The sequence below is a fragment of the Chenopodium quinoa genome, unplaced genomic scaffold, assembly GCF_001683475.1.
Source record: "Chenopodium quinoa cultivar QQ74 unplaced genomic scaffold, ASM168347v1, whole genome shotgun sequence".
NCBI lineage: Eukaryota > Viridiplantae > Streptophyta > Magnoliopsida > Caryophyllales > Amaranthaceae > Chenopodium > Chenopodium quinoa.
In genome coordinates, this window is record NW_018745454.1 from 4,747,604 (window position 1) to 4,818,179 (window position 70,576).

At 33.6% G+C, this 70,576-nt stretch overlaps 8 protein-coding genes and 2 non-coding genes across 14 annotated transcripts; 6 read left to right on the top strand and 4 right to left on the bottom strand.

Moving 5' to 3' along the window:
* Positions 1–5,663: 5,663 nt before the first annotated feature.
* On the bottom strand, positions 5,664–6,203 carry LOC110714393. Its single transcript, XM_021892900.1, has one exon. It carries the CDS (start codon positions 6,201–6,203, stop codon positions 5,664–5,666), a length of 540 nt encoding a protein of 179 aa, XP_021748592.1.
* Positions 6,204–12,347: 6,144 nt separating this feature from the next.
* Positions 12,348–19,008, top strand: LOC110714241 (serine/arginine-rich splicing factor SR34A-like). 3 transcript variants are annotated; one of them, XM_021892736.1, is made up of 14 exons: positions 12,348–12,498; positions 13,936–14,517; positions 14,656–14,774; positions 15,434–15,499; positions 15,682–15,756; positions 15,835–15,964; positions 16,216–16,262; positions 16,349–16,406; positions 16,982–17,031; positions 17,113–17,169; positions 17,585–17,682; positions 17,795–17,839; positions 17,941–17,985; positions 18,631–19,008. In XM_021892736.1, exons 3-13 carry the CDS (start codon positions 14,688–14,690, stop codon positions 17,963–17,965), a joined length of 738 nt encoding a protein of 245 aa, XP_021748428.1. In that variant the 5' UTR covers positions 12,348–12,498; positions 13,936–14,517; positions 14,656–14,687; the 3' UTR covers positions 17,966–17,985; positions 18,631–19,008. The 3 variants fall into 3 exon arrangements, 2 of the variants coding, with proteins under 2 accessions (XP_021748428.1, XP_021748427.1); XR_002510112.1 differs by lacking the exon at positions 13,936–14,517 and having other exon boundaries at positions 17,769–17,839; XM_021892735.1 differs by lacking the exon at positions 13,936–14,517 and having other exon boundaries at positions 12,349–12,498.
* Positions 19,009–20,729: 1,721 nt separating this feature from the next.
* Positions 20,730–22,469, top strand: LOC110713984 (60S acidic ribosomal protein P1-like). Its single transcript, XM_021892438.1, has 4 exons — positions 20,730–20,844; positions 20,942–21,047; positions 21,914–22,120; positions 22,216–22,469. Exons 2-4 carry the CDS (start codon positions 20,979–20,981, stop codon positions 22,267–22,269), a joined length of 330 nt encoding a protein of 109 aa, XP_021748130.1. The 5' UTR covers positions 20,730–20,844; positions 20,942–20,978; the 3' UTR covers positions 22,270–22,469.
* Positions 22,470–23,091: 622 nt separating this feature from the next.
* On the bottom strand, positions 23,092–35,956 carry LOC110713983 (vacuolar protein sorting-associated protein 8 homolog). Its single transcript, XM_021892437.1, has 19 exons — positions 34,111–35,956; positions 33,435–33,743; positions 33,068–33,286; positions 32,832–32,952; positions 32,563–32,768; positions 31,761–32,394; positions 31,061–31,125; positions 30,851–30,952; positions 30,597–30,742; positions 30,459–30,514; positions 28,566–29,230; positions 28,261–28,451; positions 27,798–28,101; positions 27,047–27,334; positions 26,842–26,951; positions 25,522–25,834; positions 24,518–24,916; positions 23,470–23,710; positions 23,092–23,391 (listed from the first exon to the last, which is right to left on the bottom strand). Exons 1-19 carry the CDS (start codon positions 35,623–35,625, stop codon positions 23,366–23,368), a joined length of 5,910 nt encoding a protein of 1,969 aa, XP_021748129.1. The 5' UTR covers positions 35,626–35,956; the 3' UTR covers positions 23,092–23,365.
* On the bottom strand, positions 35,833–35,905 carry TRNAA-AGC. The gene has a single exon. It is a non-coding gene; the product is annotated as a tRNA-Ala (tRNA).
* Positions 35,957–36,909: 953 nt separating the features above from the next.
* On the bottom strand, positions 36,910–36,981 carry TRNAC-GCA. The gene has a single exon. It is a non-coding gene; the product is annotated as a tRNA-Cys (tRNA).
* Positions 36,982–40,913: 3,932 nt separating this feature from the next.
* Positions 40,914–46,429, top strand: LOC110714605 (two-component response regulator-like APRR3). The gene is made up of 8 exons (XM_021893151.1): positions 40,914–41,488; positions 42,898–43,059; positions 43,147–43,277; positions 43,368–43,520; positions 43,988–44,105; positions 44,194–44,566; positions 45,104–45,821; positions 45,977–46,429. The coding sequence occupies exons 1-8, from the start codon at positions 41,314–41,316 to the stop codon at positions 46,082–46,084; spliced, it is 1,938 nt and encodes a 645-aa protein (XP_021748843.1). The 5' UTR covers positions 40,914–41,313; the 3' UTR covers positions 46,085–46,429.
* A 2,285-nt stretch (positions 46,430–48,714) lies between these two features.
* On the top strand, positions 48,715–50,170 carry LOC110714537 (proline-rich receptor-like protein kinase PERK13). The gene has a single exon (XM_021893070.1). It carries the CDS (start codon positions 48,913–48,915, stop codon positions 49,921–49,923), a length of 1,011 nt encoding a protein of 336 aa, XP_021748762.1. The 5' UTR covers positions 48,715–48,912; the 3' UTR covers positions 49,924–50,170.
* Positions 50,171–55,607: 5,437 nt separating this feature from the next.
* LOC110713987 (metal tolerance protein 1-like) lies at positions 55,608–60,805 on the top strand. Of its 2 annotated transcripts, none has more exons than XM_021892441.1 (3): positions 55,608–55,867; positions 56,881–56,950; positions 59,322–60,805. In XM_021892441.1, exon 3 carries the CDS (start codon positions 59,322–59,324, stop codon positions 60,567–60,569), a length of 1,248 nt encoding a protein of 415 aa, XP_021748133.1. In that variant the 5' UTR covers positions 55,608–55,867; positions 56,881–56,950; the 3' UTR covers positions 60,570–60,805. The 2 variants fall into 2 exon arrangements, with proteins under 2 accessions (XP_021748133.1, XP_021748134.1); XM_021892442.1 differs by lacking the exon at positions 55,608–55,867 and adding an exon at positions 56,251–56,734.
* A 4,811-nt stretch (positions 60,806–65,616) lies between these two features.
* LOC110714321 (transcription factor bHLH57-like) lies at positions 65,617–69,680 on the top strand. 2 transcript variants are annotated; one of them, XM_021892824.1, is made up of 4 exons: positions 65,617–66,473; positions 67,098–67,772; positions 68,111–68,626; positions 69,322–69,680. In XM_021892824.1, the coding sequence occupies exons 2-4, from the start codon at positions 67,113–67,115 to the stop codon at positions 69,403–69,405; spliced, it is 1,260 nt and encodes a 419-aa protein (XP_021748516.1). In that variant the 5' UTR covers positions 65,617–66,473; positions 67,098–67,112; the 3' UTR covers positions 69,406–69,680. The 2 variants fall into 2 exon arrangements, with proteins under 2 accessions (XP_021748516.1, XP_021748515.1); XM_021892823.1 differs by having other exon boundaries at positions 65,618–66,764.
* Positions 69,681–70,576: the final 896 nt, after the last annotated feature.

Below are 70,576 nucleotides of genomic sequence, written 5' to 3' on the forward strand. Positions count from 1 at the left end.
GGGTTTAAGGAAGCTAATAAACAAGTATATCTTAATCTATATAGTCATGAAAGCTTTGAGGAAAAACTCGACCAATATATAAATGCTAGTTGACCCAAAACTAGACCTAGAAAGGAAAGTAACGGAAGGCATTTTATTTAAAACGCATGCAAAAATAATAATATAGATTGTATTATTTATATCAATAATATATAATATCGATAATAATAATGAAAATAATCATTTAAATCACAATAAAGAAAATATATATATATAAAGTTCATAAGTACTGAAAAGCGACATAAAAGACGAAATGTGAAATCAGTAATATTATTCATTTATAATGACTTTATAATTAACAAAAGGACATTATAATGAGTACAATAAATAAAAGAATTAAAGAATAGTTTATAAACAATATCAATTTGATAAACGAGTTGACGGAATCACCCAATACAACTTTATTTATCGATATTGATGCGATTGCGCATAAAACGTTTTTAAAACTCTAAAAATCATTTTATACCTATTAGATTGGTAGCTCAGTCAAGGAATCACCCATGATGACCCGTATCAATCGCAATATGTTAAATATTAAAATTACATATAATTTAGTAGCACTTACTAAATTGATGCTTAAGCTTAAGGAATCACCCTGTAAGGCTAATATCAATTCAGACAAGTCAAATACAATTTGAAATGATTAAAACTCAATTATAGAACCTTTTTAAATAATAACTTTCAGACGTTCTGTCAAAATACTATAATTAGAGTCTAAAAAGGTTGGGATGGCCTTTAAAACAAAGAACAGTCTTAATAATTAAATTAACATTTCAAATTTAGAAATTGAGATTAAAATTTGAAATTAGGCTTTATAGGTTGAAACACACATAAAGTAATGGTTCGAAAATACGGGGCGTTACACGTAGTCTGGTTGCGAGACAGACTTTATATATCAGTGATATGATATTATAAGATATATATAGATTAGAGTAAAACTATACTTGAAACTTTAAAAGTATACGTTTTATGATTTTTTTTTTTTGGTAAACATTTCGCATTTAATGGTTGTCAATTAAAATTTTTAATTGAAAAATATATAATTTGAAATATGATCATGAATATTTTAGGCGAAATCAATCATCAATCAATAGTATATACTAAAAGACACACCAGCGATGACACGTGTCATCTCCTGGTGTGTCCTTAGTTATTTTTTTCTTTTTAAAAAAAAAAATATTTTAATTTCATAAGCAAATCATTTACAAAAATCATATATATATTTTTTTGTACATATTTCATATTAACACGTAATAATTATTAGGAAATTTTAGAAAATAACACCTACAAAATCACAAAATTTTGTTTTTAACTCCAGAAATTTTCAAATTTATATTATAACACCACTGAAAAAAATTAAATGTTGGTTTCACCACCAGATAACGGAAATTGTGACGGAAAATTTGAAAAGGGCCCACATAACAATTTACCATCCAATTTTCATCCTCTTCAATTCGATTCTCTCTCTTCTTCATTCAATACCCAACTACTCCTCCTTCATTCAATCAATTCTCTCTTTATACCTTCAACTACTTATCAAGAATTAAACCCTAACAATTACTAGTAGAAAAACTGCTATTTGTAACTGGCGAAATTTACTTTTTGTAACTGGCATTGTTGGTTGCGAATGCCGCCGTTACAACTAATGAAAATTATTCGTAACCGGCTAATGTTAGTTACAAATAATATACTATTTGTAACTGGCTTATCCTAACGCCAGTTACAAATAGTCTATTTTCCAAGTTAGAAAGCATACTATTTGTAACTGGCATTAAGTTATGTCGGTTACAAATAGAGTATTACTTGTAACTGGTGTGGCCTAACGCTAGTTACGAATTGTGTGTTTTTTTTAAAAAAAAATAATTAGCAAATTCCTATAATGCCACCACATGTACCCCAATTTTTTTTTTTAATGTGAAGACCATAAATATTAATAAACTTTTATAAAATACAATAATTATCTCTAACCAATATAATGTCAAATTTAAGCGAAATCTACATATACATCATCAACTCTAATATAATATTTGAATTGTGTGGTAGTGAATTTGAGTTGCATAGGGAGGTGTCGGAAGTGGAGCGAAACAAGTCAGCGAGTGGGCGTCAACCATTATCAACAACAAAAAAGCTTGGATTTCTTCGTGGAATCTGATAGAAATAGCAGCAAGATTCCAAATTAAAAGAGGTACCTTTTGAATCTTTTAAAGTTATTTTAAGCATCTTTTGAAGTTAATTATGCTATTTTCATTAGTATTCTGGGGTATTTTGGGAAAAAAATTGGGAACCCTAAATAATAAAGTGAAATTGGGTGTGAATTACTTAGTGTACTGTGCGATTTTCTAATTAAAATAGAATTTGCTTAATTAAACTATGCATTAGTGCAATTAGTTTATTGTTTACGACTGTGATTCATTGATTTTGTTGACATGTATGTTCACTCTTTTGTCCTTGGTTTTGTTGACTGAAGTTTGTTTAGTTGGTAAAATATGTTTGGTTTTATTGATTAAAGTAGTAAAATTGACTGTGTAATTGGGTCAATAGATGATGGCTTATTTTGACTTCTTCTGCATATGTTTATTGAGTAGATAAATGGCCAACAACCAAGATGGTTTAATTAATATAAAGTTCAGAGTTGGGGGTGCTTTTGTTCCCAAAAGGGTGTCACAAACAAAACATTTGTTTTGCTGGTGTGGTGGATTGTGTTATTGGAGGAGGGATGTGGTACATGATAGGATAGATGTGAGTTATTTGAGGGAAGTTGTTGTGCATGGGTTTGTGTACTATAATGTTCATGTCCCTCCTAACTCCTGGGCCTTTTCCTGTTCTAATCTAGCCTTCTCAGCCAAGGCCTTTACCTTTTTATCCCAATTAGCCAGAGCATCCTTAAACACCTGCCCAGAACTTTCTTTCTCCTCTAAAAAAAATTACTACTGTTTAGGGCTGCAAACAATCCGGGCCGAGCCGAGTTTTAGTCTGTTCGAGCTAAGCTTGATAAGGAACATTCGTGTTCGAACTATCTCGAGCTTGAACGAGCTTTTTAAAATCTTGTTCGAGCTAGCTAGGCTCGTTAAGAATTTGGCTTGTTCAAGCTTTGTTCACGAACGTACTCGTTTGCATTTCGAGCTTGAACGGGTCTAAATCGGGATTGATTAAATAAACGAGCCTTAATTTATTTATCATTAAAAAATGGTTTCTTTCAAATTTTAACACATCCATTTAATAATTTTATAAAGATTTTTATATTCTTTCTATAGAATAAGGTAATGACGGAGTTTTCATGCTTTTACATAATGAAATAATTAATACTTTTTACAAATATGTATAAATAAAAGATATATAAATTTTTGAATTTTAATTGGGCGTGGAAAAACTTATAAATTGACTTAAACGAGTTGTTCATGAACATCACTGAGTCGAACATGATGTTATTCGAGCTTTGTTCACCTATTTGACGAGCTTAAGATTTTTGTTCAAGCTTGTTTGTTAGCTTAACAAACGGGTTTTGACCGAGCTTGTTCGCGAGTAGTTCACAGACATATCGGCTCATTTACACCCCTACTACTGTTTCCTTACCTTGAAACCAATCCCACATTCTCAACATGTCCCTATCCCCACACAACTCCAACTTCCTATTAGTCCTAGGTGGCATTACATACAAACTAAAGTAGTATTTAGGAAGGATCACATTTTTCTTACACAGAGTCCTCAAACATAAACTCATACAAGTCCATTAGACTTGTTATGTCAGTATCATCAACCAGGACATCAAACCCCTGATCTCTGTAATGAACATCAAGCCACACTCTACTCATCCTATCAACAAAAAATTACAGACATATTACTTCACTGAACAACAACACACAAGATTCATATCAACACACCACACATCATAACAGACCAAATCATTACCAACAATGCCAATACAAAAATCGCAAAAAAAATGTAATTTAAAGACTTCACAATCAAAAACCATAACAATACCAAATCAATTACACAACAAATAACATTTTTAACTTGAAATTTAAGATTATTTCACACAGTCAAGTCAAGTAATCACATTTAACATGAACATTTCAAAAAACCTTAACCCTAACTCAATTCTCGCAAAAAATGTCAAATTCAAAACGCGAAAACAAGATCGAAAGTGAGAATATTACCTTGTTTGCTATCTCCAACACCCCAAAGTCAAATTCAAGTGTTTTTAGCTTCAACTTCCTCCTCTACTTGTCAGCGCTGTTCTGGTTCGCCCAACTTCAATAGCAAAAAAAGCTTCAATTTTTAGGAATGTTTGGTTCAGGTGTCGAAGAAAGCTTCTTGTTTGATTATGGATTTCAGGGTTTGAATAATGGTGAAAGCTCGAAGAACAGAGAAGAAGTATGAGATGACTTTTTTTTATATCAAACTTGAAGAAGTCAGAGAGTCAATGAGGTTTAACGCGCCATTATTAACCCCAACACAGGGCATACTGGTCATTTCGCAATAATGGACTGTTAACGTCCAAACCTCATTAATGGCACGTCATGTCATTAAATTGTTTGTGAGTGACATTTGGTGAATTTTAAAAAGTTGGATGTCATTTGGTGAATTTCCAAAGTGCTCAATAGCATTTGGTGAAATAGCCGCAATTAGAAGTGGTCCCACACATCTTTCTCTTTCTTCCTTTCTCTCCTTTTCATGTGACTTCTAGTATTTTAGTACTCCGTACTTTGTTATAACTATTCAAATTCATAACACTACATTAGCACTCCCTTCCGAGTGATGCTACACATACAATGGTTGTATGTAGTAGCCCACATACAATACCATTATATGCATGCCACATCAAATTATCAAAAGGGAGGGAAAAATAAGAATAAAAAATAGGAAGAAACTAAATGGAAAAAGTGAACATAAAAATACAAACCAATCAAATGCACCCAACAATAGTTGTATGTGGAGGGTCCACATACAACCATTGTATGTGTAGTCTTTCCCCTCCCGACTACAAGTAATACAGTCGAAGTCTTCTTCAAACGTTAAGACCTCTAACAGTCTAACACTTTAACCCCACGGTCAAGTTTGAAAAACCAAAAAAAAAAAAACTCCCATCTCGAGACATAAAGCAACGAGTAGAATTCCAAAAGTATTGAAGTTCCTCTCATTTAGAGCATCATTATTGGTGAACACAAAAAAATGGTTCATGGGTCACTATCACCATTTCTCTCTCATCCACATCAACCCAACAAACCATTTACAATATTCACTCTTAACAATGAACACTAAACAATGGTTCATCATCAATACTCCCTACCCCACCTTATTTTATTTTTGTAAATATAATCTTTTTTATTTCATAATTATAATTTATTAACCCGATGTCAATGTAATTAATTGACGTATTTAATATTTTAATCGTGATTACTAATTAAGAAATTATCGCATTTTTTTATCAGCTTTTTAAAAAACTAATTCTTGTGATTAATATTTTTTAAACAACAACGCAGCTAATTTTAATTAACAAAAAAAAAGAGGTACAAATCGTGATTACAGTTCTACAACTATAATCTAGTACATTTTATTTAAAAAAAAAAACAACTACACATCGTTTTGTAAGATGTCCTTAGGGATAACCATTTGTTGTAAACCTAGTTGCCTAAGTTTTCGTTGTTACCAAATTTATTCCATATATGTTCGACCAAGTCGTTTTTTAGCTGCAAATGAGTCTGTTGATCCTCAATCTCTGTTCTACGAGACAAGTATAAGCCGATATCCACAATACGATCAGTTTGGTACTCGGTAGTGTCCTCATTAGCGTTGCCTCCAGCATTCATAAACTCATTGGTATTAACGTTATTTTGATACGTCTCTCGTTCATCTTCAACGATCATATTATGTATTATGATGCAGGCGAGCATGATATTGTGGAGTATGTCGGTATCCCACGCCAAAGACGGCTTTTTAATAATGGCAAAACGAGCTTGAAGGACCCCAAATGCGCGTTCAACGTCTTTCCTTGCAGCTTCCTGGTGTTTTGCGAATAAACGATCCTGACGAGTTTGTGGACTATTTGGGAAACTTGACTGGGGTATTTGAGGATAAACTCCAGAAAAATTATGGGGAATATTTGTGGGTGTTTGTGAAAAATTTGGGTGAATTGGAGGAAAATTGGCTTGATTCGGGATCATATTTTGACCCAAATTTTTTTTATTCTTTCTATTTGTTTTGGGGTTGGTATTAGCATCCATAATTATAATTTATATTTGGAAAAAATAAAAATTTAATAATAATAATAATAGTAATAATAATAACAATAATAATAAAAATAATAATAACGATAATAATAATAATAATAACGATAATAATAATAATAATAATAATAATAATAAAAACGATAATAATAATAATAATAATAATAATAATAACGATAATAATAAAAATAATAATAATAATAACGATAATAATAAAAATAATAGTAACGATAATAATAATATTAATGATAATAATTAAAAATAATAATAACAATATTAATATTAATATTGGTATAAATAATAATAATAATATTGGTAATTATAGAGGGGATTTTTGAAGAGAAAAATATAGTAGAAAAAAATGAATTTTCAAAGTTGAAAAAAGTATATCAATATGGGTGTCTATTTATAGAGGGGAAAAAAATAGAGTCGTTGGTAATTTTTTTTTTTTTGATTTGTATTCTGTAAAATATATCCGTTGTAAAATTACAACGGATATATTTAAAACAGTACACACGTGTCAAGCAGCGGCTGGGCCAAGTGGCGCGCTCCCAGCCGCTGATTTCTATATTTTTTTTTCTGACCTTTAACAGCAAAACGACGTCGTTTTGCAACATGAAACAGCAAAACAACGTCGTTTTGCATGAATATCAGTCCAAAATATTGGTGGGGCCCACAGCGAATTAATTCATGCAAGTGCTTGCTTCTGCAATCGAACCCATGACCACTCAACATGAACAATTAAAGAGTTTGCCATTAAGCCACCACCTTATTTGTTCACTCATTGTGAACTATTAAAATGTTCACCCTTACAGATGCTCTTACTAAAACCAACAGCTTATTGGCTATTGCCACGTTTCATCACTACTTAACTTCAAACCTCCACCAAAGTATCCAATCCCCATTTTTTTTTTTTTTTTTTGAAAATAATAAATTTATCATCTTTTCATTAATTATGTGTCGCACGATTTAATTTCATTTTCATTTTTCAGTTTTAGGTAGGGGTGGGACTTCGGTCTGACGGTTCGGTTTGACCTCGGTTTGAGTCGGTTTCGGTTTGAAGCGGTTCGGATTGAAACGGTTTAGTTTAGCTGGCAGGTCGGTTTGGTTCGGTTTGGGTTAGTCACGGCTCGGTTTGGTTTCGGTTTATTTCTTTGCGGTTTAAATTCGGTTTGGGTCATAAGCGGGTCGGTTTATAAACGATTCGGATTATGTTGGTTCGGTTTGATACGGGTCGGTTAAGGGGGCGGGTTTACCCGGGTCAATGTCAGTTCGGTTTACAAACGGTTTGGATCAAGCCGGTTTGGTTTGAAATGGGTCGGTTTAGGGGCGGGTTTACCCGGGTCAATATCGGTTCGGTTTATAAACGGTGCGAATCATGTCGGTTCAGTTTGAAATGGGCCGGTTTAGTGGAGGGTTTACACAGTTCAATTGGTTCGGTTTATGAACGGTTTGGATCATGTCGGTTCGGTTTATAAGCGGTTTGGGTCATGAATTCATGATTGTTTTAAAGATCGCGTCATGACCATGATTTAATGAGTTGATACTTATAATACGATAAATCGATAATTAAGAATGTACAAGTATTCAATTAGATTGATCAACAAGTGTTTTAAACTTTTAAGTTTTAATGATCAGATATGTAAATATGTTTATCGATTGTAGTACATACCAATAATTCAATGAGGCAATGATACTTATGATAGTATGATAATGATACCAACCGTACATTCGTACGATATGATATACATAATAATTAATCTATAATTACATATACATTAACAATATCGTATTGAATCAATTTCCATTTCCAAACATTGCATTTCTTATAAATTATAACTTACACGAGATTAAATGGATTCGTTATTTAGTTTGTTACTTTATTTAGATTATTAACTCAAACAACTTAATAAGTTAAATGGACGAAATCACGAAATCACTAATTAAAGCGGTGATGAAATCATTATGCAATACTAATGTACGAATAGTCAAATATACAACGGTTAGATTGAATGCCATGAAAAACAATGGTTAGATTTTCATTACTTTATTAGTTATTAGTATTACTTATTAAGTTATTATTAGTTTATTATATATATATACTGATATACAGTCACAGACTCACAGATACATATAATATACATATAGAGATGTCAGATATTGATGTGCATTAACTCATTAAGTCATTAACTATGTCGTATTGAATCAATTTCAATTTTGAAACATTTGCGTTTCTTACAATTTATAACTTATAAGTAATAAACTAATAATAATAATAGTAATAATAATAATAATAATAAATAATAATAATAATTATAATAATACTATAATAATAGTAGTAGTAAACTAGTAATAATAATAATATTAACAAATAATTATACTAACAATAATAATAATAATAATAATCCCTCAAAATAATAATAATAATAAATAATTAAAAAAAACGGTCAAAAAGACCTAGAAAAGCACAAAGAAAAATCTAGACCGTTAGATCTAGATGAATATTCTGGAATCTACAAAAAAAAAATGAACGGTTAGATGTTGAGATTGAATATGGACGGTTAGATCAACTGAACAAGTAAAACCTAAACCTAGAAAAAAAAACCACTCTATCAGCCATTCAGCCGTTTTACTCACTCATAGTTTCTCTCTCTAACTTCTCAGTTTCTCACTTTTCGTTCTGAAATTTTCAAGAATCTCAAGCTCAACTTCTCAACTTTTAAAAATCCTAATTAGGGTTTTTGTTTTCGTTTCATTTGTGTTTTGGATCTACATTTCTGATTTCTCGCTTTACATTCTCGTTTTTTTGTTTTTTCAAATCTTCCTCTCCTTCAATTTGAAGGCTTCAAGCCGTCAAAAGTTCAAAACTCAAGGTATTTTTTTGTTAATTTTTGTTGTTTTCGTTTTGATTTTTTTCGTTTTTGTTTCGGTTTGTTTATTTAGGGTTTTTGTTTTCGTTTCATTTTTGTTTTGGATCTAAGTTCTGATTTCTGACTTTTCCATTCTCGTTTTTTTTTTTCCAAATCTTCCTCTCCTTCAAGCCGTCAAACCTCAAGGTAATTATTTGTTAATTTTTGTTGTTTTCGTTTTGATTTTTTTCGTTTTCGTTTCGATTTTTTACTTTTTTTATTTAGGGTTTTTGTTTTCGTTTCATTTTTGTTTTGGATCCAAAGTTCTGATTTCTAACTTTTCCATTCTCGTTTTTTTTTTTTTTTTTTTTTCAAATCTTCCTCTCCTTCAAGCCGTCAAACCTCAAGGTAATTTTTTTGTTAATTTTTTCGATTTTTTTCGTTTTCGTTTCGGTTTTTTTTTTATTTCAAGTTCTGATAATCTACATTCTTGATTTTTTCTTTTGATCTCCAGTTCAGGCAGTTCTCCATCTTCAAATCTCCTTCAAGCCATCAAAGGTAATTACTTTTTCCTTTTCGTTTTTTTTAATACAGTTTTTCTGTTTTTGTATTTGATTATTGTTGTTGTTCTTGCTTGAATATAGTCGAAATATGCCTAAAATCTGTTGTTGATTGTATTTTTGTTTTTTACGGGAAAATGGTAGATTTGTGCTGTTTTGTTGTTTATTATGCTCGATTTAAAAGTAATGATGATGGGTTGTTCAGATTATGTGGTTATTGGCTTTTTTACCTAACAAAAGACCAAATTGTGTCACTTTCTGCAGTTATGTGCATAAAATAAATGCTAGTTTAGGGCTAGTAAAATAAACATCTCATGTTTATTTATAGGTTCATAATTTCATTGGAAACTTTTGAAAAAGTTTAAGCTTTTCTTATGTATGCTTTTTTCTTTTTGAGGATATAGGGGTAAACTTTTGCCAAAGAATGTTGAGGCATTGGTTACCACCCAAAATTGGTGCCGTGGTTATCAAGCGGATGTTGAGGAAGACGTCCTCCTTATTGGTAAAGAGATTGAAGCCGAAAGTGCTTCATCTGCATAACTGGTATTTGTGTCTCATTGTGGTTTATTTTATCTTGAAAAATCGTTGCCCTTGTCATTTATTTTCAGACTTGCTGGCAACATTTTTCAAGACTTTTAAAATCGTTGCCCTTGTCATTTATTTTCAGACTTGCTGGCAGCATTTTTCAAGACTTTTAAAATCGTTGCCCTTGTCATTTATGTTGAGACTTAAATAGTTAAATGTATTTTGGTACTTGCTGGCAGCATTTCTTAAGTTTTTGTTAAAACAACCATTGCTCAGTGATGTAAATCTGAGAGCAATTTTAAAAAAACAAAAGCTATAATTTTGAAGTTGCTTGAACTTGTTATGAGCTGCTGCCTGCTGGTAGTGCTTTTGCCTTTTGGTTGTTGTCTCTGCTGAGTTGTTATTGCCTATATTGTTGCTTACATGAGCTGGTTCCTGCCTCCTGCCAGCTTGAGGTGCTGTGTTGCTGCCTTTTGTGTTATGAATTTATGATAAGTTTTGTTGCTGCTGTTTCTTATGCTTGCTGTTTTAATTTTTCTTGAATCATCGTTGCCCTTGTCATTTATGTTGAGACTTCAATGTATATGTACTTGCTGGCAGCATTTTTCAAGTTTTAAGTTAAAACAGCCATTGCTCAGTGATGATACGATAAACGTAAATCTGAGAGCAATTTTGAAAAACAAAAATAAGTTCCTGCTGAGTCTCTTCTGCTTATATTATTCCTTGCTTCTGATAAGTTGCTGATCTGTTATTCCGTGTGCTGGTTCCTGCTTGTTGCTGCTATTTCCTCTGCTCTTGGGTGCTGTGCTGCTGCTTCAAGATTCTGCTTCAAGATTCTGCTCCCAAATCACTCACATTCTCACTCCTCCCTTCATCTTATAATGTATCATTTTTTGCAACCCTAAACTTGATGATGTTTCAGTTGATAAATCTGAAATCTAATCTGGGTAGTAGTGATAGTAGTTTCATTATGTATTGGTATATGTATTGTGAATTTGGGAATTTTAATCAATGAAAATGGTGACTTTTTTTAATTGCTTGTTGATATTACTCTAATTTCAATGCTATTTATCTGCTGGATTTGTGGTAATGTTATGAAATAATTGTGGCTACAGATTTGGGATGCCTCCGTATTTATTAAAATTCTTTTACTTAATATCTGGTTTAATATAAGAAAAACTAAAAAAATGTGTTTTATAAACATTTTAGTCCTCCCCTTTACAAAATACTTGTATAAGAAAGTTTTATAAAGTGATAATGTGAATGATTGTACGCCTTATTGACTAGTATAGTAATATTCTAATGCTTATGCCACTTGTGTAACGCAATCTCATACATCTCCAATCTTATGTTACCTTTGAGGCTTTGAGAGTTATTGGATGATCATGAACATCAAGGAACAATGAAGATAATTTGGGTGGACTAGCATTATTACTGGAATGAAAATGATACAAATGATATATCTTGTAATTAAAATAAATAAGTAATCTAAAACGATATTAATAATGTCGTTGGCCTAGATTTAGGTGATATAAACCTTTGTATAAACCTAAGCCGTTTGATTAGATCTACATTTATTAACATTAATTGTATTTACTATTTAGCCATTTAGGTTGTAAATAATTCAATTTGAGTTAAGCAGTTTGTAATCGGATCAGTTTAAACAGGTTGCGATTCGAAAACAGTTCGATTTTAACGGTTTAACGGGTTATGGCAGTTCAGTTTAGACGGTTAGCGGATTATAACGGTTCGGTTTATACGTGCGGTTTAAACGGTTTCGGTTCATAAACGGGTCGGTTTAAACGGTTAGCGGGTTACAAATGGTTCGGTTTAAACGGTTTTTTTTCGGTTTAAACGGTTTCGGTTTATAAACGGTTCGGTTCATTAACGGGTTTATAAACCATTCGGTTCGGTTTCGTTTCGGTTCGGATTTGCGCAGTTTGGTTTGTTATCGGTTTACGGTCCGTAACGGGTTGACATTGAGCGGTTCAATTCGGTTTCAGTTTGATATTGAACGGTTCAGTTCGGTTTTCGGTTTATATTTATCGGTTTATAAACGGATCGGTCCGTGATGGTTCGGTTCGGTTACGGGCGGTTTCACGGTTCGGTTTGAAAAGTCCCACCCCTAGTTTTAGGGTACACAATAGACTGAAGATTTTACCTGGCCTTTTTCCCTTTTTCTTTAAACCTCTATTCTCTCTGTTCTGCTTTAAGCTGCAATACCCAGAACACTTGAACAAGACGAAGATTTTGCATACTCAGCTGATTTTTCAACTTCGCTTTTTACCTCATTAACAAGTAATTTCATCACCCAGATCTTTTTATTTGTTATTTATTTTGTTTTTGTAGTTGTTTATCTTAATTGAAGTTTAAATTTGTGAGTTATTTTTTGTTTATTGCCAGTATTTAGTCTTGGTTATATCAGTGCAATGGTGGGTGATTCTTGATTTTTAATTTCTGGGGTTTACAGATTAGCGTTAACTGTATGTCTGTATATGTTTAAACTCGGGAAGAATTTGAAGTTGTTCATATGGGTTTTGAATTTGGTTGTAGTAGTAATTTTACCCAGAAATTGAATTGGTAAATGCGTGGAATGTTGAGTTTGTAGGCCTTTGTTTTGATTAAGTTACTAAGCAGTCAACGATATTCCTGTTTAAAGGATTAATTTCCCAGAAATGAGTTGATTTATAGATCCGACATTGGCTTGTTCGTTCAATTTTAAGGTAGTTTTTGGATGGATTGTACTTTTTATCCATTTTTTCATTTTATTTTGTGGTTTGGAATTGTTTGTTTGCTACATATATATTTTTTTGCACTTCATATGCATTAGAGTATTACTGTTGAGTTGGGGTATGGGCTCAAATCCTGGGAGCATTTTGAAGGTGACAATGGCTATAGCCAATTCAAAGTTTCGATTTATTATTATTCGTGTGCTAGTGGATATGGATATCTTCAACAAAAGATGGTGACATTTGACAACTTTGTGAATACAAATTTCATGCTATCGTTTATTGTACTGTTGCAGATAAGCTTTGTTGTGTTAGATATTGCTTGCTTTTTTATTAAAAAGTGTCATCATACAACATGCAATTTGTTAGTTACTTATCGACGAGGTTCATGAGTTGATCACAAATTTTAAGCTGACTAGACTAGGAAGCTAGGATTTTAGATTTTTAGGGCTTTTGCTACTTTAGGATATTCTCTTACCCATGAACACTTTAATGCTCTCATTGTAAGAATGTCTTGTAGTCATCACTTAGCTAGTTAGCTGACAACAATAAGGTTTTGCTGCTATTGGATTCTAAATTGTGCTAATGAGAATAATTCCACCTTTACTTTGTTTATGGTAAAATATACACTATTGTTATGCATATTCCCTATAAAGCTCAGACTTAAGCAGCTTTGATAAAGCATGCTTGCTTATGAGAAACTGGAATTTCATTAAGGATCATTAATCTCAATTCAAATTATGTTTGAAGCACCTTAACATTCACACATTATTTTTAATGTATAAAATTCCTAATGCACATTGTGTCTCTATTGCTGAAGGTTATTTGTTGGTTTTTTGAACTTCTTCTTTCATCAACTCTTTTCTTTTCTATCTTGTGTCTAAGCAACATTAATTATAGTCATCTCCAGAACTATTTTTAACATTCTATTTTACCATTATGCTAATGGGTCATTGACTACTTTGGTAAGGCTGTTTAACCTGACCCTTTACTTTGCCTTGGACAGGAGCCTCTTTAGAGGCACTGGGTTGATTCTTATGCTGATGCTGGTATTCATTAACTTCTAAGTGACATTGCAAATGACCATAAACCTTACAAAATTGAATTTACTATCAACTGTATACAATAACTTATGAATCTTGAGTCCCCTGTATTTGGTGTTTGCCTCCTGATCTAAATCTGCATCTGGTCACAAAACAATATTCACAAGAAAATGACGTGGAGCTATACATCATTTTTCTCTGTGGTTGATAATGAAGTATTTAATAACTGATGATAAATGCATGAACTATTCTCCGTATTGTCACATTTGATGACTCAAGCTTTCCTCATGATAGATGAAAAGAGCTTGGACAAATAGGAGCAAGATATGTAGGGATGTAGGAAAAGAGAGGGAGAGTTCTGTGTACTTTTCTGGATTTCTTGGTAATGGAGATTGTTGCTCATGCTTAGATGGTCTTCTTTGCCTCTGCAAAAATCAGGAAGAGGATGGGGTTTCCTTTTTATATGATTTAATATTAATCCTGGAGCATTTTGGAAGATTAAATGGTGAAAGTTGTGTAGCACCACGTCAAGAATTGCTCTCATGGTCCGCTTCACAGTTTGGGCTTTTGCTTTTCTGTGCTGTTTTGTTGAAGCTACTTTATGAAGAAACTTTTTTTTTTTAGTTGATCGGTGTTTAATGTCCTCTTATGCCCTCATTGATAAGCATTTATGTTGTATGTAGAGAAATTGCTGCTAAATAGACGCATTACTGTGATGGCTGGCCGTGCCTCCCGCACAATTTATGTTGGCAATCTTCCCCTGGATGTAAAGGAATGGGAGCTTGAAGATCTGTTTTACAAGGTTCTGTTTTCATCTTCAACTTAAATATGTTCAGATATTTTGAACTTATGGTACTTTTCTAGTGTAATCTTTGTATATAAATTCAACAACCTTTAGTTCGGAGATTTATAATTCTCATATTAACCAAAAAGGTTATAATGGACTAGTTCTTGCATGAAGTTTAACATTCTGAGAGATAATGCACCTCTTGCTGCAATGATATGAGTGCAGCATCTCCTATCCTAGTCAAATGTCTAAATCAGTAGTTATCCCAATGATAAACCTTGATGCTGTGTAGATCTCTGTTGTCTATTCTTCTAGTGACTATTATTAATCTCATTGAATTAGTTTCTATATATTGCACATGGAAAATGGGACACTGCCAGGTTATTTTTGGCTTTTGTATCTGTGTTCATATGTGTGCAAGATTTTGCAAATTCTATTGTGGTTATCTCATTTTATTAGTTGTTACTCTTCATTGTACTTCATAGCATGAAATTCTAGCATGTCAAGTGCAGTGCCAACCCAAACAAAACTTTATTACTTTTAAGAAATACTGTATTTTTCATTGATGTGCACCAATCTGCTTTTTTTTTTTTTTTTTTTTTTTTCTAATTTTATATATATATATTTTTTTAATATATACTGAATTCTTAAGATTTGTTTTCCTCTTACTGCAGTATGGTCGTATCGTAGATATCGAAATGAAGCTTCCCCCACGCCCTCCAGGCTATTCATTTGTGGAGGTATACCCTTCATTTTCACGTACATTCATCGTTGAGCTGATCAGCCAGGGTCAGGAACCAATAAAGGGCTTACACCTTGGCCTATTGGAGGCCTGCCCAGTGTTTGCATTCAGATCAATATCCCAGATGTATCCTTAGCTTGATATTCTGCAGTTTCTTATTCTTTTGTTTCTTTCTTACAGTTTGAGGATCCTAGGGATGCTCAAGAAGCAATTAGGGGTCGTGATGGCTATAACTTTGACGGTTGTCTTCTGAGGGTACATGCCACCTAATATACATCTTTTACTTGCTGCTACGTTTTCAATATGTTCAGGCTTAAGTAGTTCATTATTCAGGTTGAGTTGGCTCATGGAGGTAGAGGCAGGTCCCCTGTTGGCCGACGTGGTGGTGGTGGTGGTGGTGTAGGTGCAGGTGGTGGGGGTGGAGGTGGGCAGTTTGGTGCTCCCCGTCGTTCTGAGTTTCGAGGTACACCAAATAATTTGGATACTATTTTTTTGCTTTCTATACTTTCTTTTGGGAATTTGGGGGGGTTGTTTAGAAGTGATAGTTAGAAGTGATAGCAGCATAGCTTGGACTTTTAGTGAGGATATCAAAAAGCATTGGTAATGTGGTCAAGTGTAAAGTTTAGTGTTGTCCAAAAACTTGTTTGCCACATCTTTGAACCCTACTTATTTCTCTCCTGCGTGGGTTGTTAATACGTGTTCTTATTTATGTAGTAATTGTGCGTGGACTGCCACCTTCAGCTTCATGGCAGGATCTAAAGGTGTGTAAATTGACCTTTTTTTTTTTCCCCCACCAAAGTCTAATTGCTCTGGTGTCAAAGATTCTCACTGTTATTTTGTCTTGTAGGACCATATGCGTAAGGCTGGGGATGTCTGCTTTGCCCAAGTTTTCCGTGATGGTGAAGGTATGCTATATCTTTTTCTAGTTTATCCTTCAGTGTTGTCTTTTTCTTAAAGATTTAGGGTAACCCCTGAAGTTCTATCTAATTGACAACTTGATCTTAATTTCTATATACTGATGATGGATCACCGAGTAAAATGTAATGTGTAAATCTTATCATGATTTTATTTCCTGTCTAGACTTGAGGCATGATACGTTATTTTATTTTATTTCTCTTTACATTATTTTAAACCCTCCTTAACCTACCTGAAAAGATTTATAGAATAAAAGATCAGTATTTGGGTGAATGGCTTTGCTATATTTAAAGGTGAGTGAATGGCAGGTATTACATTACCTGTAGTTATGTTCTTGCTCGCTTTGAGTCTGCTTAAGTTTTTCTCCACAAATTCTGAAAGTTATGCTCAAATTTGCTGTCTGTATGAAGTGTGCTTCAGTCAAAAAAATTATTTGTTCTAATGAGTCTATCATGTGTAATTTGATCCTTATGTTCTTCAACAAGCAATTATTCCATAATCAGTGCTTGTTGAGGTGTAGGTTTCATTGATAACTATCATTTGTGAAATAATAATATTGTTGCAGGTATGATGGGAATGGTTGACTACACTAATTACGAGGACATGCAATATGCTGTAAGTATCAAGAGTACTCCGAATTTCTGATGGTCAATAAAGTAATGATATTTTATCTTAACACTGGTAAATTTTACACAGATCCGGAAGCTAGATGACACTGAATTTCGTAATCCTTTCTCAAAATCTTACATTCGGGTAAATTTCCTTTACTATAGTAGTAATTACAGATTTAAATGATTAATTTTTTATATACTTATTTGCCATCAGGCCATAAAAAGACATTACTGTCAATAGCAAATGTCTTGTCTTGGTTTTTGGCCTATTGGTTTGGGAATTCTCTTTGTTAAAATTATAACCAATGACTGTATGTCCTTTTGACTGTTATTGCTTTCATTTTACTATGCCTGCATTACCCTTAGAGAGGTTGGGACATGTATTGTGGATCTTGATGTGATAAGGAGAAAACATAAGTGTAGCCACTTAGGCACGTGCCTTTTGTTAATCTGACATGAAGGATGTTTGTCTATAGGAGCTGATTTAATTCTGTAAGGCGTAGTTGAATCTTTACACTATTCATTTTTTTCATTCTCTTCTGAAACCCACTTGACAGATAAAAGCTTATGAGGGTAGTCCACAAAGGAGCAGAAGCAGAAGTAGAAGCAGGAGCCCTATCCGAGATAGAAGCAAGAGTGTAGGAAAGAGCCCAAGGTAACATGCTAATGATATTTTGGCTATTCAGATCTGTTTTGGCACCCTTGATTGCTTATCAAGTTCATTTTTTGGTGTCTACAAAGAATGACATGATTATATATGTAATCAGACCTGCTCCAAGATCTAGTTCTGCATCCCCTGCACAGCCAACTAGGTACTATATTTCATTTTTGATCCTAGATAATCAGCATATTATAATAAAACATTGTTTTATTGTTTTATTTTTAAACTTCTTTCCTTCTCTTGTTGATCTAGGTCAAAGTCTGCTTCTCCGCTCTAGACAAATGCCTCATATTCAAGGTAAAATAACTATAGTGCTATTAAATGGTATATTACATACAATTTGATGATCAAATAGATCATCTTATTCATATTACTGAGTATTGTAGACTGCTAAATAGAATGTCAGAGTAGTAGAATTAGTAATAGGGATGGATCAATTAATGGATGATAAAAGTAATGTTATTTCTATGCAAACAACAAAGCCTAGTTAACGGTGTGACATGCATTACAACTATCTAAATGTTCATATAATGTCCAAGAAACCCTAGCTCAGCTTCTGCAGTATCTTGAGAGTAAACATGTTTACAATAGAAGCAGACTGGCGTAAAAGACTTGAAATAAGAGATTGGTACTATATCTGTTGTAGACAAGCATAAAAGCTGCTTTTCTGCAAGTCATGGGTTGCAAAATGATCAAGGCCAACTGGACAAGTGTTCCTGATAAATGAGTCTTGCTATGTTTGAGAAACTCTGTAAATTTATAAACATGCTTAATAAATGATTTAATGATGCATAGGTAATTTTTTGTTTTGGAACTAATGATGCATAGCTAGTTGAATTCTGTTTTCTTTGACGTTATACTATCTGAAGTATCCACCATCTAATTTGCATATTAACATAGCTATTGTATGTTGCCCTGAACCTTTTTTCTGCCTAACAACAGGGCCTGCATTACTATGGATTAACTTTGGTGATTCTCATCAGGAGATGGGAAAAAGGATGGTGAAAATCGCTCTACTTTCAGCTTACCATCTCAGAAAGTAATGTACCTGTAGTAATGTAGTTATGAAGCATTGTTGTGGCAAATGATATGTAGCGTTGTTTTGTACTTGGATATCATGGTGACTTTGTAGCCATGTAATGTAGTTTAGGTATCCTAGTTGTATCTTAGGCAGGTCGTAAGTGTTGTCACTGACAACCTTTGCCTGCATTAGAGAGCTAGCACTTCTAATACGCTAGGTTGTTGAACCTTGCCATTGTACACTATACTCGATTTTACGCCTTTAGGAATTTGAGTTTACATTTTTACTTTGTTTTCTGATTTAACTTTTTAAATGGATTTCGTTGTAGTGGCAAACTTTTCAGTCCCATGATCTTATGAATAAATAATATCAAATTTTTGAGATGTATCATGCTGATGTTGTTTTACTAATATGTTTCAAAAGAAATCAAATTGTAAGGGTTAAATATTTGTAATCAAAAGTTAAATTAGTTTATTCTTAATAGCATTAACTATCTTCCTGCCTTCATGATTCAGGAAAATGTGTCAGATATAGTAGACAAAAGATAGAGTGAAGCATACAATAGCATTTTTTACATGAATTTCCACCATCAAATTCCTGTATTTTTAATGATCTGCGAAGCAATATAACCAAGAATTTATCTTTAGCTCATCTTATGTGAACTAAGTGCCTAATAAGCGACTCTCTCGTGTTTAAAGCCAGCCATTTTCAACTGATGTTGTATGTGTGTGCGCGCTCTTTGTGTTTATATGTTTTAAGTGATTTTTATAAAATAAACATTACAGGAGTTGAAACAATACGACAGAATAGTGTTATGCTCTAAATTAGCCATGAATTTCGACCTTGGATTTGTCTCTTTATACCAGTGACAAAACAAAGGATCTAACTTCTGCTCAACATATGCTGTTGTGAAGTGAATTCCAACTAATTGAACTAATCAAAGAAAAATGTTATCCTATAGAAGGAGTTGCTTTGATCCCTTCTTGAAGCGCCCAAATTTTTAACCTAAAGCATTTTCTCTACATTGTAATGTAGATCCTTCAAAGATGTACTTAAAGACATTAAGGGCGTGTTCGGCGCTAACTTTTGAGTAGCTTTTAGTGATTTGACCAAACCACTACTTAATTAAAAATGCGAGTGTTTGACAAAGTAGTGATTCAAGTAGCTTTTAGTGGTGGAGGTAGCTTTTATGAAAAGTTAGGACTATTAGCTTTTGAAATTAAAGGTAGCTGTTGAATATTTAATGTATAGTTTTAAAAATAAAATATTGATTCTTATATGTAACAGCTAGTCAACTACTACTTTACCGAACACTCATACCTAAATTATCTATTTTCACAGCTAACAGTTACCTACATATCTAATCGCTACCTTCACGGCTAAAAGTTACCTATACAGCTATATTTTGCTGAACACGCCCTAAAGTGATTTTGGGCAAGGTGGAAATGTTGATTTTTTTTTTTTTTTTTTTTAACTATACCTCATCTTATCTTCAAATAACATTTTCAACTTTATGACCGGATAGCAACAAGTATAGCTTTTGAATGGAAATTGGACATATGGGTACAAATGTATAATTATATCTCATTACCCATAAAATGTTGTAACAACATGGATGCACATTAGGTTTCCTAACTCACCTTACTGATAAGAGCTATTATAAATTATTTAGTCACTCAAATACTCGCAAAATCTTTAAAATAGCTCATTATACCGATTAATTAATAAAATATTTATTGAGTTAAAAAGCAGCATGTCATACGGTGATACATACTATACTCCTATGCTTAACCAAAATTTATCATGATTAAAACATCCAATTTCCAATTATTCTGTTTAATATGTTTCCATAAAAAAACTTAATTGGATTAATGGATAGACTTCCATAAATACTTAATTTTTTTTTAAAAAAAAAAACCCTGTCATCGAAGAAATGGGCCTAAACATGTTTAATGGGCTCTGGTTTGTTAAGGCCCTTTAAAAAGTCCACAACAGAAAAGAAGACCTACCGCATAAAAGCTTCAAAACCCTGAGAAATCATCTTATAAATAGCCACTTACTTCTTTTTGCTTCAAAACCCTAGTTGCTCTCCATTGTAGCCGCGTGCAAGCAGGAACATTCATCTTCTTCCTTTGGTAATTCACTTTCTTCTTCTTCAATTTAATCTCCAGTTTCTTTGATTGATCTTCTTATTCATATTTTTGTATCTTTTTCTGGAAATTGTTTTTGCAGAGATTTTTGTGTTTTTCGTTACAAAACTCAATTAACAATGTCGGTCGGAGAACTCGCTTGCACTTACGCCGCTCTTATCCTCCACGATGACGAAGTCGCCGTCACTGTAATGTTCTGCTCCTTTATTTATTTTCGATTTGATTTTGTTATTTTGACAATGCTTTACGATCGCAATTCATCGTGTTATGTGTTTGTTTTGCTCGTTAATTTGAGATTTTTTGTTATACATTTTTATCTGTTTGGATCTTCATATACTGCAAGAGCTTTAACTGGTTGCTTTTAAGCTGGAATATAATTTTAAGATTTAATCTACCTTTGTATGTATTAAGAAAGTGTTGTATTAGGTTTTAGCATTTAGGTTATATCGATTTTATTAACTATCTATTATCTATTATAAGTATTGGGAACTTTCCAAAGCCTTAACAGTTTGTCAGATCATGTTGATATTGTTATCTAGGACTTTTGCAAATTGTTTGTCTTAGCTAAGTGCTTCTGTTAAGATATGGAAGATAGGATATTGGTAATGGTTTCACTGAATTATCAATAGTCTATTCTTTACTGTGCTAATTCATTTATATGCTGCAAGAGTACTATTCCTCAGTTCTCTCCATAATTGATTACTCTTTAGCTATTAATCTGATATAATATTCGAATTTTGGACTATTGTTGGTTGGAGCTTGGAGGATTCTAGCGGTTTAATTGATTGTTTATTTTAAGTTAGAAGTTAGAGTGCAATTCCTCTATTTGGTGGTGTACAATTTAGCGTTAGATATTTATCTTTTTATCCTACTTTATTGAAATTAATTTAAACTGGTACTTGTATTGAAGAATAATGCATTGTTGGCTTATCTATTACCTTCAGCCTTGTAAAATGTTCTTGGCAATTTTTGATAATTTTTTTGGTCAAGCAGCTTTGTGAGTTCATGTATAAGCTAGCTACATGTGCTCATGGGAATTATGTTTTGTTTGCAGGCTGAGAAGATTGCCACTCTTGTTAAAGCAGCTGGCATTGAATGCGAGTCTTTCTGGCCAAATTTGTTTGCCAAGCTAGTTGAGAAGAGGAGCATTGAGGATCTTATCATGAATGTAGGTGCTGGTGGAGGTGCTGCCCCTGCTGCAGCCGTTGCAGGTGGTGCTGCAGCTGCCCCTGCCGCAGAAGAGAAGAAGGAAGAGAAGAAGGTATATACTTCATATATTGTTGTTCTGTTAGTTTTTTCCTTTGTGGCGTTGCTTGTAGAATTTTGGCTAATATGTTTGATATTTTATCCTTGCAGGAGGAACCCAAGGAAGAGAGTGATGATGACATGGGATTCAGCTTGTTCGACTAAGCTGCAAGGCACCTGTCTTTTTTCGTTGTCGTAGTTAATTAGTATGATGACATTAGTTACAATTTTCAAGAGATCTATTGTTAATTTTCTTTTTTTTTTTTTATGTTGGGAGATCAGACATGTTGAGATTTTGCTATTGTTACTATTATGTTGAGTCATCTTTTGAATACAAAGTAATCTACTGATTTTTGGCCCTTTCATATTATGGTGGTTCCGTTATGTTACTGTGATTTCATGATGCATTTAAGCTTGTTTTATACGAGTATAAATTTTTGCTCTTTAATTTAGTTCCAGAAGGCAATCCATTTCAACAATGTCTGTGTACTTCTCTACTTACCTCACCAATAAAGCGCAATTTTTGGAATTTTAAATTGTTTGATGTGGTTTTTGCTTCGTGTACCGATTTTATTTATTGCGAAACCCGTTGATCATTAACTGAAATTATTACCCCGTATATGGTTTAGACTTAATATTTACAGAATTACAGATCTTAATGGTAGAGATTATAGGCAATGAAGCTGTGGTGACATTGAACTTATTTTTGCTGAAACAAAAGAGTTCTTCCACAGTTTTACGTAACCATACAACTATACAAGTAGTGTTTTAGCCAAATTTGACATTGAGACAGCAAGAATTCGACTTCAGGCTCATACGTTCACATGTTGAAATAGGCTGTAATTGCAAGTAGAAAGAAGATCGACAGGTCAAAAGCTAATTGCAGCATATATTGCAGCATATAAAATTTATCAGAATCAAGATTGCAAATGCAGAAGTGAAGAGAATTTCGAGTACTACCAATAAAATAAAATGCAAAAGTGAAAATTTTGCCAAAAATTAATGTATTAGAAAATCAACACTAAGAAGATATTACAATGAATTCATTCCCAAATATGGTTTATTAGTCTACCTAACTTGAATAGCTATATACAGGGATACAATTGATTATAAGGACAGGGGGCTTGATGTCTCTACTCTCAACGATATTGAAACAAAAATGAGTTAATCAGAAGGTGGATACTAATATGTGAAAATGTTAATAAATATTCAATATGACCAGTGAAATGTACCGAGCTTGATCCCAACACTAGCAGCATGGTTAGTTGATACGAGTCTTCTCCTTGCCTGCAGCATGTTCTTACCATGCATTAGCAGCGTAAATAGCCAATAAACATGATATGGAGGAATAAACAATAAACTTACCAAATATTTTTGATTTGAGAGGGAACCTAACTGACGAGCCTTTTACTTTGAGATCTCGGAGTTGCTTATTTCTACTATGCTTTTCAGAATCCATCAAGCCTTCTCTACTTCCCCCTGCTGTAAAATGATTTCTTTTGTTTACTTTTTCGTGGTAAACAGATGGAGGTGCTAACCTCAGCTGGGGCATGGTATCATAAGTAACCAATCTCTGGTTCTTCTGAAGACTATTCAAGATCTCAAACTGCAGTATAGCAAGACAGGATAAGATAATTTGGAAAGCCGGTGAACGACTCAAAATGAGCAAAATCAATGCTAAACAGATAAGCTGCTGTTATAGACTATGCTTCGGGAATAGAGGTAACATAAACCTAGATGAGAATGATTTAAGTGTAAATTTAAATGAGTAATAAATACTTTGAAGTTAAAAAGTAATTATGTTGTAGAAATTCTAGAGAAGATGAGATGAGAAGGATCATAACAGCTATTCAAGGTGTAGCTGGGATTGGAAATCTTGGGAGGGGCTATCTTCTAGATAAGAAGAGGATGTAAGTCTTGAAATGCAATGGATGAAGAGGTAACAGAAACATGGATGAGAATGATTTATGTGAGGATGAGTTCTATTACTTCTATAGCAGTAAATTCTTTTTGATCAGCTAACTATAGCCTGATAGGAATTAAATTAAGACCCAAAAAAGGGGGATGAATTTGTCTGTTCAAGATATACAGTCTCAAGTAGGTAAATACATTATAATTTTTTTTTTTGAAGGCATTATATTTCATGCCAGAAAAAACACAAGTGAAATGACTGTGGAACTCTTAAGTGAGGTTTATTAATGATCCTTGCATGGGCACAGGACCAATTACATGACAGGTGTAATTGTTACAGGAACATTGATTTGTTTTGGTTCTTATTGTGCAATTGCAAGGTAAGATTCATGACAACTGCCAACTGGTCACAAAAGATAGCTCCAATCAAATTTTGATAGCTTATCATATAGAAATAGAACAGAAAAAACTTAAAGAGGTAGAAAATACACAAAATACGTACTCTTGAAGTTTGAGGGCCAGTGGAGTTTTCAAATACATCCAGTTCACGAGGGTGAAGAATACTTGTTCCCTGCGCTCGTCGGGATGTAGATGGTGAAGCACTCACTAAACCTAGTTCTGCCATCTTACCTTTTGCTTTCCGAATCTTTTTTTTATGCACGCATATTGGACATCCACCAGAGGAACTTTGACTACTTGTAGCATTCTCCTGAACATCACATTGTATATGGGTTGCATGACCACAATTGAACACCCGGATTCCAGAATTTGAAGAGCTCTTGAAGGAGCAATTACATATAGAGCACTGAAGACTTCGAGGGGCATAACCCTTTGAAGCATCTTTCTTGAGTAAACTCATAGTATAGAATGTATCATCCTCTATCAAGCATTTGGCGGTATCCTGAAAGCATTATAATATAGGTGAAAAGTGAATTGAAAGAGAAGTCAGAACTGGAATCAAGTCACGTGTGTTTATTACACTCCCCCCCCCCCCCCCCCCCTTCCCCCAACAAAAAAAAAATTGGTAGAAGCATAATGGCCCCAGAAGTTCATGCTTTTCAAGCTAGTGTAAACAAGGACAGCAGGCACAGGTGACGCTGTAATAGAATTAAATTAAGCATCCTTAAACATTTAAAAATAAAAAAAAAAAGAGAGAGAAAGGAAAAAAAATAGATGTTTTAAGCTGACAGAGATGTAAGTGGGCTAGCTATCTCCACTCAAGGTGCTAGATCCCCATAGGTCACTAGGTCAGTAGTAAAAATGAATCCTTATCTACTAGGCCACCTAATAAACGATGAGGATTTATTAACATACCATTCAACACCTGAACCTCTAAGAATCAATCGTTAACAGTCTCACACAAAATTTATGCCTAACAATTCAAAATTCTAAATACTCTTACTACTTTCAATAATCTGAATTCTGAAAGTAAATGTCTTTAATACAGCCACATAAATAGGAATTCAACAACCAAGAATTAAACTTCAAATGGCAAAATGTACTTACCAGAATCCTCCTCTCAAAGCTGTATGTTCCCAGCATTCCTAAAATGGTCAGCTTAAAATCACCAAATTCCTGGCTTCCATTATCTGACAGGAGTTTTTCCATGATAGATGGAAGACGAACATATCCTATCATTCCCTCAACAATTTCCTTGACAAATTCAGAAAATATTCTCTTCAGAACAGGAGCACATTTCTGAGTCCTGTAAATCGTCCATGAGATGGAATTGGCCTCCAAGTCATCTTTAAAGTTTGAAGACTGAGTTGCAATGCCATTTTCAGAGTTACCTTGAGAAATAAGTAAGGGTCTACAAAACCTGAGAGCAAATATAAATAGTTACCGCCTAACAGATAGCATGTGAAGCTTCTTCAGAAATATAAGGATCATATTTTCATTTTTTTTTTAAATCTTACAAGTATTTCTTTATTTTATCATCTCCCCTAAAAAACAAAGAATCGCATTTGTACCATCAATTACTTAACACAATTACTAATTGCAATAATTATCTCATTTTTCTTCTCAACAAACCCATCTACTACTGAACGCCCCCCCCCCCCCCCCCCCCCCCCCCCCCCCCGCCAAAAAAAAAAAATTTAAAAATCCAAAATAGTAGATACTTATAAGTGCACTATCTCTTTCCTCCGCCTCCCAGACCACTAAGCTCCACCATACAACATAATTTGTAAATTTCTCTCTTCATCCTGTTTCTCCTAATCTATTAATTCATGCAAACAAAATTCAGATCCAATTCTTACTCAACTGAGGCATAACATGCTATTGCTTTTGACTATTGATATATGTTAATTGTTTGCAACTTGCTCTCAATATCTTTTCACAGATCTAAATTTTAAATTAATTATACTATCCCTGCAATGGCTAAGCTGCCCTTACCCGTCGCATTTTGATCAGTGTTATTTGAGAATTGAGATGTCCCAATTCACTTATTTTAAAACCATTTAGTCATTTACATGCATCACCTAATGTAAATTTTTTTTCCTCATCTGGCAAGGGAATAGTTAAAATCCAGAGGGAAAATCCTTATCTTTTCTTTTACGAAGTAATGTTTTACTGAGATACTGAAGCAAATTGGAAATAGACCTAGATGCACTAATATAAGTTGCAATATACACTTATTTAGTGCCATGTTATTATTTTTGTCGTGCGATAATAAAAAATTACCTAATCTTACTTGCTGTACAGTTCAGTCATGTCAACAGGAAGAACAAAATGACTTCCACAACAATCAACTTTCAAGGGGAAAAAAAGCATCCAAGGAACCAAACAATTATGAGCTGTTAATAGACAAAAGGATACAGAACTTACGAGTCTAGCACATGGAACCAAAGCGATTCAGACTCTTCCGGATTCAAACGAGGTGAGTTGCGTTGGCAAAGGCCAATACATGAATGTAGTACTTTTTTAATGTCTTGTGCCTGCAAGGAAATAGATATCACATTATTAATTTATTATCTGATGCAATAAACAACATTAAGAACATTTTTATATAGAAAATACAAAATCTATCCACCTCTTTCAACCCCAAAGCAGCAGCAAAGCAATCCTTATGTATATATTTGCCTACATCCATGTCTGAAATTGTATTTCCCACTGCCGTACCAAGCATGATGAATTTATCATTGAGTCCAGAGAGGGTAAGCAGAAGAGCACTTCCAACATCACCGACCCTTTCTAATAAAAACGAAGCAGCATCAACGATTTCATATCTTTGGCACAACAACAAACAGCGATCAACTCTATAATTTTCAAAAGTATCTAGGAACTTGAGAACTGAATCAGGTTCATACTGACATAACAGCTGTAGGGAAAAAAAAAAAAAACACAATCTGGTTAAATAAGAATTTAATATACTCCCTCCGTTTTTAAATACTTATGGGAGCCAAAACTCTTTGTGCTGAAGGTAGCTACAATACAAAGAACAGTCTGTAGATGCAGAGAAAAAAATGTGGCAATAGTTGGGTAGCATATGATACTTAGTAATGTTAGCCAAATTTGAGTTAGATATTTATGTTACTGAAGAATTCTAGTAATTGCAAAAAAAATTGTAGCAGATAACTCACGTCAAGGAACCTTATAAGAGTAAGTACAACAGCTTGAAGAGCAGAAAATAGTAAGTGTAACATTAAGGCCCACAGGCCACAGCAAGCAAGCAAGCAACTGTTTTTTTAATCCATATATTCCATTCACACCCCCAACCCTCCAACCAAAAAAATATATAAAAATAAATAAAATAAAGAGGAAGGATGTGTGAACAGACTCACCTCGAGGTATAGTTCAACGATATCATCATTCACTTCAACGGGGTTATTTTGTATTATTTTCGGAAATTCAGAAATTCTTTCTAGATAAGCATCCAGAGTAATATTCCCATCATTTTGTCTGCCCCAGGGACCATCAAAGATACCATCCCCCTCTATACAAGAAAAGTTGAGGGTGCCTGAATTATAAACCTCAAAAAGAGTCTTAAGATAAAGGAAAAGGCTTCTTGGGGTTGATTGAAGATTAGAGAGAATATGTCCCCTTTCTTTGTTCAAGTGATAAATCACCAAGCAAAATGTGCATTCTCTGAAAATGCCAGATCAAAAAACAATAAGTAAACAAACAAAATTTCTTTTTTCAGCTAAAGAACAAACAAATGGTTGTTTAATTCCACAACATCAAAACATTTCACATGCTCCACAAAACAAAGGGAGATAAACTTTAGGATTCCATTATAAGATCTACCTGCTTAAAGTGACTAGCTCTGAAATCCGAGAAATGACTGATGATTGGAAAGCAGCAGACTCAGTTTCACTGAGCTGCAGTAATATACCATCAATAAATGAAAATGCGTGCACTGGTTCATCCACATCTTTCATATAGCAATCCAAAGCAGCAAGATAATTCTGTCTGATGGTGTGGATTAAGCCACAAACCTGAAATAGGGAAGATAGTCAGCACTATACAGCTATATTGTGTAATTTCAAATGTCAAGCATGTTTCTTTTTTTACTTAGAAACCACATAAAAGAACACAAAGCGTATACACACCTGGTAAAATTGAGCTTTTTCACACAGGTGCAGGACATAGGATGCATTCCACTCTGTTTGAGGAACTGCGGCCAACAGAGCAAGTACTTTTTTCTCCCTTCTTTTTTTAGATTCATGTTTCTGTTCACAGTCATCAAGTGCAAGATGATTCTCTGAAGTGAGGTATTCCAATATTTGGCTCAACACACTCTTTGATACATTAGCTCTTTTAGATGCAACATAACTAGCCACAAACTCAATGAGAAAACCTATATCTTTCTTTGAAGGCCATACAACCATGCTAGCATCATCATTGCCCGTAGATCTGAGTGACTGAGAAATATCTACATCAAGAACAATAACTAGAGCATCAACAATTTTCTGAACCAACATATCCTGATCACCAGCAATTAATTCATTTTCAATCGGATTGTCATCAGTAGCATCTGAATAGTTAGGCAGAGAATTATCAAGCCTGGATTGCCCATCCTCCAGAAACGACATTCTTAAAACATCTAATGTAGCCTCTGTATCCAACTCTAGTAGATAATGCAAGTTCAGGAAAGCTCCAGTTGAAGTTAAGCTAGCGCCTGTCTGTGACTTTGGGCCACCAGAATCCTGCAGCAGAAATTGCAAAAGCTCCATCCTAAGAGAAGGGAGCCGCTTAGAAGGGAGTTTTCCATGTCCTGCATAACAGACACAGATATATTTCATGATACACGGTTGAAGTCATGTGATCACAAGAAAATTATAAAAAGAGCCAAATGGGGAGAAGAAACTTTAAATCATCACAAGATTGTTGGAAATTCCCCAGAAATTTCTTGAGGATGTCAACTGTTAAACTAAATATATTAACAAGAGAAGATTATTATAAAATATCCCATGTTTTGTTACCCTATATCTGTCATTAATTTTATCTCTGAATATTAGGAAATCAATATCATTTATTCAGCAGAGTCTGGATGCAATAGCTGAAGTGACAGCCATACACGGAGTGAAACCTTACATGACAGCAATGAGAAATGAGAAAAAACAAGTGAAGTCTAACATAAACATAAACCATTCTTTTCTTTAGCAGCAATGAATATCAACTGTGTGAGAAATCATAAACAATGAAGCTATCATAGTATTGTGTCAATACCGAAAACATATTCAGACAGTATCACAAAGTATCCCATTGAATAGACAAAAAAGAAGAGTGCCAGTGGTCATTATTTGGATGATGTATTCCTTGAAACAATACTCCATCCTGAGACAATCATCCCAGTGAAACATAAATTCATCAAGTCCAATGAGAAGTGCAGGAAGGAAATCTATACTTATCTATTAAAAAGCGTTCCTAAAACAGAATATGTGCCACACTGCACCTTTCAGGCCTTCACATGTATTAGATATATGCCACATCACCTTTCACATGTATTGTATGACACATCATCCATTATACTATAAACATGTTTTAATGGCAACAAAAATATTTATTACGGAGTATAAGGTTTGAACACGACCAATAAGAAAATAAATTAATGTTTTGACAATCTTTGCTATCTTGTAATTATGTTTCATATTCAATTATAATATACTAGATACATTGTATTTAACATCAATTTGAGAGCACTTAGTTTCATAGTTATTAGTGTACACTTTTATTTTAGTTATATAGTTTATATTATATAGCTCAAATAATAATTATTGATATTCAAAGTAAAACCCAGGCATCACCCAGGCCACACACTAGTTGTAATTAAAATGTGTTTTTAGTTTTTAAAGAAACCCCGTGCATGAAGATTGAAATTATTATGAAGCAACAAAATCGATAATCACAATGACCATGATAATCACATGAGTAAACAGCAATGCCCAATCTTCTTCAGTACATCTTTATGACAACCCTGCAGATAATCAACCAATATATACCTGGTGGAAAAGCAAGGCCCAAAAAGCAGTACTTCAGATAAACTAGCATTCGGTACCTGCATTTTATAATCTAATTAATGATAGATAATACTCAAAACGTATAACAAAATCAAGGGAATGCATCTCCAAGCTACACACCCAACAGCAGCAGTAGCAGCATCTCTTTTATGATTTCTTAACACATTCAATAATTCTTCCAAAGGAGTCTTGAAATCATCTAGCCCTTTGTTGAAAAGGTATATCAGGGCACCATACAAACCATTCTCTCTACATAGCCTCACAACCTAAATTTTTTGCAATTCAAATCAGTACAAGATCTGGTTTGTGACAACATAAGCTACCAAATGAAGTTAACTGCTTCAACTATCTGCAATATAGAAGATGTATATGACCTGATTAAAATCCAAGGATGAAATATCCATGTGAAGAACACATTGCTCCACTCGCTGCAGCCATCCTTTGCTGTTGTAATGCTCTACTAGTGCTTGCATAATCTAAGGAAGGGAACAAAGATCAATCAAGATTATTATTCTTTTTCTCAAGGAAAGGCAATTTTAAAAAACTAAGTATGAAAAGGTATTTAAATTTGGGATTAGGAATACCTCAGGAGGCAGTGATCCAAGCATATCCTTCAATATGTAGGGTTCCAGAAGCTCCAAAAATGTATCTTCATAAAGAAAATGAAAAAGAAAACAGCAAATGTCAAAATACTACTATCCAGGCCAGTTTAAACATTGAACTTGTATCACATTTTGTTTTCTCTTTTACAGAGGTGAGAAAGGAAGAAGTAAACAAATATAATATTGTGATTCAGCAAAGCAGCAAACTACATCAGGAACAAGAAACAAATCTCCGAATCTCCAAAACAAACTCTAGGATATTTTACAACTTACGACTACCTGTATGCACAATATCAAAAACTAGCAAACAAAGAAAAAATGTCTATTGCAAGAAAGCCTAAAATTTCCAGCTGTTCCGCCCACAAAAAACTGTTGTGTTCCATCTCCTACATTGAGCTTGACCACTTTTTATTTCCGGAATTCTTAAGTAAAATTATTATGAAAAACTTACTATAAAAGTAGTATTTGATTAATAATCGGATTGCATTAATATATATATTTCATGTGTTTCATTTTTCTTTTCACAAGTAGTCAAAGTTCAACAATAAAAGCAAACATGAACGTTATTTGTGCATGAAGTACATTTCATGTAGCAGCATAGCATTACAATGAACAGTCATCAACAAGAAGCTTTGGAACACATTGCAGAATATATCCAAAAAAAAACATGGTGTCAACATACCTCTATGCTGAACTGCTACAAATTTTGAGTATATTTCATCAAAAAGAATGTCAGTCCTTCTAATATGAACACAGAATTCAACTGCTACTCCACCAACACGGGTAAATTGCTCTTTTATTTCAGAAGATGCAGTATTGCTATTTGTGAGAGAATTATCCGCCTCTTCTTCTTTGTCAATCTGGTTGAAGCAGGCAACTGAAATATAGGAGAAAACCTCATCTACATATGAAAAGAGCAACTCCACCAGATAGGGCATAATAGCTTCCTGTATAGCGTTCAAGTCTCTGGGAAGGTCAATAACACCATGAGCCTGACCATCATATAATGTCATAGCCATGTTAAAGGCACCCATCCAATCTCCTGCATTGCGCAACACCTCAAAACGTTCTCGCCATAAAAGAAGGCGAGAAACAACAACATGCCTGGGTGCAAGTATATAGATAGATGCTCCTCTGACTGCTAGACAATTGTGATACGCTTTCTCAGGGTTGCCAAACACATTGGTAAAATACGTGTTAAATGAAATAAGATCATCTCCTCCAGTTTCATCGCTAGCATAACTAGTTTGGTGGATCAAGGTCCCATCTCTTGTATACAAGCAAAGTTGACCAGTCAATGTAAGAATCACCAACATCTGTGCCAGAAAAAAAGTCATATTTCCGGCAACTTCCACGGCCAGTACTCCACTTATATATATGCCTCCAACAACAAAAAATGAACTAAAAAAAACATGCCTAAAATGTTCTTATTTATTGTTTATAAATAAATAAATAAAGCCTTCTGAATGAGGAGAGACATGTACCTGATCATCAAGCCATGCCAAACCTACAGCTGTGCTCTCAAGAGTCCACTTTCCACACACTCTAAGTGTCCACTTTCCACTTTCTTTAAGTTCTGGCTTTTCAGAATCTTTCAGTTCTGACCTTATTAGCTTGGCAACTTGAACCTTCCGGTCCCATGCTATAGCAAGCAGTGAGATCCTCTCCAATGCTTCAGGATTCACATTTTCTGCAATAATGTAACATATTAACCACCTGTCACACAATAGTAAAAAAAGACATCTTTGCATACCTGTGGAGGAACCCCGTGACTTTGTGGTACATTTCCAAGCAGTGTATGGCATAGAACCCTCCCGAACGCCTTCTGGCCTAGAAAGTTGTGCATAGACTTCCAAGCTAGGTTTAAGTCTCACCTGCATCCCATACTCATCGCTTCAACATAATGGAAAAGGAACAAAAAGTAATGCAAGCATGAATGTATGAATAAATAGTACACGGAATTTGTCCAGCTATATGAGGACTTCATACCACCAGAGCAGTCTGATGGGTGACAAAGATGACCACACCTTCTTCAGACAAGGAGGAACCTTCATTGAAGAATTTCCAAGGGGCTGCTCCCCCTACACCACCCATGACACCACCTATGCTGCTTCCTGAGCCTGTGGTATTGCCTGAGAAAGTAAATTCATCAGGTAGAAGTGGTGAGGCACACAACACTGTGCCTGTCCTTTGACCATCAAGAAGACACTGTTTCAGCAACAGCATAAATGTCAATTGTCCATCAAGTCAAGAAGACACAATAATGTGCCTCAGTTTTCAAGAACTAATTTCACAATCAAATATTGCAAGGCACTTTCAGAACAAATACGTATGCTTAAAAAAAAAAAGTTCTCACCAGTGTTTTGACTGTCACCCCAATTATTGGCATATAGGAGAATTCATGTAGCTGAACATATCCTTTACAATCACCAGTAACGGCTTTAAATTGGCGAGTCACTTGAAAATCCTGCGCCAGAAATAGTGTATGTACCACAGGTGCGGCATGCTCTCCAGTGACAACCCTAGCTACAGTTCCCCTAGGTATATTCCACAATGTAATAAGACCATCACCATACCCTGCTAAAAGAAGATCCCCTTGCTGATTGAAACAAATAGAAGTTACAGGAACTTGGGATCGGTCAGCATGTGCACCAAGCAACAACATCTGAAAAAGTTAATACAATATAGGATAGGATGTTAGCCAAAAGGATTCCTTCGTGAAATAGGTAATTAGGTCATTAAATTTCTCAAATCAATGAAAGAAGTATGATCAGAGCACTAAATGAACCCAAGTATGAAATCAAATATTCATTAACAAATTACAAGCAAATTTATCATATTGCAGGGTAAGCCAACAAAAAAAAATGTATCACACTCAAAATAAACTAAACAAGGTACATAGATCATAACAAATTCATAGATCATCAGAGCATAATACAGGTAACAGAAACAAAAAGTAAGCAGGCATCCCTCAAGGTAAAACTTTGAGACATGTAATAAATTAACACTGAGGTGAAAGATAAAGCAGGAACCTTTGGATCCATGTTATCAGGAAGATGTGCAGAATATTTACTTGGCACAACAACGACGACACCCTTAGACATCCCCAAAGCAATGTAATTGAGATGCACTGCAATGACCTGTGAGGTACCATAATCACGAATAAATGCTTGAGATTTAATAGCTCGACTAATTGGATTATCAGCATTTACATCAAAATATCCCAGAACAGTCGAACCTCTGCGCACACCTTCCAACCTCATAGGCTGCGCAGCAGCCCCTTCCTCCCAATCCTGACCCGTAGAAACTTGTTTTATCTCAAGTTCTTCTGCTAATTCTAGTTGCTTCTTGACAGGAAGCAATTTCTCCTGTGTCTTTGTACTATCAAACTCGCTCTCTAGTTCAGCAATCCTATCCTCAGCAAGCCCAAGCTCCTTAACCTCATCACTTACAGAGCCCTCATTTCTTCCAGAACCAAATTCATCACTATTTAAAACCACACTCTTCTCACTTTCCTGTACTTGCTGCACCCCAAACCCAAAATCCTGCTCTTCTTTATTCTCATTCTCAACTTCTAAAGACAAACCACCTCCCTCATCAACAGAATTCTCATGCAAACCAACCACATTCTTCTCCTCATTCCTTTCTTCCCCTTCATCATCTAACGAATGCCGAATTCTCTTCTCCCCAAACTCCACACTATCTTCCCTCTCCACACCCCAACACTCATGAATATCATCATTCTTCTCAGAACAAGACACTAACTCCCCATCCTTCTCTAATTCACTACCTACCTTTTCATCATCCTCTCTCTTTTCAATCACCTGTTCGACACTCAAATCCTCGAATTCCGAAAATTCTTGCTTCTCCAGTGAAGCAATCATCTCCCCATTTCCAACATCCATCACACTGCCAGACTCATCACCATCCTCCCTCTCCTCAATCACTCCTCCAACAACCTCACTTACATTGCCATCACCATCACCATCACCACCCTCGGATTTCACATCATCCCTAACAAACCCTAACAATTCATCACCATCCGACACCTTCCCTTCCAAACTCACACTCAAAGCTCTCCTCGACTTAATCACCGCAGCACGAGGCATCCGAACATTCCTCGATGCCGCAGCAGCAGCAGCAAACGCCGCCCCAGGCTTCCTACTAACTCCACCGCCGAAAATCGACGAATTCCGCACATTTTGCGTCGGAATCGGCGGTCTTCTACTAGAACTTCCAGCAAATTCATCAGATTTTAACCTTTGAATTAAACTATACTTACTTTGCGTCGAATTCAATTGTTTATTGTCGGAATTTAGGGTTTTAGTTTGAGAAACAGAAGAAGATACCGAAATTGCGTCGTGATCAGAATCGGAAGAGGAATCGTTGAGGATGTCATCGATTGAGCGATGAAGAATGTCGGAATTTCGATTGTCTCCGCCATCGTCTTCGTCGGAGGAGGCGGCGTTGTGTCGCCGGAGAAATGAGTCAAGGTCGAGTTCCTCCGTCGCCGGCGGAGATTGTGAGGCGGCTGAATTATTTGTCATGTTGAAAAAATTAAAGGTTGATTATTGCTATTGTAGTTCATAAGAATCATAACAGAAGATTAAATTCAATATTAAAGATTGAAGAATTATTGACTGATAGATCATACGAAGTAGATGAAATCAATAGTAGAACTATTGAAGAGTTTATTTTAGTTGATGGGCAAAGAAAAAAAAAAGGATTAAAAATATAAAGGGAAAAAAGATTAATGGAGATGCGGGGTATCGATCCCCGTACCTCTCGCATGCTAAGCGAGCGCTCTACCATCTGAGCTACATCCCCAATTGATAAACATGTGGTATTTTTTACGTATTAACTACTTAGTATGTACTTGTACTATACCTAGATTTCTCCTACTCCGTAAATTTTTGGCTCTATTTTATTTTTTTAAAGTAAGATGAAGGATCAACTGAACCATTACCTTTCACAGGTTTAGCCAGCCCAATTTCGCAAGTCATCGCATGAGAGTAGAGGGGGGAGTTATTAGGGAATCTCCTTACTCCCAAGCATTTTATAGTTGGTGGGGCTCGAACTCGTGACCTTAAAAGTCACAAGGTGAACTCCCCACCAACTCCAAGTTTGGTGGCTCATAAAATTGAATATAGGCTAACAACAACAATATTTACAATGATAAATTATAAAGTATCACCCTCTTTTCTTGTTGGTAATGATAAGGGTTTTATTAAATCGGTATGGATCTCTCATATATACACCCGAATTAGGATAGTGAATTAGGTCCTTTGGAAATCCCACCTCAAAGTGCTTTTAGTGGGAGTTATGATTGAAATGCAAACTTCTAAACTAGTATACTTTAAACTTATACAATTATACGGACTATTGACTTTCCACATGATTTTTCCTAGTTATTGATCTATCCCACTCTTATGATAGTTGTTAGGACAATATTAGCCATGCACTAGTCCCCGCCCCCCAATTCTCACAACGTAAGAACACATCTTATTCCAACAAAATCAAATCATTGCAATTACCAATTGCTTCAACGTCTTTCATGTACATAGATGATGAAAACTACACATTTACAAACGAGGGGAAGAATTCAATTCATGGTCAAGTGATGACCGAATTATTATTTCCTTCCACCTAAAAAGTTGAGTTTAAGCAAATTACATTCAAATGACAACAAATAGATTGGAGGAAGAAGTAGATCAAAAGGCAAGATGATGGAAAAAAAGAAAGGAGATATTTTATGTTTCCTATCAAACATGTTTATTAGTAAGAGTTAAATCACGTTTTAAAAATAAAAATAAAAATTAAAAAAACAAAATAGGGCCCAACCGGGTTCTAACCGATGACCTCTTGATCTGCAGTCAAATGCTCTACCACTGAGCTATGGACCCACTTTATATCACTAAAAATTAAATATTTAATAAATTATTCTACAAGTACTAGATCTTGTGTTTGATCCATGACATGATACGCAAACATTTTTATTTTTTTGTCACAAACGGAGTAATGAAACTAAAATATACAAAATACATTTTTCTTCAAAATATTTTAGAGTTCGATTGACTAATTGATTTGCCTTTTTTTTCCTAAATAAATATTGTGTGGGATGACATTTCAACTCCCCTTTTCCTAAATAAAAAATAAAATAAAATAAAACCAACTCCCCTTAATTCCTCATTATTTTTCCATCAACATTTAATTACGATTTTTTTTGTTGTTAAAAAATTACACCTTTACAAGTTATAATATTTTAAATTGCTCTCTCCACTTTAGAATAATTGACACACTTCCAATACCAAGTAATTAAAAAAAAATCTCCATAATAGTTAAGGATCTTAAAAATAATTAATTTAATGTATAGAGAAGTTTATTGTTGTTATTTATAACTTAAATAAATAAAAAACAAACAATCAAACGTGATAGTGAGAAAAGTTTGTGCACTATAATGAGATATTGTTTGTTTAATATGGGAACATATTTTTTTATAGGCAACTGCATTTCATTAAATTAAAATTCTCACTTTCAATCTTCTAGGAATTGCATTGTTTGTTACTATGAAGGAGTTTGCAACTTATGGAAATTTTGACTTTTGAGTTATCAAGGGGGATATTGGTAATTTAATTAGTACATATCACTTTTTATAGCTAACCAAACAAACGTCTGTTCTAAATTCCTACTATGATTTTAATTCCGCAATATTTTTTTTTTCCAACCAAACAAATCCTGAATAAGATAAATTCAATTTAATGCTGCTGCGAATAGAATTTTGTTTATATATAATCAAACGTAAAGTAACATGATAATTATTTGATAAACAGTTTAAAAGATGTGTTAGTTATTCTAAAAAGGAAATATTATGTGGAATAATGGATAGCAAGTAAAGCCACTCGGGTTGTAGAGCCTAATTTGATTTACTAAGCTCAACTGAAATGGATTGAATATTTTATGAGAGAAAGAAATTAAAATTGAAATGAAATGAACTGAACTGAACTGATTGAAGCTGAATTAAACTGGATATTTTATGAGACAAAGAAATTAAAAATGAACTAAAATAAACTGATTGGAGTTGTACTGAACTAAAATAATGTGTTGTACTATTGTTTCCTTACAAAGACATCAAGAAACTTCACGTAACATCCTTCCTGTCTAGCCTACGGAGTAGAGTACTAGATTCTACACTACTTTATCCATTATTATTACGTGGCATTACTTTAAAAAGTATGGATCTTTAGACAATTTGTTACTAGAGAAATGTTCCATGAAAACATTAATAGGGTGAGTATGTGATAAGCCTGCAAGTAAGGACATGTTTTCTTCAACTTTATTTGAATTCACTTTAGTTTAAATTCTAATTGTCTACTCTAATAAATAGTTTAATTCAGGCCCAATTCATTTTAAAGTAGTTGTTCTTTTTTTTTTCCCGATGGTTTTAAAATACTTGCTTAATTTCTTTATTTAGAAAACTTTTACAATATTTAATTTATTTCTCTCACCTAGTGGGCTCAATATAAATCATATTTTATTAATTTCATATTTTCTCTCGTCTAATTATCTCCACTAGTTTTGCTTTTTATACTCCCTCCGTGTTTTTTTTAAGTGTTACAGTTTGACCGTCATATAGTTTTAGGCAATTTAATTGAATTAAATAAAATAAGAGGTAAATGGGGTAGTTGGAGTATTAAAAAAATTGTAAAAGAAAAATAGTTGGGTTAATAGTTTATTGAAAAGTGATGAATGTAAGAGGAAAGATAAAATAAAAAAGTAGTAGTGGGTTTAGGTGGGGACCATGAGAGGAGAGAGAGATAGTATTTTAATGTAATTTTTTGCAAAAAGAAAGGAAGTGTAACGCTTAAAAAAACACGACCGGAAATGAAAAGTGTAACACTTAAAAAAAGGAGGGAGAATATTTTTTTATTCTTTCACCCACTCCACTACCTCTATATTTTACTATTTTTTCCAATTTCTTTTAAAACTTTGCACATGGAGAAATGAAGCAAGTATTTAAAAACGGAGGGAGTAGTTACGAATAACAACACAAGTGATGCTACGGAGTTAAAAAAAGGGATTAGGGCTTGTTCTCATACGTAGAAATTCAATTCAGTTCAGCTCCTAATTTCCTTCTCTTATAAAATATTTATTTCACTTCAGTTCAACTGAGTTCAATCAATGAGAACGGACCCTTAGTCATGAGATTTCTTCGGTCTTCCTCGTCCATTTCAATTTAAAACATAAAAGGGAAAAAAGATTAAAAAAAAAAAACCGCGCCTTAAGGCCAGACAAATGAGAACCACTAATAAATCAAATGATTGAAAAAATAGCCCAACACGTGTCACAATCATGACCAAAGAAGCAAGTACCTTGGTCGACGTAACCATGTGCGAGAAAAAAAATATCCTACGCTAGGCCCGAGCTACTAATCTTGCATGACACGTGCCTCAATGCTGAGCCCAACAAATATTACACCATCCTTTTTAAGATACGGCAGTATATTTATGGGTTCATAAAAATGATGGACCGAAAGATCTCACATTCACACCGGACTCAACTTCGCAGTACACTTCGCAATTAATTTGAGTGACACATCTAATCTACAACGGAGTAATATATAAAGTAAAGAATAGTTTAAAATATTTTACATGTCAAATTGTCAATATATATTTTGATTATTAAATATGTTGATATATTCAAAGTATATACTCCTTGACTCTATATGATAGTGAACTAGTGATGATTGTTGAGATTTTTGTTTTTAGTAGCAATTAGATGGCTTGAATGAGATACCAAAATCTTTTTGTTGTTTTGAAATTTAGATGATATAAATAACTTAGAGCCCGTTTTGATTTATTAAATTGAAGTGAATTAAACTGATCTAGTTGGAGCTAAACTGAACTAATTGAATCTGAACTGAACAGAAATTAAGCTCAAGAAAACAGACCCTTATCGGAGTTCAATAAGTTGAAAGATGTTCATCTAACTTTATAAAAGAGCTATTTGAGCAATTATTACAATAAGCTATTTTGATGTTGGGTAAAAGAGATAATTTAAAGTGTTGTTAAAGTATCTACTATTTAATTCATCTAGCTAGACAAATAAATTAATTAACCAACTACCAGCAAAGTAAAATCGTAATTAATAAACCCTTAAATCATTGTAGATGAGTCCTCATATAACCATTTTGAAACATATCAAATTTATTGAACTAAAGTACTCTCGTTGTTTATAATTCATCTCATGTGGTAATCCAATCAATAACCCTATCAAAGTAATCACTTATTCCTCTAATATTCATTGGTACCCTACACTTGCATTTTTAGTAATTTCATTTGTAAATCAACAAACAAAGCATAATAATAGTCTAGTAATACAAAAATTACTTGTATATTTCAATTTTAAGAATCAACTTAATCCTCACAACGAGCTCTTTAGTGAAAAAAAACTCTTTTACTTTTCCAACTGTTATATTGTCTAAATCGTTAACTTAACTTTTACCTTATATATGAATGGTAATCTCACTTTCACGTAAATTACCACACGATCTACTAATGGTGTTACGTGTAACAAGAGTGACATAGGGGTCATATAGTGCAAATCAATACATCATTGTACATCATTTATATAGTCATAAGAAGATCAAAAAACCTTCACTCAGTAATTCGTACGCTTATTAAAAAAAAAAAAAGATAAAAATAAAATGATAGCATGTGCGATAGAGAAGAAAACTAGTGATCAGGAATAAGACAACTCAGCAACAACCAACCAGAAACCAATGGCGGCCCCGCTTTTGATTTCTGTCTCATATTCTCTCTCCTCTTCTCATCAGATATTTTCTGCGGTTTTTGCGGCTCAAATTTAAAGTCTCTTCCTTTTCTCTTCTTCAAACTTCAAACTACAACTCTCTAAAACTTCTCTATTTTTTATTTTTACAAAAATTTACATCATTTAGCTCAACAAAGATCGTTTATTACCCACTAGATATTTCGAGAATTTTTTCAAAAATGGAAATTAATTATTAAAAAAAAGAAGATGAAGAAGATGATGGGTCAATGTACAGTGAAAGAAAGAAAAGTGAAAAATTAGCTGGGTTTGTAGAATGGAGAATCAAGTGTTTATGATTAGGTTTTGTGGGTATTTTGTAGAAGATAAAGGGGGTGGTTAAATTTATTTAATTTTATTTTTAATTGATTTTTGCATTTAAATTTAGTGGGGGTAAATTGGAGGAAGACATGGATGTCGTAGTAATGGAGGTCGAGGAAGAAGAAGAGGAGAGAGAAAATGGGTCTGAAGATTTGAAATGGGAGAATATAATGCCGAGAATGGTGCTCAGAGTTCTTCTTGTTGAAGCTGATGATTCTACTCGTCATATTATTGGTGCCCTCCTTCGCAAATACAATTACAAAGGTATAAATTAATTAATTGAATTGATTTTTGTAGTTTAGATTGAATTTTGTTGGGTTTATTGAATTGATTGTTTTTTCATGTGATTTTTAAAGGGATGGTAAGTTTTTTGGTGATGGGATAGTTAGAATGGTTAATTACTATGAGATATTTATAGAATTTGATGAAAATGACTTGTAGGTTGAGTTGAAGTTTAGCATTGGATGTAATTGAGTTTTGTTGTTGTGAAATTTAGCTGGTGAAGTTTCAATTCTGTGAAAAAATTGTTAATTTATTAGATTGCTGATTTGTTTAATTTTTGAATGATTATGGAGTAGTGAAAATGGGGTAATCTGTTTATGAAAATGGTGGGAGTCAAACTGAGATCTACATTTCAAAAATTCAAAACCAATTGACATTTGACAATAAGAGGAGTAGCCCCGGACATTCGGTATGGTTATCTCATCTGACCATGATAAGAGACTATTGGGTGGTCCATTATGTTGACCTCTCTTCCACAAACTGGGGGTGAGGAATGGTTAGGTTTGTGGAGTTGTGACTTGTGAGCAATATTCTGATGTTTGCAAGTTCTGAATTGTTTATGTTAGGATATTTTTTTGCTCAGTGATGCTTGAATTAGAGATGGTACCAGGATTTAAGATTGTAGACTGAACTTTAGTGACGGGATCTTAGATGCTTCTGAATCTAGTGCTTTCACAAGATTCCTATGTTATTTGTTAAACCTTTTGTTGAATGTTGGAGATTGATTTTAACTTTAAAAAGCTTTTGTATGCTAGTATCCTGGTAGTAGCAGTAGTTGTGGACTACAGTGTATTAGTAAGTAGCAATGAAATTGTTACATACTTACATAGTAGAAGTGATGGAAGCTTTATGTAGTGTAATCATGACAATTGTTACGTAGTGTTAGTACGTGAAATCTTTACGTAGTAGTAGACTAGTAGTAGGTGGTGGCGGCATGTTTACATAGTTGTTTTAGTACGTGGAATCTTTACGTAGTAGTAGTAGTAGTACGTGGCTAGATTGCATTTTGTTGATTTGGTGTGTGGTTGCACAATCGCTAGCTGCTAGATCTATATGCACACAATGTTACTTTAAAGTTAAATAAACACGTTCAAAACAATCATTTTTAAAGTGAATGTAATAAGAGCATTTTATGTGGACACCAAACTCCCTTGGAGTTAGCTGATATTGAAGCGATGCAGCTTAGTATTATATCCGTACATCTTTTATCTGTCCCCCTATCTCCACCTTCCTCGTATTTTCAAGCTTAAAAACTTGTGTTATATGCTGAGATTTTATTTTTCCCTTTTACTCTTTGCCATCATGTTTCATTCAACCTTTATACTATTTTTCTGATTGCACCAGCTGAATATTTTGAAGCTAATGGGCTCTTATTCTTTTTTATTTGGCAGTTGCTGCTATTTCAGATGGATTGAAGGCTTGGGAAATCCTCAAGCGCCGGCACAATAGCATAGACCTCATATTAACCGAACTGGATTTGCCATCAATATCTGGATATGCTCTTCTCACATTAATCATGGAACACGATGACTGCAAAAATATTCCTGTTATAAGTGTGTCTCATGAGCTCAATTAATTTTGTTCTTTTGTTGGAATTTTCCCTCACTCCAGCAAATAACCTTTTATTAATGATCATGCAGTTATGTCATCACAGGATTCAATAAGTATGGTGTTAAAATGCTTATTAAAGGGTGCAGCAGATTTTCTTGTAAAGCCTGTCAGGAAAAATGAACTGAAAAACCTGTGGCGCCATGTCTGGAAGAGGCTTGCTGTATCATCTTACCTTCCATACCTTTTTTTATTCAATTTTTTCAACTTTCTAGTGCTGTTTCTGATATTTTATTGCTCTTTCCTTTCACAGAACAATGGTGGGAATAATCCTCAAAATTTAACAATCGGACAACATAAAGCTGAGGCCCCATTTGAGAACAATCAAGCAATCAATCACTCTGGTGATAATGTCTCTTCCAGCTGGAGAAGTAGCGACTTCAGTGAAAAAGCTACTGATGCCCAAGTGAGTGTCAACACATGCTTGCTACACTGCTGATCCTTTTTGTTATTTTAGTATTGCTGAATTGGTTCTGGTATGAAGGATAAAATCCGAGCTTACCCAAATCATAACTGAAACAGTAATACCCACCTAAAGCTCATATGGCTTAAAATGATTTTTTTTCATCAAATATATTTGAAATAGATTATGGCTGGATACAATGCGAACCAATGGACTCATTCCCCAAATGCCCTGAACTGAATTCACTCAAGCCAATCCCAAAGACCCATTTGCCACCTTTACATTAGCTTCCATGCAATCATTTATGTCTGCAATATTCTATGCACATGTTGCACACCATCACTATTAAATCTGTTTTACAAAAAACCCGAGTCCGACTATTTGTGAGTGAGGCCAATCTTGTGGAAATGTCGTTTCCAGATACAATGTGCTCCACAGAAGCTAAGCATGTATTCATGATAATTTTGCAGTGTCTCTTACAGATGAAACATGGAGAAGAAACTGAAGTCAGCGGCAGAGAAGATAAACATCAGGCCAAGGATGTCAAATTGGAGGAGGGATTGTCCTTACCTACCAATGTCATAGATGGTATGTTTATTTGTGGCAAATCTTAGATCACTGATCAGGATCCTATATGGCTTGCTGACATCAGCATCTCATCATCATTTTGTTGCAGACAATACAGATAAATTAGGATCTAATGTTCAACTATCAAAAGAAGTTAATGTTTCAACTTCTCCAAGAGTTGAAGATGGATCCTGTGCTGGTATAGCAACTGATGATGGAGGCAAAGGCCCAGGAAATCACACATATAGAGCTAAAATCGCTGGCCATGATCTTCCTCAACCTTCAATTGAAGCTGTTGACTTGATTGGGAGAATAAAGGAACAAGAAGGCGCAGCAAGGGAAAAGAGTGTCAATGGAGAGTTTAACGAACACAATTCTACTCCTGCACTAGAACTTTCTTTAAAAAGACCTCTCAATTCAGAAACCAAAGAGGTACATGAGAGGCAAATACTGAATCATTCTAAAGCCTCGGCCTTCTCATGGTAAGTTACTCTTTCATGCTCCCCCCCCCCCCTTCCCCTTACAGTTCATGTTATACTGATTCAATTGTGAAAAATAGGAAACTCTCGTATCCCAAGGAGATATGGTCAATAAAATTGAGGGTTAAGGATTCTAATGGATTTTGGCAACCCCTGATGAGGAAATTGTTATGGATTTAGGGAACTAATTAAGGATGTGAGTTGACTGTCGATTTAGATTAATGCAAGTTTTGTGATATCAATATAAGCATCAGAATTGCTTACAATATAAGCATGAGTGGGGCAGTGGACACATGCTTTGTGTGTGGTTTATTATTTTGGAGGGAAAGGGCCAAGGGGAGTGGATGCTATTTTTCTCATATATTTCCAGTTGTGGAGGTTTGTGTTAATTAGTCTTTTGCTGATGTTCAGGCTTCCGTATTAATAGTAGTGTGGTTATATAACTGGTGCATGATACTGTTGTAGGCGTGTAGCATTTATGACTGTTTTTTGGCATTACTTGCTGTGAACATAATCAAGTAGAGCTATCTTTTTCTGCAGGTATAGCAGTATCAAGAAGCCTCAGACCTCTGTCCCGTCATCAGGTGATGAACTGCCAAAAATCAAAGGTACTACTGATTCTCTACTGTGGCCCAAGCCTTGCAGCAGCGATTTGGAAAACAAACCCAACATTCTTGCTCCTCAATCTGCAATTTGTGACCCAGTTTCCCCTCACCATCAAATTGGGCCTGTTCCCCTACCAGGACTTGCATTTGATAGTGGTGTTTGGGCTAGCTATGGTGCTGTATTCCAGCCAATATTTAATCCATACACACGTCCAACAGCAAGAAGTCCGAACTCGGCATTGCAAAGAGAGGAGTCACCTCTTATGACTAGTCCTTCAAAACTCTCTGACCCAGGGACTCATAGCTCTATTCAAGGGTGTGGCCAAGCTGGGGACGAGCTTAAAGCTAAGGAATCAGCTGATCAATCTGGGTACAACAGCTCACAAGTCGTGGATCCAAGTGGCAGTATCACTCAGTGTAATGATTTTGGTAATCAACAAAATCTCAGTGCACATGGAAGTGCATCTGAGATTACTGATGTTAATGCCACTGCCCCTGGCATGAAGGAATCGAGCCTTGTTGAGGAGACTGAAGGATGTAAGCCCTTAGTACATGATCAGTTCAAGTTAAAAATGGGTCTTCATTCTGCAGAAAGAGAAGCAGCTCTAGCTAAGTTCCTACAAAAACGGAAAAACCGATGCTTTGAGAAAAAGGTGAGCAAACTTCAGGTGACAAATATTTGTGGTATATGAACTTGACCTGAACTATTTGTGTGCACCTCTAGATTACCATAAGCCAAAATGTTTACATGTCTTGATCTTTAATGTCGATTTGTCGATCATCTCACCAAGTATTTGATTAAATGCAGGTGCGGTATCAAAGCAGGAAAAAACTAGCAGAGCAGCGGCCTAGGGTGAAAGGACAGTTTGTTCGCCAAGTCCCAAGTGATCAAGTGGTAGCTACTGATAAACTATAGTTTTTTTTTTCATTTTTTTTTTAACAAACTCTTGTTTCTCTTCTCTTCTCTTTTTTCATCCATTTATATCGAGTGGAAGGAAAACAAAGATCAAATGAAAGAAACCAGTTCTCTAGAAATTGTTGTTGATGCGGATACCTGTAGCTTGTAGCAATTTAGGAACATGGAAAAAGTTAGGTTGTGGTAGCTTAAAATGGTCTAATATGTAGCATTTGTTTATCTTCACGAGCTTCTGTTTCTATATATTATATACATACCTGTATTACATGCATTCTTTATCTGATCAACTATAAGAACGAAAATTGTCTTGTAAATCTGTAATATGTACATGGCCTTCACCCTTTATTTGCACGATTTTGGTGTTATATAGCCTTCATACTTATTGCTGATGTATACATTATTTGAACCTTGCTGTTACCATCTTGGGTTCGGGAATACTGTCTTACTGATTACACATCCATGAGTTCAGGGATAGCTGGACGTTTTTTTTTCGAAATGTTGAGTTATTTGGTTACGAATCCGCCTATCAATTACGATTACTGCTTAAACTTGCCCATTGTGAAGGACGAATAGCCTATTAAGTACGAGTTCTCCTTAATTATGCCATTTTGAAGGACTTGATTATACTTTGTATGCACTTATATGCCACCCTCTAACCTCACGGTCACAACAAATAACGAGCGAGGATTTGCTCTAATGATTAGAGTTCCCCTCCTATTTCCAAGAGATCTTGGGATTGATCTTGGAATCAATTCTCATTGTAGCTCTCAAAACACCAAAAAAAAAATTAATAAATACAATACAATCACAACAATTAACTGATATGGACTTTAGATCAAATGCAACCTCCCTTAAAGTCATGACTATAACTAATAATTATTTATGATTAAATAAAGAAAAGAAAATTGATATTCTGAAAAAGCAAGAGATGAGGAAATAGATACCCAAATACGAGCCGACCAACCTTCCAGCATTAACTAACTGGCCTATCTAATAACTGTAAAATGGGGAACATCGAAATATAAAAATAGAAGAAAAGAGGGATTAAAAATGATGCTTTTGTAGTTTGTACTATAAAGATAAGTAGATAGTCAATTAAGCATATATTCTCATACCATGCCAAGATTAATTGTCAACCGACTAATATTAGTGTGTTTGGGGGGATTCCCTGGTGCTTATGTACTGTTTGTTTAATTTTGCAATTGGACGGCCGCCACCAATCTGTATAACTTTCAACTTCATAATTCATTTCATCATATGCTTATTAGACTCTTAAAATTAAAATTGGAGGAATTAAATTTCAAAGTAGGATTATATGGCAGTAGATCTTGAACTCCTCTACAATCTTTCTTTGTTAATAATAATGTAGTTAGGTTATTCGTTTAATTATTTACTTGTATTATCCATTATGCAATTTATTCATTTACTTATAATATGACTAGCTATTAGATATTTAACATCTACAGAGTAATAGAGCAATCCAACCCTCCACACACACACACACACAAAAAAAAAAAAAAAAAAAAGTAAAAAAAGTAGAGCAATTGACTATTATCACTTGTACTTTGTTAGATACAAACTATTTCTTATCTCCCTTAATATTTGTCTTATTTTTTTAGTTCGCCTCTTTAAATTTGTTCCATAATACTTTTGATTGTACAGTTTTTATTTTCACAATCACTACATTAATCTCACAATCTTTTTCTATCATCGACTCCATCTAACCATTTTTTTTTAACTTCATTTTAATGGGACTAAAAATAAGAAACGGAGGAAGTAGCACCTAAGGTTACAATGATTTGGCGCATGGACACTACCTAGTGAGAATTGGAATGCAAAAATGCAGCCACGTGTTACTTTTCATGCAGATGCATCTCCATTCAATTGTCGGTGCTCATCCTTTGCTATATCCCTTTAAAAAATGAAGAAAATGACGGGGGCATTTTTATTTTTATATGAGTGTAACAGTAATATTAGTATTTTTAATTACTATCTCCGTTAGTTATTATGTGCAACCTTGGTGTATTATTTTTGAGATATAAAATATTTTAAAGTTGTACATAATAGTCAACGGAGGTAGTATATCATAATCTAATCTAATATATGAAACTAAAGTTGATGTTTCATTCTTTTTTTGGAAAAGTGTTTGTTTGGTTGATTTTAAGGTAAAACATTAGGTTTGAAGTAAATGAAAAACTAGTTGAGGATTTGAGGGTTACTTAGTCAATTGTCTCAATAATCAATAGAGAGAAGAGCAACAAGAATTACTCCCAACTTCCTCTATTCCACTTAATTTAAATCGGGATAAAACATTTTGATAATTGATATGAGAAAAATTAGAAACAAAATGACAGTATTATAATTAATTTGTGACAAAGAGAGTAAAAAATGAAGAAAAAGGATTTAAAATTTCCTTCGTTTAATAATACTCCGTAATTTATTACGAGTACAATATTTTGACTTTATATTGTACATCCCTATAAATTTTTTTTTACAATACTTTGAATCAACTAGAGTACTATGTTGGGAGTCTTGGGATAAATTATGAAACTAGAAAAATAGATAAAGTTTTGTGAAACATAAAATGTGAAAATACAAATTTCAAAATGATCTTAGTTATCGAATACAATTAGCTACTTAATAACCAAATTATTGAGCAAAGCAAACTTTAGTATTCCACCCATATAAAGCATGCATATGCCAACTTGAGTTTAACACACACATACACACTCACTATTCCCTACACTAATAATAATACGGAGTAACTTTAACTTCCTCCTTTGCTTCCACACTCCCTCCCCTTCATCCCTCCTCATCTCCTTACCTACATGTATCCGGGAGAAGAGCCACCCCGCCATCACCACCTCCCTAAGATGGACGACGAAGACGACGATGACGACTACGACGATCACCAACCACCTTACCCTAATGTAGTAACCCATCACCAACATCCACCTGCCACCCCACAACAACCTCTTCAACCACCAAAGCAATTATTCTCTCCTGGTGGCTCTCACCCTCCTTCCCAAAAACGCCCCACCCCTTCCGCCACCCCTCCGCCTCAACCTCAATCTCCAATGCCACCTCAGCAACCTTTGCAACCACCCCAACAACTTTCACAACCACCACCTCAACCACCTCTTCAACCACCTCAACAAATCTTCCTCCCCACCTCACCTCCTCCTAAATCCCGGGCCCCACCTAAGCACAACCGTAGCGACGACGATGATGATGACGACGACAACAACAAAAGTGGACGTCTACTATGTGCTGTGATCACCGCCTTATTAATACTTATTGGCATAACCGTCTTAATATTATGGCTGCTCTACCGCCCGGCGAAACCCCAGTTCACCGCCGTCTCCGCCGCCGTGTACTCCCTCAACACCACCTCCCCGCCGGCGACATTCATCACCACCTCCGTTCAGCTCACTATCCTCACTCGTAACCCTAGTAAACGTACCGCCATCCACTATGACCGCCTTACCGTGGCGGTTCACTACCGGAACCACCCCATTACACCGCCGGCTCCCCTCCCTCCGTTGCACCAGCGTAGAAGGAGCACCGTGATGATGTCTCCGGTGATCGGTGGTGGTGCCGCGGTGGCTACACCGCCCGAGGTGGTGGAGGGGTTAGCGGCCGATGAGGCGTATGGGGTGGTCGGGTTGAGTTGGGTGTTGATGGGAAGAGTGAGGTATAAAGCAGGGTGGTTTAAGAGTGGACATAGTAGGGTTTATGTAAGATGTGATGTTATGTTAGGGTTTAAGAATGGTGGTGGTAGCAATCCCAATGGTCAAGTACCTTTGCTTAGAAATCCTCCTTGTTATGTTGATATTTGATTACATTTATTTTAATTTTGCTTCTTAATTCTTGTTTTCTTGAGTGGATTAGTTTATTATTACTACACTATGTGAAGGCCATGCAAGAAGAAAAAGGGAAAAATCTATTAGAAGAGTGCAAGTTTAAGGTTTTACATAGGTTTATGTAATAAGCATTTTCTTGGCTAAAACTCAATAGTGCAACAATAATTGTAAAGAAAAATATTGATGCTTTATTATCTCCGGCAATTTATGTCAGGTGTTGAATTTGTGATATTTTTCATCTACATACTTATATATTTATCATTCCAAATTTTAAATTTCGCTTGAGTGTTAAACTGTTAATGAATATTATATAATTACCCAATCTTCCATTTTAACAAAATACTACACCTTTTCAATTTTGAATCTTTATGCTTAAGAAAAATACAATATTATATTAATTTATCTATTAATCAACATTTTTCATCATCTTTTATGAATATGTAATTTACGGTTGGGATAAAAGTTTAATATGGTTTGAAATATTGGAATAAAACGTACCCAAAGTAAAAGCAAGTAAACAAAATAAGTTGGATAGTGATAATGATGGGAGTATGGGAGTGACTGCAGATGAGGTGGTGAGTATTAATGAATAGCATCATATCATATAATCATATCACACAATTTCAGAAATAATTAAACGGTGCATATAGTAGATGTGGACAAGCCAAGTTTTCAATGAACCGAATGTCGAGCAACTAATTTTGGAGTTTATATAAAAGTGGCCTCATTTTTTATCATTCATTGACACTACTTGCGCACACGTTCAACAAGTGTACACTTACGTATGTACCTATCTTCTTAATATCACTCCTACTCAATAAGCCCAACTTCGTCCTTTTGGTTCTGCTTCTCGTCAAACTTTTCCTATCTATATGCCAAAATTGCCCAACTTCATTAAAAGATATTTTTTGGATGGAAAATATGTACTTTTCGCTAGTTAAATGAACTTCTAGTTCAATTTTTAAGTTCAAATATAAGTTTTACTTGTTACTGTAACGTTTATGCGTGTATTATATATACATACTCATGCTAAATACTAATTTTATTCTCTTATTGTTTATACATGCGTTATATATATGGTATTGTCGTATTGGTACATTTACATGTTCTCCATAGACGTTGTTGTTTAACAAATAAATCTAAATGTCTCCTTTTACAGTTAGAAAGGTTTAGTAACCCAGTTTAGATTGGTTAAACGAATCCTTTAAATTTGATAAAACTTCTGAGTGATCACTTTTTGTCAAAAAGAGCATATATATGCACCTCAAAAAAACATAAAAAAGGAAGAAAAAGAAAAAGGAACTAATCCAGAAAACTTTAGCTTGGAAATTCATTGGTAATTCGTCTTAGGCCCTAGAATAAGATGCTTATATTTCTCACTTTATTCCTAATTAAATAATAGTTATGCAAGTTTCTTTAGGTATAATGTATGAATAGTATAAGTGTAAATCAAATTAATCTATATCTATACTTAGTATTTAAAAACACAAACCACAAATCTATACTAAGCCACATGTCACCATAATCACTCATATGCCACATGTCATCTCTCTTAATCCTTTCTTTTTAAATTCCCATTTTAATATAAAATCAAAATATATAAATAATGTTTAAGTCTTTAATCTTTATGCATTCTAAAACTTACAAATTTAAGTAAGAACATTAAGCGTTTCATATTCAATATAGTAAATTAAAGTTAAACTAATTGGCGTTCATTACATTAACAATAAAATAGTTTTTTCTGCTCCTTAACTTTAATATAACTTAAACCAATGTGTCATTTCATGCCCTACAATATCTATGTATATATACCTAACTAAATTCCACAACAACACCGACACTTTTCAAGAAAAATAACCTAAGTAACAAGCCGTGCATCGAACGGGTCAAAAGGCTAGTTTGATTTAATACTGGTGCAAATTATTGACACCTTATTCCCCCGTTGAATTTAATACACAAATATTAATATTATTATGTACAATTCTTTAAATCATGTCAAAACTTTGTGTATGGACTAGTTTCTACCATTGAAATTAACCTATACTAGCTAATTCGCTACGATATTGCTAAAAGATGAGTCAATTATTCTAAAAATAATAAAGACATTAGGATATGTATTTATAATTGTTGTCATCCAAAATTAATACATAGTATATAAAAATTTCATATTTTTGCCTCGATTTCTTATACTACGTATAGAACCGTATCTTACCAACTCGTGACATAAGGAATAATAATTTGTTTAGTTACAATTTCAAGTAAATTTGTAAATATGACATAAGAAATGCTAATTTGTTAAGTCACAAAATTTCAAATGATACCTGATAGTCTGATACATAAAATCGTATCTTACCAACTTATTACGGAATAAGAAAAAATTATAAATTGATATGACTAGATCCAATTAACGGGAGTATAATTGTTTTCAAACCGATTAAAGCCTTAAAAGGTACTCCGTAGTTTAGTTTCATATATACGGACCAAGCCCTCGCAATACTTTTCCTTGCACATCTGGGCCATCTGGCCTCATTGGTCTATAAAAAGCTACATTATTGTGAGTTTTTGGCCCAACCAAGAACAAAATAAGTACACTTGAATTGCAAATGGGAGTGCAGCCAAGATAGCTACAACAAGTGAGGCCCAAAACGCGCGGCCCAAATAAAAAATGTACATTTAGTTAAAAAAATATGAACATGAAAAAAAAATGAATATTTAATAACAAAAAATGAACACGTAAAAAAATGAACATTTAATACTAAAAAGTTTGTTATATGTTATAAGGAAATGATCATTTATTAAAAATGAATCTGATTATCATATAATCATAAATTTGTTAGACCACGACCTTAAAAATGAACATTTAGTTAGAAAAATGAACACATAAAAAAAAAAAAAAAGAATATTCAGTAATAAAAATGAACACGTAAAAAATGAACATTTAGTAATAAAAAGTGAACATGTCAAAAAAAAATGAACATTTAATATATTAGAAATGAACATTTATCATACAACCATAAAATTGGGATCATATACATCAGAAACTCTCCAACTTAAAGGCAAATTCTTTGTAATATCATATACTTCTTCATCACTTCTTACTTGTTTCTTCACTAATTCAAAGTCTTTGTCTTCTACAAATACAATTAATCTGTACTCACTAAAATATAACAAATAATCAAAATTCATAACCATCACAACATATGTTCATAATAATTATTTAGAATGTTCATAATATATAATCATCAATACAAAAGTTAAAAATATAAATAATTATCACTCTATATGTCATATGTGTTCATAATCAATAGCAGATATGTTCGTAATGAATAACGAAACATATATATTCATAATAAATTGTTCAGAATTTCAACACTAAATGTTCAGATAATTTAACTTTCAACGTATTATATTTTACTTTCAACTTAATAAAAATGAACATTTGGTATTAAAAAATAAACACTTATAAAATGAACATGTAACAAAAAGTTATGAACATTTAGGATATTAAAATGAACATGATTTCCATAAAGGTTCAAATTCATTGTATATAATTATTAATGAAAAATAATGATAAAATAAATTGTTGAAATATATTCATTTTTTATGTATTTAATATTCATTTTCGATGTACTAAATGCTCATTTTGTAAAAGTTGTTCATTTTTAAATTCCTACGTGTTCATTTTTTTTACAGAAATTATATTCAAGATCGATTGTAATTATTGAAACTCTAAAAAATTGAATATACACCTTAAATCTAATCTTGATTCATCATAGAGAAATTAATTATTGATTTGTAACATGATTAGAAATCAAAAGAAAAAGAGAGAGAGAGAGGGGGGGGGGGGAGGGGGGAGAGAAAATAACTACAAATTAAGCAATACAATTGATATTCATTAACAATTAAGCAATTTAATTGATATTCATCACAAACTCATAATAATTTCAAACAATCAAACAATAAATCATCATGCATGGTCAACAAAATCATACAAAATACAATTACAAATTGATAAAATCTAACCTCCATTGTTTTCTTTGACCTTCAACTTTCTCTCTCCTCCATTTTTTTTCTTTTCTCTTTGATAAAGCCAAATGATTGAATCTGAAACTCATAGATTTAGAAAGAAAGAAGTATACCCATCAAAACACGAATTAGTAACTCAAAAATTTATATAAAGAAGAAGAAAATTTTAAAGATTGAAGGGAAATGAGGTAAAGAGGAGAGAGAAAATGTTAAATTGAGAAAACTGAAGAGAGAGAAAAATATAGAGCTAAGGAACAAGAAGAAAGAGAATTAAGATATAAGGAAGAAAAAAAAAACGTATGTTCATTTTAACGTACTATATGTTCACATTTAGTGGTGTTGCAGCTAGCTTGGCTGCACTAGAATGCAGCCAAGAATTTGCACTTGAATTGAGATTTTGAGGCCCAACCAATGAGGTTCACTAAAGATATAAGGGCAAAGTAGGAAAGTGAGCTGTGGGCTTATTGGGGTATGAATATGTTATTATAATATTATATGATCAACAATATCTTCATAATGACATCAATCTATCATCTTTCATGTGTTGTGATATATATACATGCTTATCATGTTCTTAGTGGGAATAATTTCTTTGTTTTGTGAGGTAACACTTTTCTATAACCCCATAGTGTCAATCTATTGTCAATATATGTCAAGGATTCAAAAGTGACAGAGATTTAATAGTAAAGCTAATTTGTACGAACTAATAATAATTTTTACACCGTTAATTTATCTTGTACAAATCAACATTAGTTACACTTTATTTATTTTTAATCAATCACACAAATTTGTGTTCCAACTAATTTGTACGGGCTAATTCAAAGTTAATCATCTTTGATGCTGTCCCGATGGACCTTGGTCCGTTTAATTAGAGGATTTAAGGGGAGTTTCGAGAAGTAGGATGGTTCCGAATAAAGCACATTGACTTATAAGGTGCCTCAGAAGCCTTGTTGTAGGCTGTTAGTTTCTTTTTTATTTTGCTTTCAGTTTTTTGTTTTTCCTTTCTTTGTAGTTTTAGCTTTCTTATTCTTTTGGGGCTAGCCCCTTGTGTGTACCAACAAAAAAAAAAACTTCTAATGTTACAAGATTCCTAATTACTATATCTCCTAATAAAATCTATCTACCTTAATCTTATTACCTACTATAATACTCATAGAATCCCATATGATATTATTTTCTATATTATAATAATATATCATACCCTTAAATCTCAATGAAACTCAATAACCACGCACAAATATATAGAGCCGAGTATATGATGCATTGATTTTTAGTAATTCCACAATATGAAAACTGTAAACTTCTAAATCTAACCGTAAAGTACAAATCAAATTTATTTACATTATTAGATATTCAAACCCACCCAAAATCATGGAGAAAATCATAGAAATCGGGTACAAACCTTGAATCATTAGATAAGACAACTCACCAAAACATCCCTATTTGGCCATCTCATTTTAGCACAAGCTAAATTGGTACGAATATATAAACAACAAAATAATAAAGAGTGACATGGCCACATCCTATTAGTCCAAGTGTCCAACTTAAACTTTATATCTCGACCAAAAAGTAAAAAAAAAAAAAAAACAAAATAAAAGAAGAAAATATCACAAGGCCCATTAGTAAAAGTTCGAAATAGGTTTTCTCTCATTGGCAATTTATCAAACAGTTAATGTGCATTGATATCTCTGACTCAGTGGGTCGGTGACTCGGTCACTTTGACCTAGGCTTTAAATTTTGTTTAAATTATTGCAAATTTTGTTTATTTTTTCCTCCGTATATTATTATTGCAATTACGGAATCTTGAGTTTTTTTAACCCAGAACACGAAATCTGGGTTCTTCTCTCTCAAGGCTCCACCATCAAACATCAAAGTTTAAATATTCATCTTCTCTGTAAGTTTTTAATTTTATAATTTTCCCCTGAAATTTATTTTCTGGAAAATATGTTTTTAATTAATTTTGTTTGTAGTTTACGAATTCAATTATTGTTTGTTTATAATTATTATCATTTTTAAATCGTTGAATATTCAGTTAATACCTGCTGTATTGAATAATTCCTGTACTTAGTGTTGGGCATGTTTTATTATTTGTTTTACAAGTCCTAATCGTTTCATTCTTCCCTTTATTAATTATGTTTTCAGATTTTGTCTCTTGGATTTTTGTTTAATTGGCTCATCGGATTATGTTGAGATTCTTAATTCTGGGTTTTTGCTAGTTAAGTGTTATTTTTAGGTTTGTTATTTGATTTTTCGGCATTGTTAATTTTAATTTGTTTTTAATTTTATTATTGCTCTGTTTTGATTGCTTTTCTGGGTTTTTGCTGTAGATATGTTTAAATCAATTGGTGTTGTTGTAATTAATTCTTTTGATTATTTTGGAATTTTTGAAGGATATTATTGGGTAGTAATGATATGATTAATTCATTGTTATTGTCAATTAGTTGCCTAATCATTTGAATGTGGGAATCTTCCAATTGTCTAGAATTATTAATTGGGATTCCCCTTTTATCTGTTAAGATAAGGGGTATCTATGCATTATGCCATTAAATTTGCTTTACATATCTCCAAAAGCTGTAAATATTATCATTTCTCTTATACCCTCCACCTCTTATTATTCTAAACCTTTTTCATAGATAGATTCATGATGTAGCTCTTAATTTTACCAGTCATTTGTATCAATCGATCAGATGCACTGCCATGCACACGCACACGCACATAGTAGCATTATCGGGACTGCTTAGCCCTTTTGGCTTCTCTTTAAGTAATTAGTCTGTGTCTTGAGTATTGAATTTATGTATTTCCTTTCTTTTTTGTCGTTTGTGCGTAATTCTTGTTCTTTTTATAAGTATGCTCTATAATATTTGATCTGATATTTTGATACTGCCTGTATTTTTTTTTTTTCTTCAGAATTCGTCCTTGGATTCTTTTTGCCATTGCTTGGTTTGTTTAGTAGACTCTTGAAGACAATTGTACCAAGGTATTGCTCACATTTTATATGCTACTAGTTTAAGTTTTAATGGTTTAGTTTTGAGAATTCAATGGAAGTTGTGTTCTTGTATGATTTTATCTAGCTTTAAGATTGTATAAATTGATCTTAATTTTGTTTGTAATGTTTTTGACAAAGCAACTTAGAATCTATTTGGTACTTCCAATAGTTCATTATCCTTGATTATGTTGGTTGTACTTTTATAATTGTGGTTGGTTTATATGTACTTCTTAGTGCGATTTAATCTAATTTTGTTCTCTGTAGTGGATATTAACATTATTTCGTGGTTAATTTTTGACGCTCTTGACGCACTTCTTAATTTTTGTTAAATGCTCTTTCATTTGCTCACTTTACTCACCTTATTTCAAACTCTTCAAATGATTATTTTGTTATGTCTTTTTTTTTTTTTTTAATATCATACGATTCCTTATGACGATTCATGTTAGTTGACCCTAAATCATTTTGGGACTAAGGCGCAATTTAGTGTCGAGTCTTGGTTGTAGGGGCAATGTTCTATGTGCAAGGTAGAAATATTCTTTTTTAAGAGTATGAGTTTTAAGTCAGGATGGGAATATGGGTTTCTTAAAGTAGGATTTTGAATTTGGATAAGCATTGCAGCTTTCCTTTTGGCCATTGGAATTTAAAATTTGTAGGGGTTAAATATCTTTGGGCAGTTATGTGGATAATTTTTCTCTCTTAAGTATGGTATTTACGGTTGGTCTTGGATAGAAATATTTTGGTACTGTATTATTGATATTCTTTTGGGCGAGAGAGAAGAAACTCTAAGAGGGAAATGTCCTACCTGTTAAAGCTTAAAAGTTTCAGCGGAAACAGATTATTTGCTCAGCTTAACCATGGGTGTCAGTTATTTCTTTCCGGGACCATGAACCACCTCCTTTTTTTGATGTCTCCTTTCTGAATGAGGAAGAACCATGTGCTTTCTGTGACCTCCCTTGCCATGCTTAACCCTATCATGATCTTTTAACTAGGTTAGATGAACATTTCTTTGTCTACTCGCTGGGAGTATTGTTTATTCCTTGATTATGTCTGAAATTTTGCGTCAATCATTTGAATATTTATATGGTCAATTTTAAAAAATAAATGCTTTATGCACTCGTACATTAGAGTGTGAATGTGTGATAACGTCACTGTTTGGTTAATGTATAATAACAAAATTCGTAAGAAAGAATTAGAGGAAAGTGGTTAAGTAGAGAATTATCAAGTGATGAAGTTTTGAATAATATTGCACTGATAAGTTATTTCATATAGGAAATTTTATATCTGCAAATTTTATTCATGTGGCATGTTTTTCTTGCTTGGAATGATTTTTCCTCAGTTTTTGTGGTCAGAATAAATGAACAAATCATGCTAGCACACAATCTGCTTTGTTGTATCAAATTTGTTGATTATGAAGTCTGGATTGTTCTGTTTGTTGCTAAGATGCGTTCTTAGGAATGTATTTGAATTCTATTTTTATCCTGCAGATATCATGAATATAAATACAAAATGCTGATTTAGTTTATTTGTGCTGTATTTTATGTCTCAAAGAGCTATTGAAATAAGCATATTTAGATACCATTCGAAAAAGCAGTATCAGTTCCAGGACAACTTTGAGGAAAGGCTTAAAATATATGTTTGATGAGTTTCTTTTGTGGTGTATATCTCTAAGTAGTTCATGCGACTTTCGATGCTTTGAATATGAATTTTTGTTCTTATCGACTTATTTAGTTTTTTAGATATCATGGAAATATTTTTTCTCTATGCTTTCATAAGTACGGAGTAGCTCACAACAATCATAACTGTTGTTCTTCTCAAAAGTTGATCTAGAATGAATCATCAACTCACCATATTTGTGACGCATCATTGCACTACCGAGCTGTTTGTTTCCTGGAATGCTTTCTTGCTACTGTTTTCCCTTGACAAATTTGTGCGCACCACCCTCGTTATAATGCAATTATTCGTGTGCCATTCACAGCCCATTACTGAATTCATTTGATGGCTCCTATAGGCAGAAGATACAACTAGTTTAAGTATTGTAATTTACGTGTGTTGTAATTTAAATGTGTGATTACTTCTGTCTCATCTTGGATAGTCTGAGACGATAGGGCTGAAATTCTGAATCCTTTTGTTCTTCATGCTATCTGGATTTCTCATGGCTGTTACATATGATTTTTTTCTCCATAGTTATTAAATATCAACTTCTGTGGTCTGATAATTCTTATATAGGATATGGTGGAATACTTTGGAAAGGTTGATATGAGTAGATTATAATTACTTGATTGCTATTATTATTTCAATTTTCAAATATGTCAATAAGACTGTCTTTAATTTTTATTGATTTCTGATCTTTTATTTTATGTAGATGGAACCAAATAATTGTCACGATAGCCACATTGTTGAAGTTCAAAGGGATCCTGTTCTTGAAAAGAGACGATTTGGAGGAGGAAATAAGTTATGTGGGGAAGTACATTGTGAATTTGAAAATGCTGGAACAAGCTCAGCAGATGCTGCAGAAAGATCAGCTTCCATGCGGAAGCTTCTTATTGCTGTCGTTCTTTGTGTCATATTTATGACCGTAGAAGTTATTGGTGGGATCAAAGCCAACAGTCTCTCCATTCTAACCGATGCTGCTCATTTGCTCTCAGATGTTGCAGCTTTTGCTATTTCCTTGTTCTCTTTGTGGGCTTCAGGCTGGGAAGCTACTCCTCGTCAGTCTTATGGGTTTCTGAGGATAGAAATATTGGGTGCCCTGGTGTCCATTCAACTTATATGGCTTCTTGCTGGTATTTTGGTTTATGAAGCTGTTGTCAGGATCATACATGAGACTGGTGAGGTTAATGGCTTTTTGATGTTTGTTGTTTCTGCCTTTGGTCTGGTAGTGAACATAATAATGGCTCTTGTATTGGGTCATGACCATGGTCATGGGCATGGACACGGTCATGGACACGGACATGATCATGATAATGGGCATGGGCATGGGAGCGAGCATCTGGAGCACAGTCATAGTCATACTCATAGCCACGGAGTGATAGTGACTGCAAGTCCTCGTCATCAGCATACAGAAGCAGAGCATAACCATGCTCATGAAGATAATCATGCTGAGCCGCTTCTGGAGAATTCACATGTTCACAATGAGCACAACCAGAAAGAAGGTAGTGGGAAGAAGAAGAAGAAGAGGAATATAAATGTTCAAGGTGCTTATCTGCATGTTCTTGGTGATTCTATCCAGAGTGTTGGTGTAATGATTGGAGGAGGAATCATTTGGTACAAGCCCGAATGGATGATAGTTGATCTGATATGCACTCTTGTATTTTCAATTGTTGTTCTATGGACAACTATCAAAATGTTGAGAGATATACTTGAAGTCTTGATGGAAAGCACTCCTAGGGAGATTGATGCAACTAAGCTGCAAACAGGATTGCTGGAGATGGAAGAAGTAGTGGCTGTTCACGAGCTTCATATATGGGCCATTACTGTGGGGAAGATTTTGCTGGCTTGCCATGTGAAAGTTACACCAGAAGCAGATGCAGATTTGGTGCTGGACAAAGTGGTAGAATACATAAGGAAGGAGTACAACATCAGCCACGTTACTATACAAATAGAACGTTAACTTGTTCATTGAGGATCTCAGAGTTCTTAGCTACCCTGTCAATTAATAGTTTTAATTTGGCATTTTTAATTAGCCGTTTAGCAACATGTAGCCTTTTTCTAGGGAGCAGTAAAATCTGCCAAGTCTTTTGGCTATTGTACATGCTATTGCTAGACATACAATCCTCCCTATTTCTTGGGTGGATACCTCATTGTGGAAGTTTAACAAATGAATGAGAAACTCCTTTTTTTTGCTGATGTCCACTCTGTCCTCTGTGATCTACTTTGGTAGTATAGCTTCAGTCTTTCCTTTCAATCTGGTATTCCCTCAGTATTTTTTTTTATACTGAATTGAAGCTGCAGACAGCCGTGAAGGCGGGAAAAGAGTCAACTGTATATGCTGCTTTCACTTGCATCATACCCGTAGATCCTTGGGACCTACAGCAGCTAGTCTGATGGTTATGGATTTAAATCCACTCCTCATCAGGTACCTCTCATTCAGTTACCAGTCACAGTTAATGATCTCTCTTCTTATGTTATTATTTTTGGATGGTAGTTTGATGGTGGCAGATCTGCTGGCGTTGTTCCATGTGATAAATCAAAATCCAGGAGATACCATCAATGAGCTTGAGTTTCCTCATTAAAAATCATTCTCAACCAATTTTACAGTACGTATTTGTTCTGTTTCAATTAATATTACTATTAGGATTTGGAACACGCCAATTTGTGTTGAGCTCTATGACCAGAAATAATAATAATAATAATAATAATAATAATAATAATAATAATAATAATAATAATAATGGAATCCTTTTTTTTTTTTTTTTTCCGTAAATGTTCTTAAATGAAATTAATATTCTATTTTTCACTAATTTGTGTTGTGATCTATGTTTGAATAGTGGAATCCATTTATCTTTTCATGTAACTTAGTGTGAGCATTGTATTTGTATACTTGTATTAGAACTTCTGATAACATGCACTCAATCCTGTCCTTATCTCGGCAAATTGTGATGTAATATCTTCATTTCGATAAGCCTGTGCTTATTGAAGGGCTAATTCTATTTCTTCGTACATTGGCTCATTCTTGTCGTTGTTCATTGTACAGCAAAAACATGCTGATTCTCAACCAGAAGAAAGAGGATAAGAACCCAACGGAGACACCAGAAATCACACCTTCTTGGTTAGAGGATAAGATATGTTACCCCCCCCCCCCCTCTCTCTATCTTCAAGATATACTTCGTAATTGACTTGTGTTATAATATCACGCTTTAGTTGTATTGTTACTTGCTTGTATTAATCTGTGGTAGATGGACATTTTAGTGTCATTGTCAATGAAACAAATGGGGGAAGAGGGAAAAAAACATATCTTACATATACAATGTGTTACCCTTCCCATGGTAGGTCCAAAGTTCAAACTCTTACAGATTAGCTCTAATAGAAATACTTGCCTGCTTTAGTAGGGCAGTTAATAGTAGTTCTTATTATCAGCCCTTGGCCCCCTGTCTGACTTGACAAAGATTGGCTTCGGACATGCCCCTTGACCTCTGATTAACATCCCACCACCTACCTAGTCTTTAAATTTAAGAGTATCCTCTTTTGGGCTGACCTAAATTATGGAACTAGTGAAGGAATAATTATTACTGACTACTTTATTCTGCATTTCTAGAAAATTTATGCCATTATTTTGATTGTATTTCTTACTCATTTACTAACATGAAGCTCACATAGCCACAACGTAATGTATCATAGTTATGGTTGGCTGATATTCTAGAGAATGAAGGGAACAAATGAGATTCTTTTAGTTTCCAAGATAATATTTTTAAACTTTGTTACGGTGCCTAGAATTTGGCATCTGTTTTTTTGTAACCTTTGTTCTTGAGGTCATTATCTTACTAATGCTACCAGAAATTTATCCATCTGCCGGATAACATACGCGGACACTTGCTCACCGACTTTGACTGCCAATGTGATAGGGACGAGTTTTAGGGTGTAAGAGGTAATAACTAATAAGGTTGTTTAGTTGGATGTAAGAAGTAGGATGTGCTTAAACTAGGATAGTAGTTATCAAGAAGAAAGGGATGAGTGGAAGAAATTTAAGACCTGCCTTACAAGATATTGATACTGCCTAATGTATGTGTTTTCCTGCAACATGCAGCAGTTACTGGTGGGGTGGCCGGTTGATAGTAACTGAGTTTTTGGAGCAATTATGATAAAGAACAAATTTATCAATAAAATTGTGTCCTTTTAGAAAAGATTTGTCTTTATTAGGCTTTATTATCAGAATCCAAGATTGCTATTTTCATTTTTGAATTGGATTGATTAACTGATTAGTGCTATTATGTCATCTTTGGTTTGATTATTTGTTTATTGCTGCCATAAGTGGCAAATGGGTTATTTAGGATGTATTCCTCGAGTCTCTCTTGGTCATTTCTCTTCTGTTAATTTTTTGGCCGGGGTCTATTGTTAATTAAAGTAGCTTATTACGTATGTTTATTACTTATTTTGACATGTCACGTTTGATTTGAGTCAAAATTGGATCATGTTGTTTCTAGTTTTACTTTGGATTAGAGTTAGATAATTCAAATTTAGTAATCATGTCAGTGGATATTATACTCCATAAATGGAATTGAAAGGTGGAAATGTTTATATTTTCATTATTTTTAAGGCAAAACTCTGTTTTTGTTCCCTGAATCCCTGTTTCTTTTTTCTTTATCTTGAAAAGTAGTTTTCATAATAATGGATTTTCCTGTCGAGATACTTCGGGCATAAAAAAGATCAGCTTTGAAAGTGCTTGGGTTTGTCACTGTAATAGTGCCAAATATTATTTGATTTAACACCAGTTTCCTTAATTTTCTTTTTAAGTTTATTGGTCAGAGTCTTTATTAGTTGACTTTCTTAAAGGTCAATACCCTTTGTGTGAGGTCTTGTTTGTTCTATAATTCTCTTGCATAACAAGGTCAAACTTTGGCCGGCTTTAATAAATTAATCCTGGATAAGATTTTTTTGGAAAAGTAAGGAAGCAAGTCTCATCATCTTAAATACTTTTCCAAATTTTTTTTTTTAAAAAAATCCTCCACTTATACTCTGAATAAATTGTAACGATATGAATTTAAATATTTTTTTTTTTCGATCTTACCTAATCTTTTGTATGTATAAGTATTTGACTAAAATTTGGACTTGATTTTGATGATAATGTATATATAAAAAAAAACATTATCACATACGGAGCGTGAGCTTGGTTTTGATGTACATACTTCATGAATTATTTGTAATATGAGCTTGGCTTTAATACAATTTTCATAAATTATCATACTACGAGCTTGTTTTTAATGTACAATTTTCATAAATTATCATATACAAACTTGTTTTTAATGTTATTTTTGGAATTTAAATCTTTTATTTTTAAAAAAAAAAATTAAACAAAATATCATTTGAAAGATGTAAAAATTCTATAATTATTCTCAAAAATTTTAAAAAAACACTAATAATTAAAATTTCAGAAAAAAAAGTACACAAGTGATTTGATTGTACCTAGTATCGGGATCTACACGAAAGTGTACAGTAACATGCCAAAACACTATTTACAGTAGATGTTTGTCTTTCTTCTTCGATCTTCAACGACTACTAGTCTTGAGTTTATTGACATTTTATCTATCTATTCTATTTATCTTGTTCATTCATTCGTGGCACCAATTAATCCAAGCTTTTAAGGTCCCATTTTCTTCTTGTTTTTATTTACTGTATATTTTTTATACTAGCTCACTCCTTGTATATTTGTATACTTTGGCTCTTACCCCTTTTTTTCACCCTTATTACCAAGAATGGCAACAAATTCAAGTTAAATTATTGATGTAAAAGTCCAATTTTGTATGAAAAGGGTTCTCATAATTGATGGATATTCACTGTATATTGGCATCTTTTACTGTTCAAAATCACTTGATTGAATCCTTCATTTTTATAATTGCAGTAAGTGACATTTAAGTTTATATACTGTAAATAAATTGTGTAAAAAGCAAATTATTGCAATTAGTTTGAAATTGGGGAAGTACTTGAGAAATAGTGATTTGCAGCTTTGTTCATGCAGATTTGATTAGTATGAATTATTGCTATCAAAAACCATCCATATTAGTTTGGTAACCAATTTTCCTTTTTTTTGGCTGTTGATATCAAAAACCAAACTCTAGTTGATAGAAGATAACACATTACATGCAAAAGGAAATTTTAGAGAGAGTGTATTTCACTACAATTGTTTGTTTCTAACTTGAAGTTTTAATTACCCTCATTTGTTTTTGACTATGTTGTGCAATCTTCATGCTAATCATGAAGGCTTAATTAAGATAGTTGATATTTTTGTTAGACATGGATGATTTTTGGTTCGTTCCTATGAATAGTCTTATCTCAAGTCCACCCCCTTATAGATGAGATTTGATCCTAACTAACACAATGACCTCTTGCAATAGAATGATGCATAGAAATTTAGAATCATATAGACGTCTTCCTGAATTTTAAATTTCTTCTTTATTTTATTGTAAATATTTGATTTATATATTGTTCACTTTATACTCCATATTACTTTAACTAACTTTAGTGATCAATATTTTTTAAAACAAAATGTAGCAAGCATTTTATGTAGAGGTGCATTGTAGATATGATTAGCATTAGAAAGAGAGGTGTACGTACAAAATCTATAAGAATATGGTTATGAACGGTCTAAATAGAGAAAATGATGTATGAGTAATTCATCACCTGTAGATAAAGTGGACTATAGCAAGAAAATAGCAAATTGCTGAGCATTTGGGCTAAGGAGGAAACTACTGTACAACAAAGTAATCAAATACTACTGTAAAAGCAAAAACCCAAAAGAAAATACTCCATGAAATTATCTATAGAACAGTACAGAAGGCGTCCAATCTACTCGCAATTAGAGATTAAGCTTATGAAATGCAATGCCAGCTTATTACGAGTACATTAAGCACCTATAGTTTGTTTATACTCCGTACATGAATAAAGTCAGTATTTATCTTTTATTGATGCGATAATTAAGGACTTATTTTCTTCAGCTTAGGCCTCGTTTGGCAATTGGTTGTTGGCTGTTGGCTGTTGGTTGTCGGCTAGTTTGATTGGCTTATTTGACTGGTTGTTTGTATTGATTTTTTTATTAGCTATTTGACTTTTTATTAGTCTAAAAACATATTTGGTAAAATTAATTGTTGGATGTTATTAGTAACTTAGGTAACCAAAAGTCAAAAGCCAAAAACTACTCCAAGTAGTATTTTTATTTTGGCTTAAAAGCCAGCTTTTCAGTCATTTACCAAACACAAATTTTGGATGTTTGACCAAATAAAAAAGCCAAAAACCAATCAAAAGCTATTTACCAAACGAATCTTTAATTTTAGTTCAGTTCAGTTCCTATTTTCCTTCTCCCATAAATAATTTAGTGCACCTCAATTCAGTCCAGCTTGGTTCAATAAAATCAGAATAGGCCTTAAGCTCTGTTCTTTTCACCGTAAAGTAATTATAGATGTCGACCAAATTAGAACGATTACCGCCTTTACCGGTAATGGAGAGACTAGGAAAAAGCCCTAGAGTTTAGAGAGAGAAAATAGAGAGAGAAAGAGTGTCCCCACAAGAGAGAGTGTCCCCGGTGGTGGACAAATCTGCCACGCCAATAATGTTTAAATGGGGGGACCTTCTTTTTGCAGATCAGACAACTCTACCTTTCTCCTCCTCTTCTTCTTCTTCATCTTCTTCTTCCTTCTCTCTCTTCACCAAATCTTTCAGAACTCCCCAAATATATCTTCTTCACCATTATCATCTTCTTCCTTTCTCATTCTCTAATTAATAAATATTTTCTTCTTTCTTTAAAATTCCTATGCAAAATTAAAATAAAATAATACTGAAAACTTTATACTACTATATTGGGAAGGTAACATTTATTATTATGGCATTAACTAGTCAAGAATATATGCTGCTTTTCTAGAAATAACCATCCACTCTACTCCACTGCACTCCACAGCTCCACTGCACAGCACAGCACTGCACCCCCAAATACCAAAATCAGTTTTTTTAAGAGAGAGAAACTCAAGTTAGAGAGAGAAAATTTATCAATCATCAAAAGAAAGGATTTGTTATTTATTGCAAAATTGTACTTTGGAGTTTCACCAAACCCACTACGTTGGCTATAATGGAGAAGCTCCAAGGTCCCATTAATCCCTGTGTATGTTTTTTTCTTCCATAATTTCTTCCCTTTTTGCTCTTTTTAGTACATTTTATACTGTTTTTTTTTACTACTTATTTATATACTATACACGTTTTTTTTTTTTTTTTTTTTTTTTTTTTTTTTTTTTTTTTTCATTTTGAGAGTTATAGATGTAGACCTTGTTGCATTTACTCCTCTTTTGCATTTATTGCTTGTTAATTACAAGTGTTATTATATCTTCCTAGAATATGGAAATTCTCTGCTCTTTTTTATTCCCTATTAATTCCATTCTATGACAACCTTATTTATTTCTTCCATAATTTTATTTTTTATTTTTTATTTTTTTTGCAGTTGATTGCAGAAGATATGGAAGTGGGTAATTGGTTAGAGGAATTTATAAGCAGTACAACAACAACAGCAGCAAGTATGAAATATGAAGATCCATATAATTATTATTCTGAAGGAGGTGGTGCAAGTTATTTTCCAAGTTTAGAAGATAAGGTGCCATTTTTACAAATGCTTCAAACTGTTGAACAACAACAACAGCAGCAACAACAACCATTAATTCATCATTTTGAACCAACAAATTTCCAGTTTCTCCTAAGACTACAACATCAGCTAGTTGAGAGTTGTGTTACTACCAATACCAATCATCATTTCCATAATAATCATAATCATGGTATTAATGTTGGTGGTAATGATAGTATTAGTAATGATGGTATGATTATTATGGACATACAACACTCTCCTGGGGTGAAATCTGAGACAACTGAAATTGGAGAAAAAGTTGAGAAATGTGATGGTAGATCTACTAAGAAAACACACTTCTTGAAAACAAGGACTACTGCACCGGCGCCGGTGAAGGAGAAGAGAAAGAGGAAGAGAGCGACGAGGCCGGCGAAGAACAAACAAGAGGTTGAGACTCAAAGAATGACTCACATTGCTGTTGAGCGCAACCGCCGTCGCCAAATGAATGAACATCTTAATGCCCTTCGTTCTCTCATGCCTCCTTCCTATGTTCAAAGGGTTAGTTTATCCTTTGTCCTTATTTTTTGTGTGTGTTTTTCTAGTTTTGGGGTTTTTATTATTGAATCTATGTCAATTATGAACTTGTTTGATTTGTCTAAAACTCACCCTTCTTTGTACTTGTATTTATCTGTGGGGTTCCGGTCTAATAAGGCACTTATGTATCTTTAGCGAAATATAGAGCAAAAGGAAAAATTGATTAGAAGTACACTAGACTACTAGCATATAACTAGTGTAAATGTGTTTTCTTTTTAAGGGATGGAGTGTAACAATTTGTAATGTTATTCAAATAATTGTATTGATTAATTATGAACCTTTTTTTGTAAAATGAAATGCAGGGGGACCAAGCATCAGTCATAGGAGGAGCAATAGATTTTGTAAAGGAATTGGAACAAATGCTACAATCTCTCCAAGCACAAAAGAAACTGAGGCAAATTGAAGAAAACGGCGACGTTTCAGTCAGTCCATCCTCTACATCATCCTCTTCTAATTTGAACAATCTAAGCAATAATAGTAACATGTTCATGGCATCGCCTTCATTCCAACCCCCGGAAGAAGGGAAAGGGAAAGGGAAAGGGAAAGAGAATGGGAATGGGAATGGGAATGGGAATGGGGAGTCAGGAGAAGGAAGTCTAAGGAAAAGTAATGAGGAATTCAGTGCAGAAAAGAAGACAGGAATAGCAGAAATAGAAGTGGTTGTAATTCAAAATCATGTCAACTTAAAAATCAAATGTCAAAGAAGACAAGGTCAACTCATTAAAGCAATTGTTGCATTTGAAGAATTAAGGCTCACTGTTCTTCATCTCAACATTACTTCTTTGCATACTCTAGTACACTACTCTTTTAATCTTAAGGTACGTACATTACATTTACATTATATTATATTTGTCTCTTTTAATTTAATACAAGTATGTTTTTTTGTTATACAATATCAAAATTTTGGATTGTTTTTGTGATATATATATATATATATATATGTGGCCCTTATGTACATTTATCATGTATGGTCATGGTTGAGGATTTTATCTGCATGTTGGTTTGAATGGCTTAGATATTTAGTTTAGATCTTCTGTCTTATATTGTGTCTTATTCTATGTCTTGTCGATGTGCTATAATTTTAGAATTAGTCATTCTAATGAATCCTACTTCGTACTTAATTAGTTTAGTTTGGTTTATGTGAAAAAGAAGAATTAAACTGATATGGACTACAAACTTAAAAAGTACTCCATATAATGGTTTAGAAGATTGTATGATGAACAACACCTTAAGGCCGAGTATGTGTGTTAGACGATTGACTTTGCTGCTCTTGACTTATTGTTAGCCAATTAGCCGGACTTGTTAGCAAAATGATACAGTAGTATTTATACATACACGACTGTTTGGTGTTTCTCTTGTGTTTTCATAGCATTTTGTAACATAGTTATAATGCAATATATCGTGTTGGCTATAACTTTTACTTGATACAATAATAAATTAGCATATATAACTAAACAGAATTTGGAAAAATATATGGTTGACAATCTCTTTTTTTTTCCCCAAAAAATTGCAGATAGAAGATGATTGTAAACTAGGGACAGCAGATGATGTAGCCAGAGCAGTGCATCAAATATTCAGCTTGATCAGCCTCAGCTAAACTAAGTCAAGTGATTTTTTTTTTTTTTACCCTTTTAGTGTGATTATTTTGGAATATAGTTAGTTTAGATGATTAGATGATAAACAATTTGCATCCATGTTGTTAAGTAGTAAATGATGTTCTTTGTTTTTTTTTTTTTTGGGTTACCTTATGATTTAGGTTTAAATGGAAATACCATTTTTTTTTCTTGTGATATTTAATTAGATAAAATTTCTCTTAATTTGTTGTATATAGTGTAGATGGATTAAGAGGGTCCCATGTAAGATTTGCTAAAAGGTTTGATTTCTCTTCTAATCTCATGATTACAAAGGGAATGATGCATCGCTTTTTATATTGACTTTTGAGAGTAAAGCTTTTTTTTTTTCTAGTTTCATCATTCTAGAATGGTCCTTATGCTTGTCTGTCTCCCTCAAAAGGCATCAATTTTTTGGAATTGGAAATTATAATTTCACACTCAAAAGAAAATAAATAAAATAAATAAATGATATTCAATTTTTTTGGACTTTTCCCTTGATCTCTATTCTCACTTTATTTTTTTTTCCTTTCTTTTTGGTGTTGACCCTACAATATCGTATAGTCCTCTTCTTTTGTGTAAGTAATCGTACTAATTTTACGTTGAGCTTGCTTGTGTAAATGCTTTGAGCCCAACTTGTAATTCACTTGGCCCAGCCCATATGGTCCATCTTCTTGTGGACCATTGCTCTGTATATGTCCATTTCACAGAGGTCTTAGCTTTTTGTAAGGCCATTTGAATTTTTGTAACACAAGGTAATGTAAAAATAAAATTTTAATGGAAGGAAAAGTAACAATACTTTACAAAAATCAAGCTTTTAGTTTTATAAGATAGTTAAACTCTTTAGTCACTGTCCTTATTCTTTTTTTTTTTTTTTTTTTTTAATACTACTTCCGATTAATTTTTTAGTTGTAACTTTAAAATATTTTAAATCTCTCAATAATACTCCGAAGTCGCAACTAAAAAATCATAAGTATTACTACGTATAGATTAATCAATCAAATTATCAAATGAAATAATTTATGTTGGCATTGCCGCATTGATACATCCAATCAAACGAAATAAGTTCAAGTATAAAAAGGATTAAACACATATTTAAATGTGAATGCACATAAAATTACTATAGTTGTGCTAAAAAACAGTCCTGTACCCTCAAAC

Excerpts from the sequence above, each read along its gene's own strand:
- LOC110714393 (XM_021892900.1), bottom strand. The coding sequence starts at position 6,203 with ATGATCCCGAATCAAGCCAATTTTCCTCCAATTCACCCAAATTTTTCA.
- LOC110713984 (XM_021892438.1), top strand. The coding sequence starts at position 20,979 with ATGTCGGTCGGAGAACTCGCTTGCACTTACGCCGCTCTTATCCTCCAC. Across the intron at positions 21,048-21,913 it reads ATGACGAAGTCGCCGTCACT|GCTGAGAAGATTGCCACTCT; the intron begins GTAATGTTCTGC and ends TTTTGTTTGCAG. Across the intron at positions 22,121-22,215 it reads AGAAGAAGGAAGAGAAGAAG|GAGGAACCCAAGGAAGAGAG; the intron begins GTATATACTTCA and ends TTATCCTTGCAG.
- LOC110714605 (XM_021893151.1), top strand. The coding sequence starts at position 41,314 with ATGGATGTCGTAGTAATGGAGGTCGAGGAAGAAGAAGAGGAGAGAGAA. Across the intron at positions 44,106-44,193 it reads ACCTACCAATGTCATAGATG|ACAATACAGATAAATTAGGA; the intron begins GTATGTTTATTT and ends ATTTTGTTGCAG. Across the intron at positions 45,822-45,976 it reads ACCGATGCTTTGAGAAAAAG|GTGCGGTATCAAAGCAGGAA; the intron begins GTGAGCAAACTT and ends GATTAAATGCAG.
- LOC110713987 (XM_021892441.1), top strand. The coding sequence starts at position 59,322 with ATGGAACCAAATAATTGTCACGATAGCCACATTGTTGAAGTTCAAAGG.
- LOC110714241 (XM_021892736.1), top strand. The coding sequence starts at position 14,688 with ATGGCTGGCCGTGCCTCCCGCACAATTTATGTTGGCAATCTTCCCCTG. Across the intron at positions 15,500-15,681 it reads CAGGCTATTCATTTGTGGAG|TTTGAGGATCCTAGGGATGC; the intron begins GTATACCCTTCA and ends TCTTTCTTACAG. Across the intron at positions 17,840-17,940 it reads TCCCCTGCACAGCCAACTAG|GTCAAAGTCTGCTTCTCCGC; the intron begins GTACTATATTTC and ends TTGTTGATCTAG.
- LOC110713983 (XM_021892437.1), bottom strand. The coding sequence starts at position 35,625 with ATGACAAATAATTCAGCCGCCTCACAATCTCCGCCGGCGACGGAGGAA. Across the intron at positions 32,769-32,831 it reads GTCACGGGGTTCCTCCACAG|AAAATGTGAATCCTGAAGCA; the intron begins GTATGCAAAGAT and ends ACATTATTGCAG. Across the intron at positions 30,953-31,060 it reads TTGGATCACTGCCTCCTGAG|ATTATGCAAGCACTAGTAGA; the intron begins GTATTCCTAATC and ends TCCCTTCCTTAG.
- LOC110714537 (XM_021893070.1), top strand. The coding sequence starts at position 48,913 with ATGTATCCGGGAGAAGAGCCACCCCGCCATCACCACCTCCCTAAGATG.
- LOC110714321 (XM_021892823.1), top strand. The coding sequence starts at position 66,732 with ATGGAGAAGCTCCAAGGTCCCATTAATCCCTGT. Across the intron at positions 67,773-68,110 it reads CTCCTTCCTATGTTCAAAGG|GGGGACCAAGCATCAGTCAT; the intron begins GTTAGTTTATCC and ends AATGAAATGCAG. Across the intron at positions 68,627-69,321 it reads ACTACTCTTTTAATCTTAAG|ATAGAAGATGATTGTAAACT; the intron begins GTACGTACATTA and ends AAAAAATTGCAG.